The following is a 72089-nucleotide window of genomic DNA, read 5'->3' as shown; positions in this document are numbered from 1 at the left end:
AAGAACGACGTCTAGATGACCATTTTAGAAAACATACTTCCACTTTGAGTTTAACCATAATTTTTGGATATAGTTTCATGTTCATAATAAAAATCATTTTCTCAGAATAACAACTTTTAAATCAAATTTTATCATAGTTTTTAATTAACTAACCCAAAACAGCCCGCGGTGTTACTACGACGGCGTAAATCCGGTTTTACGGTGTTTTTCGTGTTTCCAGGTTTTAAATCATTAAGTTAGCATATCATATAGATATAGAACATGTGTTTAGTTGATTTTAAAAGTCAAGTTAGAAGGATTAACTTTTGTTTGCGAACAAGTTTAGAATTAACTAAACTATGTTCTAGTGATTACAAGTTTAAACCTTCGAATAAGATAGCTTTATATGTATGAATCGAATGATGTTATGAACATCATTACTACCTAAAGTTCCTTGGATAAACCTACTGGAAAAGAGAAAAATGGATCTAGCTTCAACGGATCCTTGGATGGCTCGAAGTTCTTGAAGCAGAATCATGACACGAAAACAAGTTCAAGTAAGATCATCACTTGAAATAAGATTGTTATAGTTATAGAAATTGAACCAAAGTTTGAATATGATTATTACCTTGTATTAGAATGATAACCTACTGTAAGAAACAAAGATTTCTTGAGGTTGGATGATCACCTTACAAGATTGGAAGTGAGCTAGCAAACTTGAAAGTATTCTTGATTTTATGTAACTAGAACTTGTAAAATATATGAAGAACACTTAGAACTTGAAGATAGAACTTGAGAGAGATCAATTAGATGAAGAAAATTGAAGAATGAAAGTGTTTGTAGGTGTTTTTGGTCGTTGGTGTATGGATTAGATATAAAGGATATGTAATTTTGTTTTCATGTAAATAAGTCATGAATGATTACTCATATTTTTGTAATTTTATGAGATATTTCATGCTAGTTGCCAAATGATGGTTCCCACATGTGTTAGGTGACTCACATGGGCTGCTAAGAGCTGATCATTGGAGTGTATATACCAATAGTACATACATCTAAAAGCTGTGTATTGTACGAGTACGAATACGGGTGCATACGAGTAGAATTGTTGATGAAATTGAACGAGGATGTAATTGTAAGCATTTTTGTTAAGTAGAAGTATTTTGATAAGTGTCTTGAAGTCTTTCAAAAGTGTATGAATACATATTAAAACACTACATGTATATACATTTTAACTGAGTCGTTAAGTCATCGTTAGTCGTTACATGTAAATGTTGTTTTGAAACCTTTAGGTTAATGATCTTGTTGAATGTTGTTAACCCTTTGTTTATTATAACAAATGAGATGTTAAATTGTTATATTATCATGATATTATGATATATAATATATCTCAGTATGATGTATATACAGTTAAATGTCGTTACAACGATAATCGTTACATATATGTCTCGTTTCGAAATCATTAAGTTAGTAGTCTCATTTTTACATATGTATTTCATTGTTAATACACTTAATAATATATTTACTTATCATTTAACATAATTAACCAAGTGTATCAATATCTTAATATGATTCATATGTACCTAGTAAGACGTTGTTATAACGATAATCGTTATATATATCGTTTTCGAGTTTCTTAAATTAATAGTCTCATTTTTATGTATATAACTCATTGTTAAAATACCTAATGAGATACATACTTATAATAAAAACATGTTAACTATATATATAACCATATATATGTCATCGTATAGTTTTTACAAGTTTTAACGTTCGTGAATCACCGGTCAACTTGGGTGGTCAATTGTCTATATGAAACATATTTCAATTAATCAAGTCTTAACAAGTTTGATTGCTTAACATGTTGGAAACATTTAATCATGTAAATATCAATCTCAATTAATATATATAAACATGGAAAAGTTCGGGTCACTACAGTTATTCGCGCCCACCAGTCCATATCCTATGTACTGGCAGCTACTAGTTACCAAAGCTAAGGGATTTTCGGTTCAAACTCAGTATAGAATTAAGTATGCACTTGTATCCATTGCGTTTAAAATAAATTGCATGTATTCTCAGCTCAAAAATATATATTGTAAAAGCAATTAAAAAGGGAGCAATGAAACTCACCTTAGCAGTACATAAAGTCGTTCACCGAAATGTGACCAAAACTTGGAATACCAAATAACCGTAGATCTCAACCTAGAGAACATATGTTGGTCAATAATTGTCTATCAAGCTAGGTCAGGTCATAGTGTATCACAATCCTAATGCTCGAGATCGACATACAAAAGTTATCCAAAGTCGTTTCAAAAAGTCAATTTTGACAGTTGTTTAACAAAATGAGACGTACCTTATATAAGGATTCATTTACTCGGTTGGTAATATTCAAAATCCAATTTATCAATCTCGTAAACAAGTTGTTTAAATCTTAATTGCAGATTCAAAAGCAATTTCAATTAACGTTAATCATAATTCAGTTGATCATATCTTTTAATCCGTTCATCGAAACTATTCGATATCTAAATGAAAAGTCATTGATTTTTCGCCGCTTTCCAAAAACATGCATATCATATACCTTTTACCATTAATATATGTATTTAATTCGTGATTCATCATAAACTGTTTAACGACGAAATTTAGCATACAAGCATGTATAAATATATATACTCGAGCACTAGACATGGATACACAATTAATATATAAAAGATAAAATATGAGTGCTTACGTATCAATATTGAGATTAAATATTGTAGGAAAGTACGTAGACGCAACGGAGATGATAAACACTAGGTTTGATTCACAAATATACCCCCGAACATTACCCATAACCTCCTTGGCAATAACCCATAATTTTCTTAGCTCTATCTCGCTTGAAAACCATTTTGAAAGTGACACGCTCATAACCTCGTCGTAGTATTTTATGTATAATACTAATTAATAATATTAATAATAATAAGATTAATAATAATATTAATCTTAATAATAATAATAATAATAATAATAATAATAATAATAATAATAATTATAATAATAAAATACGGAGTAATATATGATGTGTGAAAACTAAGCCAAAAATCGAGCAATTTATAGAACTTTTTCTGAAAAAGTACCCCATGCGATCGCATGGGATTTGTGCTTCAAGGCCATGCGATCGCATGGCACCCTGGGACAGCTCACAAATTTTTAACTTCTTGTTTGTCGACATAATTTTATATTATATATATAATATATTTAATTTATATAATTAATTATATATTATATTAAATTCACATGCATAGTTGACTTGTAATTTTTGTTCCAATAAGTCGTACATCATCACTCGACTTATGTCCCGGTTCCGGTTTTTCAAATGTCCTTTCGTACGCTGAGAAAACTTGTATTTTACGTTTTGTGACTCGTACATTTGTCAAAATATAGCCTTAAATTATCCCTAAACTATACCACTCAAAGTATATCATAAACTTTTGAGTATTTTGGTCATTTGCTTCTATAAATCATTGCCTCGCTATTTGTTGATATATATATAATAACAAATCGTTTTATGACCAAGTTAATATATATTTTCAACATTCATAAACACGTTTTAAATATACGTCGCAAGTTATTCATACAATTAATATTCCAACTTATCATATATATTCAAATAAATATTTAAACCAATAAGTTTAATGTACGGTATTAAACAATTAAAACTTTGTTACGTTTTCAAGTTATAGTATATATATATATATATATATATATATATATATATATATATATATATATATATATATATATATATATGTATATATATATATATGTATCTATTTACATATAATGGTTCGCGAATCGTTGAGAACAATCGAAGGGTACTTGAATAGTTCAAAAATTTTGAGGTTCGGTTTTACAGACTTTGCTTATCGTGTCGGAAACGTTAAATCATTTAAAGATAAAGTTTAAATTTGGTCAAAAATTTCCGGGTTGTCACAAATGCAGTTTTTACATAATATCATACAAGCATGGACTCCAAATCTTGTCTTTATTTTAGTATGCAACAGCGGAAACTCTTAATAATCACCTGAGAATAAACATGCTTAAAACGTCCACAAAAATGTTGGTGAGTTATAGGTTTAACCTATATATTATCAAATCATAATAATAGACCACAAGATTTCATATTTCAATATACATCCCATACATAGAGATAAAATTCATTCATATGGTGAACACCTGGTAACCGACATTAACAAAATGCATATAAGAATATCCCCTATCATTTCGAGAAATCCTTCGGACATGATAAAAACGAATTCGAAGTACTAAAGCATCCGGTACTTTGGATGGGGTTCGTTAGGCCCAATAGATCTATCTTTAGGATTCGCATCAATTAGTAGATCGGTTTACTAATTCTTAGGCTACCAATTAAAAAGGGCCATATTCGGCTTCGATCATTCACCCATATAATGTAGTTTCATTTACTTGTGTCTATTTCGTAAAACATTTATAAAACTGCATGTATTCTCATCCCAAAATATTAGATTTTAAAAGTGGGACTATAACTCACTTTCACAGATTTTTTTACTTCGTCGGGAAGTAAGACTTGGCCACTGGTCGATTCACGAACCTATATCAAATATGTACATATATATCAAGGTATGTTCAAAATATATTTACAACATTTTTAATACGTTTTAATGTTTTAAGTTTATTAAGTCAGCTGTCCTCGTTAGTAACCTACAACTAGTTGTCCATAGTTAGATGTACAGAAAATAAATTGATATATATTATCTTGACCCAATCCACGACCTAGTGTATACACGTCTCAGGCTAGATCACAACTCAAAGTATATATATTTTTGGAATCCACCTCAACCCTGTATAGCTAACTCAAACATTACTGCATATAGAGTGTCTATGGTTGTTCCAAATAATATATATACATGAGTCGATATGATATGTCAAAACATTTGCATATGTGTCTATGGTATCCCAAGATTACATAATATATTAGAATACATGTATAATACAATATAACTTAGCTAGGATATTATTTGTATAGAATTGTTACAATATTTCCCGTAGCTACAACAATCAAAAAAATATCCAATCTTGTTTTACCCATAACTTCTTCGTTTTAAATCCGTTTTGAGTGAATCAAATTGCTATGGTTTCATATTGAACTCTATTTTATGAATATAAACAGAAAAAGTATAGGTTTATAGTCAGAAATGTAAGTTACAAGTCGTTTTTGTAAGAGGTAGTCATCTCAGTCGAAAGAATGACGTCTTGATGACAATTTTGAAAAACATATTTCCAATTTGAGTTTAACCATGATTTTTGGATATAGTTTCATGTTCATAAGAAAAATCATTTTCCCAGAATAACAACTTTTAAATCAAATTTTATCATAGTTTTTAATTATCAAACCCAAAACAGCCCGCGGTGTTACTACGACGGCGTATGTCCGGTTTTACGGTGTTTTTCGTGTTTCCAGGTTTTAAATCATTAAGTTAGCATATAATATAGATATATAACATGTCTTTAGTTGATTTTAAAAGTCAAGTTAGAAGGATTAACTTTTGTTTGCGAACAAATTTAGAATTAACTAAACTATGTTCTAGTTTCAAGTTTAAACCTTCGAATAAGGTAGTTTTATATATATGAATATAATGATGTTATGAATATCATTACTACCTCAGGTTTTGTGGATAAACCTACTGGAAATGAAAAAAATAGATCTAGTTTCAAAGGATCCTTGGATGGTTTAAAAGTTCTTGAAGCAGAATCATGACACGAAAACAAGTTTAAGTAAGATTTCCACTCGAAATAAGATTGTTATAGTTATAGAAATTGAATCAAAGTTTGAATATGAGTATTACCTTGTATTAGAAAGATATCTTACTATAAATAAGAAAGATTTCTTGAGGTTGGATGATCACTTTACAAGATTGGAAGTAAGCTAGCAAACTTGGAAGTATTCTTTATTTTATGAAACTAGAACTTATAGAATTTATGAAGAACACTTAGAACTTGAAGATAGAACTTGAGAGAGATCAATTAGATGAAGAAAATTGAAGAATGAAAGTGTTTGTAGGTGTTTTTGGTCGTTGGTATATGGATTAGATATAAAGGATGTGTAATTTTGTTTACATGTAAATAAGTCATGAATGATTACTAATATTTTTGTAATTTTATGAGATATTTCATGCTAGTTGCCAAATGATGGTTCCCACATGTGTTAGGTGACTCATATGAGCTTCTAAGAGCTGATCATTGTTGTGACGCCCCGTACTAAATCATCATGTACGGACCATCAACAACAGGATCATTACAAGGTTAAGTACTATATGCGTTTTCAAAACAGAGTTTACATTTATAAATAAAAGTGACGTCATAACATACGTCAATTGTTTTACAAATCAAAAGTATGCTTCGCTAAGTAGAAGCATTAAATAAGTGTACGTGACCATAATGGTCGTTACATAACATAAGTTCATAAGTAAAAAGTTTGAATGCAACATAAGTAGTCATGCGATAACAACTCTAGGCAGCGGGTTCTACAGCACGACTAGTAAGATAGCGGAAGCGACTTCAAGCACCTGAGAAAATACATGCTTAAAAAGGTCAACACAAAGGTTGGTGAGCTATAGTTTAAGTATAACAGTAATGTAAGTAGGCCACGAGATTTCAGTGCTACAACGAGCGTTTCAAAAGTATGTAAAAGTATATGCTTAACCGTGGGCACCCGGTAACTAACTTAACGTTTAATGTACCCCCTTAAAGTGCACTTGGCAAGTGCGTATAACCTCGAAGTATTAAACACTCGTTAAATGCTAGCGCTACTAGTCCGAGTGGGGATGTCAAACCCTATGGATCCATATCTAAGATTCGCGTTCACCGGTTCATAAACCAATGATTAAACGTTACCGAGCTAAAGGGAATGTTTCTGCCGTTATATAACCCACACATATATAAAGTTTAAGTACTCGTGCCTAGTATGTAAAACATAAAATCCGCATGTATTCTCAATTCCCAAAATAAGTTAAAGTAAAAAGGGAATGCTATAACTCACAATGATTAGTAGTAATGGTAAGGTAGTAGTCGGAAAGTGGTGTGCAAGTAACGGTCCAAACATCCTCAACCTAAGTCAAATAGCACTAAGTCAATAAGTCGTCTCAAAAGGTTTACAAGTACGTAATTAAGGTCATAAGGGTCATCATCAATCATCATTAAACAAAAGGTAACAAGTAAGACTCGTTTATGAAAGTCGTTTAAAACAAAGGCTGACTTCGGTCAGTCACCACGGCCTCTACCCTTACTGAATTAAGGTGAGACCAGTGGTCATGGCTCCGTCTATGAGTCCCTTAAGTGTGGTAAAATTTACAGAAGCAAACTCGTCTTGGTTTGACCGTGGCGACGGTCTAAGTGCGAGTAGGTCAGAAATTTCTGCACAACGTTAAAGGACATGGTAACGATCGGAGGGCCATAAATCCTAAACCGTAACTCGGATTAAGACGAGTCCTATATGAAAAGTTATCTACTCGAAAAGTTCTATCTAAAAATCAAGGTTAGAACAGCCCAGGTCTACTGGTATGTTCCAGAAGCATCAGGTCAGTAGGTTTTGGACAGAACAGTGGGTTTTGGAGAGTTCCGGTTGTCTCGGTGCTTGATGTTCATCACGGTTCTCATCCTTGATGCGTATAGCTTCAAGTGTACAACTCGTGGATGTGTATACATCATCTTAACCAAGATTTGTCCATCATAACCTTAGTGCAAGTCTAAGACATGAATTTGATGAACCAAAGTTACATCAAGTCCTAGATCTACACACACATGAACTTTTAAAACAATAATAAGTTACAAACTTGAATTGAACTTAAGTAAGCAAGATCTTAGCTTTTAGAACATAGTTCTTAGTTAGGTCTTGAAGATTCAAGACTCAAAGTCTAGATCTATAGTTCTTAAGTCAAATCAACACAAGTTAGAGAGTTTAAAGTGTTGTTCTTGAACTAACAAGTTAGATCCAAGAAATATAAGATCAAGATTAACTAGTAATCATGACCAAGGTTACATGTAAGTTTAGGAACAAGTTCATGAACACTAAGAAAGATCACAACCGAGTGTTGGATCCATGATACTTGCACCAAAGTGTAAGCTCTTGTTGGTTTCATGTCCTTGTTCAAATGTGTAGTAAGCAACTAACAATAAGAAATAAAGAAAATGAATGATAAGCCTAAACCAACCATGAAGGTGGTATTCTAGTAACATACAACAAACAAGAACACAAGTAACAATTATAAAGATTATAAACTTTAAATCTTTTGAAACAAAATATGTAGAACATAACTAGATAGATTATGTTCTTGGATGTTCTTGATAAATACAAGATATAAGATGAAGAATTCAAACTAAAGAGTTGATTCTTGAAACATGTAAAGAAAGACAAGTAAGTAAGTAAGTAAACAACTTAGTAATCTACAAGTAATTAAACTACAACAAGATTAAGTAACAAACAACAAAAGATGATGATGATTATGATGATGAAGGCCACGGTTTTCACAAGGAAAAATAAGAAGAAAAACTTCAAGTTAACTTACAAGAACAAGAGAGAATTTGAGAGAGAAAGAAGCAAGTTTGTGTGTGTGTATTTGAGAGGGAAATGCAAGTAAGTTGTGAATGAAAAATGGAAACCAAAACACCACTAAATGTGGCCAAGGGATTCGGCATTCTGCAGCAAAAACAAGGGGAAGAGGTTTGCTTGTTGGTCACTTGAATGAAAAGCTTGAAAAAGTTGGATAAAAGGGTGGTGTTCATGGGGATAATGAGCCAACTATATTCCAATTCTATGTAACCAACTAGTTTAAGTTCAAGTATCATACTTACATGTAAAAATGGGCTAGTTTAATCCATAATATAAGTAGGGTGGGCTTACACTAGTCCATTAACACTTAAAAGGCCCAAGTTGCAAGTAGTTAGCAAGTAATCCAATAAAAGTCCATCTTAAGCCCAAGTAACTAACTAAAAGCCTTAGTTAATTAAAATGATTAATAAAATTAATCATGAATGTAAATAATATCTTAAAATATTATTCGTGCAAGTTCCGGGTGTCACAAAGACGTTTCGGGCATTTAAAGTTCAAGTACGGGCAATTAAAGCAACATGTAAATGTAATAACATACATTCGTTTAATCAAGCGTATTAATAATAATAATTATTAATAAATAACGTTGGAAAAACCAGGGTCGTTACATTACCCACCTGTTAAAGAAAATTTCGTCCCGAAATTTAAGCTGAAGTAGATGGAGTAGTCGGGAAAAGATGAGGATATTTCCGCATCATTTGATCCTCTCGTTCCCAAGTAAACTCAGGTCCTCGTTTGGCATTCCATCGTACTCGTACAATCGGAATCTTGTTGCGTTTCAAAGTTTTGATCTCACGATCCATAATCTCAACAGGTTCCTCCACAAAGTGGAGTTTGTCATCAATAGTAAGTTCTTCCAATGGTATGATGAGTTCGGGTGCAGCAAGACACTTCTTCAAGTTTGACACATGGAAGGTAGGATGAACTGAGCTCAATTGTGCTGGTAGATCCAAACGGTATGCAACTGGTCCAACACGTTCCAAGATCTCGAAAGGACCAATGTATCGTGGGTTCAACTTTCCACGTTTTCCAAAACGGATCACACCTTTCCAAGGTGCAACCTTCAACATTACACGATCACCAACATTAAATTCAAAGTCTTTCCGTTTAAGATCGGCATAGCTCTTTTGGCGATCACGGGCAGTCTTAAGTCTAGCTTGGATCTGAGCGATCTTCTCCGTGGTTTCGTGAACTACCTCGGGTCCGGTGATTTGCTTTTCGCCTACTTCGGCCCAACAAATAGGAGATCGGCACTTACGACCATACAATGCTTCAAAAGGTGCAGCATTAATGCTTGAGTGATAACTGTTATTGTACGAGAATTCGGCGAGTGGCAAATGCCTTTCCCAGGCCTTTCCAAAATCAATGACACATGCACGCAGCATGTCCTCCAAGGTCTGAATCGTTCGTTCACTTTGCCCGTCAGTCTGAGGATGATAAGCAGTACTCATGTCAAGACGAGTTCCCATGGCTTCTTGCAAAGAACGCCAAAATCTGGAAGCAAAACGGGGATCGCGATCGGAGATGATTGATAAAGGTACACCATGACGAGATACAACCTCTTTGATGTACAGCTGAGCAAGTCTTTCCATTGTATCAGTTTCCTTCATCGCTAGGAAGTGTGCAGATTTGGTGAGGCGGTCAACAATAACCCAAATAGTATCGCATCCGCCCACCGTCTTCGGCAGCTTAGTAATGAAATCCATTGTGATCCTTTCCCACTTCCATTGTGGGATTTCCGGCTGTTGAAGTAACCCAGAGGGTCTCTGATGTTCGGCTTTAACCTTCGAGCAAGTCAAACACTTACCAACATAAGTCGCAACGTCCTTCTTAAGATTCGGCCACCAATACTGTTCTTTAAGGTCGTGGTACATCTTACCTGCACCGGGGTGAATCGAATATCTCGATTTGTGTGCTTCATCAAGTATCAGGCTTCGTAGATCTCCATAGTAAGGTACCCAAATTCTTCCGGCATAACATCGGAGTCCAGACTCTCTAACCTCGAATCGAGAGACAAGTATGTTCAAATGCTCGTGAGATATGTTCTCCTCCTTGAGAGCCTCAACTTGGGCTACTCTGATCTGGTTGTTGAGGTTCGAATGGATGGTGATGTTCAGAGCCCTAACACGGAGAGGTGCCGTCCTCTCCTTTCGGCTTAAAGCGTCAGCTACAACATTGGCCTTGCCGGGGTGATAACGGAGTTCACAATCGTAGTCGTTGAGCGTCTCGATCCATCGACGCTGTCTCATATTCAATTGCTTCTGATCGAAGATGTGCTGGAGACTCTTGTGATCGGTGAAGATAGTGCTCTTAGTTCCATACAAATAATGTCTCCACAATTTGAGTGCAAAGACAACGGCTCCAAGTTCAAGATCATGTGTAGTGTAGTTCCGCTCGTGAATCTTCAATTGGCGGGAGGCATAGGCAATAACCTTTGATCGTTGCATCAGTACACAACCAAAACCACTCTTCGATGCATCGCAATAAACAACAAAGTCGTCACTGCCTTCAGGAAGTGATAGGATAGGTGCGGAGGTTAACTTCTTCTTCAAAGTTTGGAATGCTGATTCGTGTGTGGGTTCCCAAATGAACTTCTTACCCTTGTGAGTCAGTGCGGTCAAAGGACGCGCAATCAGAGAAAATCCTTCGATAAACCTTCGATAATAACCGGCGAGACCTAGAAATTGGCGAATATGCGTTGGAGTAGTGGGGGTTTCCCACTTGCTGATGGCTTCAATCTTGGCGGGATCAACTTTGATACCCTGGTCGCTCACAACATGACCCAAAAACTGTACTTCCTTCAACCAAAATTCGCACTTGGAGAATTTGGCGTAAAGTTGCTCTTGTCTTAAGAGTTCAAGCACTAGCCGAAGGTGTTGCTCATGTTCTTCTTCGCTCTTAGAGTAGATGAGGATATCATCTATGAAGACGATAACAAACTTATCCAAGTAAGGCTTGCAGACACGATTCATGAGATCCATGAACACGGCAGGTGCATTTGTCAAACCGAATGGCATCACGAGGAACTCATAATGACCATAACGGGTCCTGAATGCAGTTTTCATCACGTCACTTTCCTTCACCCTCAGCTGGTGATATCCGGATCGCAAATCGATCTTTGAATAAACGCTCGATCCTTGTAGTTGATCAAAAAGATCATCAATTCGTGGAAGAGGATATCGATTCTTGATAGTCAATTTGTTGAGTTCACGGTAGTCGATACACATACGGAAGGATCCATCCTTCTTCTTTACAAACAACACAGGTGCGCCCCAAGGCGAGAAGCTTGGTTGGATAAACCCTCGATCTAATAGCTCTTGTAGTTGACTCTGTAATTCTTGCATCTCGGAAGGTGCGAGTCTATAAGGTGCGCGAGCTACAGGTGCAGCTCCTGGCACTAAGTCAATCTGAAACTCTACTGCTCTCTGCGGCGGTAATCCAGGCAATTCCTCTGGGAAGACATCAGAAAATTCGTTCACAATTCGTACGTCGTTCACGTTCTTCACCTCAGTTTCTACCGCTTTCACATGTGCTAGGACAGCAAAGCGTCCCTTCTTCATAATCTTTTGCGCTTTCACGCAACTAATGAGGTTCAACTTCGAGGTACATCTCTCTCCATAGATAACCAGTGGTTCGCCATCTCCTTGTGGTATGCGAAGTGCTTTATCTCCACAGATAACATCGGCCTTTATCTTGCTCAACCAATCCATTCCGACGATCGCGTCAAAACTTCCCAGTTTGATAGGTATCAAATCAATTTCGAAATCTGCACCAGCTATGTTGATAATAGCTCCACGACTAATATGGTCAACCTTTTCAAGTTTTCCATTGGCGACCTCGACAAGCATACTTTCCTTCAAAGGAACTAACGACCAATCTAACTTATCACAAAAATGTCTACACACATAGCTCCTATCGGCACCAGTATCAAATAGGACAGAAGCTAAAAGATTGTTGATCTTGAATATACCTGTCACCAAGTCGGGGTTGTCGCGAGCGTCCCTTGCATTAACATTGAAGTCTCTAGCACGTGGTGGTCCGCCATCCTTACGCTTGTTAGGACACTCGTTTCTGAAATGGCCCGTCTTTCCACATTCATAACACTTCTTAGGCCCATTGTTGTTGTGGTTTGGCTTCACATTCAAAGTGGTAACCTTGCAATCCTTGCCAACATGTCCAGATCGTTGGCACTTCTCACAGATAACATTGCAATACCCAGTGTGGTGCTTGTAGCACCTATTGCATTGTGGTAAGGTTCCTTTGTAGTTCGGATTGGTGCGGTTGTTGTTGTTGGGGTTGGTGTTGTTGTTGTGTATGTTGTTGTTTTGCCTGAACCCTTCATGTCGTTTTGCCGGGTTTTGATCATAGTTCCTACCCCCGTTGTTGTTGTGGTTGTTGTCCCATTTCCTCTTTTCACCACTAACAGTTTCGAACTTAGCCTTCTCCGGCTCGTCAAGGATGATTTGATTCAAGAGAGTATGCGCCATGCGCATTGCTTCGGGAACACTTGGTGGCTTGGATGAGGTAACATTACCCTTGATGGACTTAGGAAGTCCCGAGAAGTATTTCTCCAAATGCTTAAATTCGGGGGTGACCATGGTTGGACACATAAGAGCCAATTCCAAAAACCTACGGTTGTAGCTGTTAAGGTCGTTCCCTACGGTTTTCAATTGCATAAATTCGATTTCCATCTTTTGAATTTCGGTTCTCGGACAGTATTCCTCGATCATAGCACATTTAAATTCTTCCCAAGGCGTAGCATACGCCTCATCAATTCCTTTCGCTTGGGCCATGGTATTCCACCATGTGAGCGCGCCATCAGACAGCGTGCAAGATGCAAATTTCGTTTTGTTAGCCTCAGAACAATTGCTAACCCTGAATACCGATTCCAACTTTTCGAACCATCTGGTGAGACCGACGGGTCCCTCAGTGCCACTGAAGTAGTGTGGCTTGCAGTTTTGGAATTCCTTGTAAGTACACCCATCTCGGACGACAGGTGGATTGACAGGCGGTGGTGGTGGAACTTGGGGTTGTCTTTCAGCTAGTGCAGCAGCGACTCGCTCGTTAATCATTTCCTCAATTTGTGCCGCGGTGGGGATAGATCTCCCGTTGGCCATGATGTTCTATACAAACATTTTGACTCAAGTCAAAATCCATTATGCAAATAATAATAATATAGTATATAACAACCAACATGAAAACAGCACAACACATGTTGATTAAGTAATGCAAGCATATATAAGTACCACAAAACCATGATATGATAACGTAAATAGAACACTTGCGCACAAAGTAACAACACAAATTCCATTCATTAATGATAATAAGTTCATACATTACAATAAGTTCGTACATTACATAAGTGAAATATGAAATTACAAAAAGAGATTACAATACAGAATCTAGTACAAAGTCCTACGGCGATGGTGGGTACAAGATGTCCAAAACATGAGTCATCTGCTCCTCGAGCTCAGTAACTCGAGTCTGGAGAATCTCAATCTCCCGCCTCATTTCCTCATTAGAGGAAGATGGTGGGGCAGGTGGTGCTGGCGGTGCAGGTGGAGCCGGTGGTGCTGAAGTGGATGGTCCGGCTCTGGGTGGAGACGGTAATATCTGTGGGTCGGCGGGGTACGGCACCAGCTGTTTACGAGCAGTGATCCTACGACGCCGACCATAAGCGTCAGTGACAGTTCGACCAGGAATTATGCCAGCAAAGCGATACCGCTTCTTCGGCGGGGTAGAAGGTGCCTGAATCGGTCGGTCAGCGGGATCCTCCTCATCACTGGAGTCGTCAGATGAGGTGTCGTCTGAAGAAGCATCGGTGGAAGAACCGTCGTCTGAATCATGCGGTGGTGGCGCGGGTGGCTCAACATATCCGAAAGCGGCCAACATCTGTCGGTGTCGGCCTGGCGTAATCACGGCTAAGCGGCCGTCGGCAGTGCGTCGGCAAGGTGTGCGCCAGTGATTACGGAAGGGACCTTCCCCGAACTCCGCGGGGATCTCCATGCCACCAATGCGAGCCAGTTGCCTCAGGGGTCTGGAAGAAGACGCCGGGATAGGCACACTAGAGCTAGCTCCAGAACTAGAGGCGCCGGGGTCGCCAGTGGGTGTCGGGGCCGGAATGTCGGCAGCAGCAGCAGCAGCAACAGGTGCGGCAGTGGGTGGAACAACGGGGCCTGAGCCGCTCGGGATGTCAGTAGGTGGAACGTCCGACATCTGAACAAGGAAAAATAAATTTTCCATGTCAGTATGTCATAAAGCAAGCAAATAATAGGCCAACAGTTTAAATCATGTATAACAATAAGTAGCATGGCAATATCAGTAATCGTACGAAACTAGCATGCAATCGAAAGCAAGTAATAGCATGCAGTAGTGAAATCACGTAGTAGCATACGGCATATAGCAGTAACAGTAAGCAGCAGCATGCAGTAAGTTCAGCGGAAACAAGTAAACTAACAAGTTGTAGATTAGCCCTATTAGTGAATCCTACTCGGGTCGGTCTTAGACTCACTAATGCATCCTAATTCCCTACAACCAATGCTCTGATACCAAATGTGACGCCCCGTACTAAATCATCATGTACGGACCATCAACAACAGGATCATTACAAGGTTAAGTACTATATGCGTTTTCAAAACAGAGTTTACATTTATAAATAAAAGTGACGTCATAACATACGTCAATTGTTTTACAAATCAAAAGTATGCTTCGCTAAGTAGAAGCATTAAATAAGTGTACGTGACCATAATGGTCGTTACATAACATAAGTTCATAAGTAAAAAGTTTGAATGCAACATAAGTAGTCATGCGATAACAACTCTAGGCAGCGGGTTCTACAGCACGACTAGTAAGATAGCGGAAGCGACTTCAAGCACCTGAGAAAATACATGCTTAAAAAGGTCAACACAAAGGTTGGTGAGCTATAGTTTAAGTATAACAGTAATGTAAGTAGGCCACGAGATTTCAGTGCTACAACGAGCGTTTCAAAAGTATGTAAAAGCATATGCTTAACCGTGGGCACCCGGTAACTAACTTAACGTTTAATGTACCCCCTTAAAGTGCACTTGGCAAGTGCGTATAACCTCGAAGTATTAAACACTCGTTAAATGCTAGCGCTACTAGCCCGAGTGGGGATGTCAAACCCTATGGATCCATATCTAAGATTCGCGTTCACCGGTTCATAAACCAATGATTAAACGTTACCGAGCTAAAGGGAATGTTTCTGCCGTTATATAACCCACACATATATAAAGTTTAAGTACTCGTGCCTAGTATGTAAAACATAAAATCCGCATGTATTCTCAGTTCCCAAAATAAGTTAAAGTAAAAAGGGAATGCTATAACTCACAATGATTAGTAGTAATGGTAAGGTAGTAGTCGGAAAGTGGTGTGCAAGTAACGGTCCAAACGTCCTCAACCTAAGTCAAATAGCACTAAGTCAATAAGTCGTCTCAAAAGGTTTACAAGTACGTAATTAAGGTCATAAGGGTCATCATCAATCATCATTAAACAAAAGGTAACAAGTAAGACTCGTTTATGAAAGTCGTTTAAAACAAAGGCTGACTTCGGTCAGTCACCACGGCCTCTACCCTTACTGAATTAAGGTGAGACCAGTGGTCATGGCTCCGTATACGAGTCCCTTAAGTGTGGTAAAATTTACAGAAGCAAACTCGTCTTGGTTTGACCGTGGCGACGGTCTAAGTGCGAGTAGGTCAGAAATTTCTGCACAACGTTAAAGGACATGGTAACGATCGGAGGGCCATAAATCCTAAACCGTAACTCGGATTAAGACGAGTCCTATATGAAAAGTTATCTACTCGAAAATTTCTATCTAAAAATCAAGGTTATAACAGCCCAGGTCTACTGGTCTGTTCCAGAAGCATCAGGTCAGTAGGTTTTGGACAGAACAGTGGGTTTTGGAGAGTTCCGGTTGTCTCGGTGCTTGATGTTCATCACGGTTCTCATCCTTGATGCGTATAGCTTCAAGTGTACAACTCGTGGATGTGTATACATCATCTTAACCAAGATTTGTCCATCATAACCTTAGTGCAAGTCTAAGACATGAATTTGATGAACCAAAGTTACATCAAGTCCTAGATCTACACACACATGAACTTTTAAAACAATAATAAGTTACAAACTTGAATTGAACTTAAGTAAGCAAGATCTTAGCTTGTAGAACATAGTTCTTAGTTAGGTCTTGAAGATTCAAGACTCAAAGTCTAGATCTATAGTTCTTAAGTCAAATCAACACAAGTTAGAGAGTTTAAAGTGTTGTTCTTGAACTAACAAGTTAGATCCAAGAAATATAAGATCAAGATTAACTAGTAATCATGACCAAGGTTACATGTAAGTTTAGGAACAAGTTCATGAACACTAAGAAAGATCACAACCAAGTGTTGGATCCATGATACTTGCACCAAAGTGTAAGCTCTTGTTGGTTTCATGTCCTTGTTCAAATGTGTAGTAAGCAACTAACAATAAGAAATAAAGAAAATGAATGATAAGCCTAAACCAACCATGAAGGTGGTATTCTAGTAACATACAACAAACAAGAACACAAGTAACAATTATAAAGATTATAAACTTTAAATCTTTTGAAACAAAATATGTAGAACATAACTAGATAGATTATGTTCTTGGATGTTCTTGATAAATACAAGATATAAGATGAAGAATTCAAACTAAAGAGTTGATTCTTGAAACATGTAAAGAAAGACAAGTAAGTAAGTAAGTAAACAACTTAGTAATCTACAAGTAATTAAACTACAACAAGATTAAGTAACAAACAACAAAAGATGATGATGATTATGATGATGAAGGCCACGGTTTTCACAAGGAAAAGAAGAAGAAAAACTTCAAGTTAACTTACAAGAACAAGAGAGAATTTGAGAGAGAAAGAAGCAAGTTTGTGTGTGTGTATTTGAGAGGGAAATGCAAGTAAGTTGTGAATGAAAAATGGAAACCAAAACACCACTAAATGTGGCCAAGGGATTCGGCATTCTGCAGCAAAAACAAGGGGAAGAGGTTTGCTTGTTGGTCACTTGAATGAAAAGCTTGAAAAAGTTGGATAAAAGGGTGGTGTTCATGGGGATAATGAGCCAACTATATTCCAATTCTATGTAACCAACTAGTTTAAGTTCAAGTATCATAATTACATGTAAACATGGGCTAGTTTAATCCATAATATAAGTAGGGTGGGCTTACACTAGTCCATTAACACTTAAAAGGCCCAAGTTGCAAGTAGTTAGCAAGTAATCCAATAAAAGTCCATCTTAAGCCCAAGTAACTAACTAAAAGCCTTAGTTAATTAAAATGATTAATAAAATTAATCATGAATGTAAATAATATCTTAAAATATTATTCGTGCAAGTTCCGGGTGTCACAAAGACGTTTCGGGCATTTAAAGTTCAAGTACGGGCAATTAAAGCAACATGTAAATGTAATAACATACATTCGTTTAATCAAGCGTATTAATAATGATAATTATTAATAAATAACGTTGGAAAAACCAGGGTCGTTACAATTGTAGTGTATATACCCATAGTACATACATCTAAAAGCTGTGTATTGTATGAGTACGAATACGGGTGCATACGAGTAGAATTGTTGATGAAACTGAACGAGGATGTAATTGTAAGCATTTTTGTTAAGTAGAAGTATTTTGATAAGTGTCTTAAAGTATTTCAAAAGTGTATGAATACATATTAAAACACTACATGTATATACATTTTAACTTAGTCGTTAAGTCATCGTTAGTCGTTACATGTAAATGTTGTTTTGAAACCTTTACGTTAACGATCTTGTTAAATGTTGTTAAGCCATTGTTTATTATATCTAAAGAGATGTTAAATTATTACATTATCACGATATCATGATATATTAATATATCTTAGTATGATATATATACAGTTAAATGTTGTTACAACGATAATCGTTACATATATGTCTCGTTTCGAAATCATTAAGTTAGTAGTCTTGTTTTTACATATGTAGTTCATTGTTAATACATTTAATGACATGTTTACTTATCATTTATCATGATTAAACATAGTGTATCAATATCTTAATATGATTCATATGTATTTAGTAAGACGTTGTTATAACGATAATCGTTATATATATCGTTTCGAGTTTCTTAATTCAATAAACTCAATTTTATGTATATAACTCATTGTTAAAATACCTAATGAGATACTTACTTATTATAATATCATGTTAACTATATATGTAACCATATATATGTCATCATATAGTTTTTACAAGTTTTAACGTTCGTGAATCACCGGTCAACTTGGGTGGTCAATTGTCTATATGAAACCTTTTTCAATTAATCACGTCTTAACAAGTTTGATTGCTTAACATGTTGGAAACACTTAATCATGTAATTATCAAATTCAATTAATATAAATAAACATGGAAAAGTTCGGGTCACTACAAATGTCATATAAGGATAAAAAAAAAAAGAGCAAAAAGAACACACCTCCAGTAAACTTAATGGAAAGCCGATCCAAACTTAACCTTAAGTTTAGAAAAAATAGGGTTTTAAATCAGAGATAACAAATCTTTAAAAGATTTCTTGTAAAATATGCTGAAACCACGTCCGATTAAAAATCGAACCCAATATACAAAAGATCCTATCGATCAATATGAAAACTTGTAATCTAAAAACCCTAATTGAAGAAGAAGAAGAAGAAGAAGAAGAAGAAGAAGAAGAAGAAGAAGAAGAAGAAGAAGAAGAAGAAGAAGAAGAAGAAGAAGAAGAAGAAGAAGAAGAAGGAGAAGAAGGAGGAGGAGGAGGAGGAGGAGGAGGAAGAAGAAGAAGAAGAAGAAGAAGAAGAGGAAGAGGAAGAGGAAGAGGAAGAGGAAGAGGAAGAAGAAGAAGAAGAAGGAGGAGGAGGAGAAGGAGAAGGAGAAGAAAGAGGAGAAGAAGAGGAGAAGAAGAGGAAGAGGAAGAGGAAGAAGGAGAAGAAGGAGACGAAGAGGAAGAGGAAGAGGAAGAAGACGAAGACGAAGAAGAAGAAGAAGAAGAAGAAGAAGAAGAAGAAGAAGTCACAAACGTACCATAAACTATGATACTATGATATGAAAAGATACAAGAATACAAACAACCTTAATAACAATTGATTATATCAGAAACTCTGAAATCCGTATGGAATAAAATAAAAACTTTTTCTCTCGAGATTATAATACTAAGAATACTGAGAACGAATATGAAAATATGAAAATAGAAGAATATTGCAGCATCAAGGTAATGAAGCAATCTAAATCGTATGAAGATGAAATTGAAAGAAAGTGTGTAAAATGATAAAGCTGGATGAATGAAACTCTAAGTTGTTGGTGCATGAATCCCCAGCCGTGATTTACGTTATCGATTTAATACATTCAACTATATAATGACGTTATTGTATGACTATTGATTACATTCGTGGTTGTGTGTGCTTATTTATTTAAACAATCAATATGTTAAACTGCATACACAGTCGACCGAGTGTGTTCACACACTCGACCGACTGTGTGACTCAGTCGACCGACTGTGTCTGTTGTGCAGTATATATACGGGTTAAAGCCTCTTTAGTGAGGTTACACATTCCATTAACCCTAGTCGACTGGTTTTCGTCCCTATCGATCCCTAACACCAATTACCACCGAAATTAATCGTTTAGGCTTCGTTCTAATCTAGATTCACCTCTAGGTTTGACCGGTACGAATCCAACGTGACCCAAATCTCGGTTTTAGTCGTCTCTAGTGTATTCCGCCTCTAGTCACGATCTCAAGCGACCTAAGATCCGTCCAAACAACGTCTACATAAGTCTTGGTTATATATAATTGGAGATGACTATATAGGTCTCTCAACTCTTCAATATGAAATTAACGACTACATTCTTTTTTCGTATTACAACTTGAACCCTTGTATCATCTTCTCAAGTTCAACAACAACTACCATACAGTGGCGGTACCAGGATTTTTTTTCAGTGGGGGCAAAAAAAAATTTAAAACCGTAGGAGAGAAGATACTATAAAAGTAACTTTTATGCTAATACATTAATAAAATACTATAATAGTAACTTTTATGCTAATTCTTGTTTAGAGATAGGAGAGAAGATACTATAAAAGTAGTTCGGTTGAGTTAATGACTACATTGACCTCATGTTATAAAAAACAACTTTAACTCATTTCAACTCTATACAAACATTAAACTTTTTTTAGAGTACTTCTCTCTTCATTTACAAATTTCTTTGTACCTGACACCCCAAAAACCAAAACCATCACAAAACTTTGAAGGCTGAATGTTTCTAATTACGAACGAGTTAGAATCCAGCACCCACATCAATGAGCTCATTAGATTATTGCAAACTCGTGAGTATAAATTTATCCTGCGATCGTTTCCAAATGCGCCACTATGCACTGCCACCAAGTTCGCCGGAATATTTTTGAAAGCGGTCCGAGGTAAAAATGGTAATGATGGTTTGTAAGTGATTTTCAACTATTGAGACCCATGTGAAAAAACGGACATAATAGCATAATACGTTGGATCTAACTTGTTGGTGTCTATAATTAACATTACCCAGGTAGTTTTTCCTTGAAGCAAAAATTTAAAATAATACAAAGTACCACATAATAGCATGCATGTATGCACTGGACAATAGCATTTTGACTGGTTTTGTTGAATCATGTGCTCTTAAATCCGGTTTCCAGTATACGTCAGAAAAAGTACTGAATACCCAGTGTTGGGAAGGCCAGCCCTCTGTACAAATGACATAAACCGACCTTCTCAAGACCGGTTATATCGGTTTTACAACTTTATAAAAAAACTTGTTATACAAATATCTTCAAAATATAGACTCATCAGCCACAAAATTCACTTATACGGGGATCTTTCTAATAGCATTCCTTATTAGGCCAACCTTTTTTACAATGTATAATTTCTCTATTTGTTTAGACAAAGAGGTACTAACAGAACTTTGAAAATATACAATTAATGCTTAAGGTACATACCAAATATGCATAAAATAAAATTGGCCACATGATAGCAACTGTATATTGGTGAAATGTAACATAATTTGTGATTGGAATCACCAAAATTTTTGCTCCTAATTTCATGGATCTTTTATCCTATAGAGATACAGAATTAGGCAGTTTTGCACATTGGAGGACTTTTTCCTTTTATTTTATTACCAAGAAAGACAATTTTACGTTGAAAAGGTTGCGTTTGAAGGAAGACTAAGAAGATATCGTCCGTTATGCCTACCACAACCATATGATCATTGCTTTTTTCCGTTCAATCCCAATTCCTTCATTGTTGTATGAATATGCGGTATTATAACATCTTCACATTTTAGAAGTATATCTTGATAATGGGTGAAGAAGCTGGTTTAACGGATGCAATACTTAAACGAAGGAAACATAAAGGTAAACGTGGTTCCTCGAAAAAGGCGACTCAACGACAACAAGAAAGTGATCGTGAACCTGAAATCCCAGGAATCCACCTAAATTTGACACAAGTCGCGTTGATTTTGGCCGCTTACCTAGGTTGTGGCACCATTTGTTTTTTTCTTGTTCGTGACAAAATGAGCGGCAAGAAAACAAATGGAATCCTAGATTCTATGTACTTTTGTGTCGTAACAATGACAACAGTAGGGTATGGTGATCTAGTCCCAAGCACGAAATTTTCAAAGATTTTGGCTTGCATTTACGTGTTTATAGGCATGGGTCTTGGTGGTTGTGCTCTTAGTAAAGCAGCAGATTATATAGTCGATAAAGAGGTTGTCATGTTTGTTCAAGCTATACAAGATCGTGAAACATATGGTCCTAATCAAATTCACAATGAGACAGCAGAAGCATTAAGACTTAAGTACAAATTTTTTATGGTTCTTACGTTTATTGTATTCCAAGTAATACTTGGAACAGTTGTCTTAATTGTGGTTGAAGACATGAGTCTCATAGATGCTTATTATTGTGTTTGTGCTACTATTACGACGTTGGGTTATGGTGATAAAAGCTTTTCTAGCGTAAGAGGACGAATATTTGCGGTTGTGTGGATTTTAACTAGTACGATTGCGTTGGCACAATTATTTGTCTACTTGGTAGAGTTATGGACTGATAGTAAACAAAGACAGCTTGTGGATTGGGTACTTCATAGGAAACTAACGATTCAAGATATTGAGAACGCTGATCTTGACAACGATGATAGCGTCAGGTAATAGCCTTTTTCGACATTATAACTACTTAACTAATTCCAGTTAGATTGTTAACAAACATGAATATATAATTTGTTTTGCAGCCCTGCGGAATACGTTGTATATAAGCTGAAAGAGATGGGGTTAGTAAGCGATAAACTAATCATGAATGTGATAGAAGAATTCAAGCATCTAGATGTTGATAACTCGGGAACATTGACATCAAATGATCTATCAGCTAGCAGACGCCTCTATCGTTAGTATGTTTTTCTTTATGTGTTTTCGCATATACAAGCAGGGGTGGAACTCTTAAGGGGCATGAGAGGGCCCTGGCCCCCCAAAGTTTAATGGTGTTAGTGTATTTTTCTTGATGAATTATTTGTAAAGAGTTCTGCGTGTTTAATTTTGCAATTGGTAAATGACACACTAGATTCACTGTCCTATTAGTTACATATCATATAATTGGCAGAGACACATATAGATGCATATAATATAGTACAAAAACTTGTATATATTCATGAACCTAAAACTTATAAGCATTTATGCCAATAGTTTTCAGTTAATAAACACTAATAAATTATAGTAGTGTTAGAAAATAGGGGTTATATTGATAATCCGATTGGTTTTGAATCGTGTATTTACTTTTCCAATTAAGTATTGCGACCCCACAAGTCACGTGCGAAATTCAAATTGGGATAAGACAAGAACGAGTTTGCGTCCATGAAAGAAGATACAAATCCATAGTGTATGCGAGAATGCATATATTTATGTTACGTTATCATGAAAGCAAATTCTAATTCTCATATATATAGGAAGTGAAAATGTGCAATTAAATCACACAACCTTTCAATGAAAAGATGTAAACTTTTAACGAGAAAATACAATTTTCCATTCATGCATTTAGAATATTAGTTGCAATTGAACTAGTTTAATGACACAATTTCCATATAATTATCGAGTTATTTTGAAGGAGCGTTCACTTCGCACTTTCCTAACTCGCCATTGAGTATAATACGATAACCATTTGCTTTTAGTAAATCCCGATTACCAAAATGATTGTTTATAACACTGAAATTACCAACAAGTAGCATATAGAAGGTTACAATAAACTCATTATCGGAATAAAAATAAACTATCTATTTACACCTTCACTTGTGTCCTCTACCCTTTTGGCTTGGACCAGTTGAAGTTTCCTCGTAAGCTTCAACTTTCTCTGTGAAACGGTCCAACTCATGATCATGAACTCGATGACCATTTCGTACTGGTGATACTTGTTGGAAACTAAACTTGATTTTGGGCTATGTGTTTTAGATTTGGGCTTGCAAGTATACAAATATTTTGGATCAAGATTATAGCCCATTATGTAGAAGCTTCTTGTAATATGTAGTAGTGAAAGTGTGTAGAATGTGTGTAGAATAATCTTGTAAAATATCTAGGTCTAGAAATACTAGGAAATATCTAGATAGTAGTAGATAATGGAGTGATCTAGACTACTCCATTGAGTAGTATAAATAGATGGCTTCACCCCTCATTTGTAATCAAGCAACAAAGCACTTCAATAAGCAAATCAAGTAATAAACAAAGCCTTCAAGATCAATCAAACTTCTAAATCATCAATCCTCTCTTCCACAAATAATATACATAACCTCCTATTTCTAACAAATTGGTATCAGAGCTTGGTTCGACAAGATGATGGCCAATAATGTCATCACATTTCCTCGCCTCACAAAGGATAATTATGATCGATGGAGCATCCAAATGAAGACCTTCCTAGGTGGACAAGACTTATGGGAGATTGTGGAGGAAGGCTATGAGGAACCTGCAGAAAATGGTCCTCTCGGCAAGGAGAAAAAATTAATGAAGACGAACGATCAAAAGGCTCTTTCCATCATCCAACAAAGTGTAGATGATGGAGCTTTTGAGAAAATTGCAAGTGCAACCACCGCCAAGAAAGCATGGGAGATCTTGGAGAATTCTCACAAGGGAGTTGAAAAGGTGAAAAAGGTTTGACTACAAACACTACGAGGTGAGTTCGAATCCTTAAATAAGAAAGACTCAGAATCAATTTCCGATTATTTTACAAGAGTCTTGGCGATTGTCAATCAATTAAAGAGGAATGGTGAAACTCTAAGTGATGTAAGAGTCATTGAGAAGATTCTTAGATCATTAGATTCGAAATTCGACTATATAGTCGTAGCCATCGAAGAATCTAAAGATCTAGAATCAATGACTATCGATGAACTCATGGGTTCACTACAAGCCCATGAAGAGAGGTTCAATAAGAATAATAAGGAGCCATTGGAGCAAGCTTTACAAGCAAAACTGTCTTTCAAGGAAGAGAGCAGTGAAAATACTCATCAAACGAGTCAACGAGGTCGTGGTCAAGTACGTGGCCGAGGAAGAGGACAAGGATATATCAAACGTGGAGGTTATAGTTCTTACAGAAATGAAGAAAGAAGTCAAAATTTTCACCCGACAAGAGGTCGCGGGAGAGGCTACACAAGTAGAAGGCCAAGGTATGACAATTCTCAAACTAAATGCTATAATTGTCATAAATTTGGCCACTATGCTTCGGAATGCGAGAAGTCAAACAATTACGTGCAAGAAAGAGCAAATTTTGCACAAGAAGATACTGAAGCCGTGGAAAACACTTTGTTACTAGCATGCAAAGGTGAAGATAACGGAGAATCAAATTTGTGGTATCTCGACACGGGTGCAAGCAACCATATGTGCGGTGACAAAAACATGTTTGTGGAGTTAGACGAGGTAATTAGTGGAAATATCACCTTCGGAGATTCCTCTAAAGTCCCGGTTAAAGGCAAAGGTAAGATTCTCATCCGCTTGAAAAATGGAAGGCATCAATTTATCTCTAACGTGTATTATGTGCCTAATATGAAGACGAATATACTGAGTATTGGACAACTCTTAGAGAAAGGCTATGATATTCACATGATAAATCGTACTCTTTCTTTAAGAGACCAAAAAGGAGGTTTGATTGCTAAGGTGCCAATGTCAACGAATAGGATGTTCATGCTAAATATTCAACATGACATTCCAAGATGTTTAAAAGCATGTTTCAAAGATAATTCTTGGCTTTGGCACATGAGATACGGGCACTTAAATTTTGGAGGGTTAAAATTATTATCAAGTAAAGGAATGGTGAAGGGTTTGCCTCCAATTAATCATCCGGATCAAATATGTGAGGGATGCCTTCTAGGAAAGCACTTCCGAAACAGTTTTCCAACAGAAGCTTCTAGTAGAGCGAAGAAACCTCTAGAACTTATTCACACGGATGTGTGTGGACCCATCAGCCCACCGTCTTTTGGTAAAAATAGATATATTATTCTATTCATTGATGATTTTAGTCGAAAGACATGGGTCTATTTTCTAAAAGAGAAGTCGGAAGCTTTTGGAATGTTCAAGAAGTTTAAAGCATTTGTGGAGAATCAAAGTGGTCTCACCATAAAGGCGTTGAGATCTGATCGTGGAGGAGAGTTCACATCCAAGGAATTCAAGAAATTTTGCGACAACAATGGGTTACGACGTCCTCTAACTCTTCCGTATTCACCTCAACAAAATGGTGTTGCGGAAAGAAAAAATAGGACCATTCTTGATATGGCCCGGAGTATGTTAAAGAGCAAAAGGATGCCTAAGGAGTTTTGGGCTGAGGCAGTGGACTGTGCGATCTATCTATCAAATCGCTCGCCCACTAGAAGTGTCAAGAACAAAACGCCCATTGAAGCTTGGAGTGGAAGGAAGCCTGGCATCTCACACCTTCGAGTGTTCGGAAGTGTGGCATATGCTCATGTGCCAGATCAAAAGAGGACGAAGCTCGATGATAAAAGAGAGAAACTCATATTCGTGGGCTATGACTCAAGTTCGAAGGGTTACAAGTTATACAATCCCAATACTGGTAAAGTAATCTCAAGTCGAGATGTGGTGTTCGATGAAGAAGCAACATGGGATTGGAATGTTCCCGAAGAGGAGAACTACGACTTTCTCCCTTATCCATTCGAGAGTACTGCAAAGAACGAAGAATATCTAGAAGTTCAAGAACCTTCTGGTACACCATCTCCGCACTCTCCACATACTCCAACCACTACACCTAATGAATTGACACCAACATCAGGAGGAGAATCAAGTAGGCTACAACATCACACAAGGAGCATTGAGGAGTTGTACGAGGTAACACAGCCTATGGAGGATCTATCATTGTTCTGCCTTCTTGTCGATTGTGAGCCAATAAGCTATGAAGACGCAACAAAAAGCCAAAAGTGGAAATGTGCTATGGACGAAGAGATTCAAGCAATTGAGAAGAATAATACGTGGGATCTTGCCACACTACCAAAGGGACATAAGGCTATTGGTGTAAAGTGGGTGTACAAGGCCAAGAAGAATTCCAAAGGTGAAGTTGAAAGATACAAGGCAAGGTTAGTGGCGAAGGGATATAGTCAACGAGCCGGCATAGACTATGACGAGGTATTTGCTCCCGTCGCTCGTCTAGAAACTATAAGATTGATAATCTCACTTGCGGCTCAACATAATTGGAAGATATATCAAATGGATGTCAAATCCGCGTTCCTTAATGGCCATTTAGAAGAAGAAGTCTATATAGAACAACCTTTGGGATACATCGTGAAAGGCCAAGAGAATAAGGTGCTAAAATTGAAAAAGGCATTATACGGGTTGAAGCAAGCGCCTCGGGCATGGAATAGCAGAATAGACAAGTATTTCCAGCAGAATGACTTTACAAAATGCCCCCATGAGCATGCTCTCTATACCAAAGTAAGCAAGGAAGGAGATGTTATGATTGTGTGCCTATATGTGGATGACTTGATATTCACTGGCAGTAATCCCAAAATGTTTGATGAGTTCAAGAAAGCAATGGTTCGGGAGTTCGAGATGACTGACATTGGACTTATGGCTTACTATCTTAGGATCGAGGTAAAACAAAAGAAAGAAGGAATATTCATATCCCAAGAAGGTTATGCGAATGAGGTGCTCAAGAAGTTTAAGATGAATGACTGCAAGTCAATGAACACACCGGTGGATTGCAATCTCAAATTGTCAAAAGATGATGAAGGATACTTGGTGGACCCAACACAATACAAGAGTTTGGTTGGAAGTCTGAGGTACCTAACCTGCACGAGGCTAGATATTCTCTACGGAGTTGGACTAGTAAGTCGATATATGGAAGCACCTACAATAAATCACTTGAAGGCGGCCAAGAGGATACTTCGCTACATCAAAGGTACGATTGACTATGGCCTGTTTTATTCGCCTTCTAATCACTTCAAGCTAGTTGGATACAGTGATAGTGATTGGGCTGGAGACAAAGATGATCGTAAAAGTACGAGTGGTTTCGTGTTCTATATGGGAGATACGGCGTTCACATGGAGCTCGAAGAAGCAACCCATTGTGACTCTGTCAACGTGTGAAGCCGAGTTTGTTGCAGCAACATCGTGCACCTGTCATGCAATATGGCTCAGGAAGTTACTAAATGAGCTTAAGTTTTTTCAAAAGGAACCTACAGAGATATATGTGGATAACAAGTCTGCGATTGCTCTAGCAAAGAATCCAGTCTTCCATGATCGAAGCAAACACATCGATACAAAATACCATTACATAAGGGAGTGTGTTACAAATAAAGAGGTGCAGATAAAGTACGCGAAGTCACTTGACCAAGTTGCTGATATTTTCACAAAGCCCCTAAAACACGAGACATTTCAGAGATTACGGAATATGCTCGGAGTGACGAAATCAAGTTTAAGGGGGGCTGTTGGAAACTAAACTTGATTTTGGGCTATGTGTTTTAGATTTGGGCTTGCAAGTATACAAATATTTTGGATCAAGATTATAGCCCATTATGTAGAAGCTTCTTGTAATATGTAGTAGTGAAAGTGTGTAGAATGTGTGTAGAATAATCTTGTAAAATATCTAGGTCTAGAAATACTAGGAAATATCTAGATAGTAGTAGATAATGGAGTGATCTAGACTACTCCATTGAGTAGTATAAATAGAGGGCTTCACCCCTCATTTGTAATCAAGCAACAAAGCACTTCAATAAGCAAATCAAGTAATAAACAAAGCCTTCAAGATCAATCAAACTTCTAAATCATCAATCCTCTCTTCCACAAATAATATACATAACCTCCTATTTCTAACAATACTGTCATGAACTCAAATGTTGAAATGGGTTTATGATGATCATTATTGGACACAATACTCAACCTGGATGGAACCATGTTTCTTGACTCACCAAAAGCAACCATTGTGATTACGATCATAAATGGTAACAAGTAAAAGTTATTGCTAATACTACTCATTGATGATAGTTTTGTCCATAAAGTGGTGTATGTATATTTATAAGGTGTTCTTGAGTGCTGCAACCAAGAATTTTTACCATAGGTGTGTAGATATTGGCTTTATAAATGAAGGATGGTAAAGAAGTTTTAGATTTGTGTAGTATTTTTTATTTTTTATTTTTTTGTGTGGCTTTTCAGTGATTGTGGGATTATTAGGTATTTGACCTGGGATGTTTCAATGGGAATTTTTGTTTTCTTTGGTGGAGTTTAAGTGTTTAATAGATTGAAATATCCACACTTTTGTGATTCTCGAATGCATTTGGAGTTCTTTGTTAATGTGTAAATAATAACTTCTCCAACCTGTTAGACTAAGCTAGTTGCATTTATTTACGTTAAAAGTGTGCAAGTGGCTAAAAAATAAAAATAAAAAAATACTCCTTCCGACCCACTTTAAATGTGAACATTTGACTTTCAAATTCTTTTTTATCAGTATTGATTGTAAATATTTTTATTTGTGTTAAATAATATTTGATAAATATTATATAAACAAATAGCATTTAAAACACCCAATTTATTCATATAAATTTTATATATAATACAAATAAAGATATTTACGGTCAAAGTTAACAAAAGAAAACTTTGAAAGTCAAATGTGAACACTTATAGACGGAGGGAGTATTTAAATTGCGTTAAAAATGACGGATCCAAAAAAGTTACTTCCTTCTTTCTAAAATTAAATTAGTGAAGACATTCAATCCCAGCTACTCAAGGGTGGATCCACGGTTGTTGCCTACTATATTATTGAAGGTTAATATATCTACTAGTAATAGTTGACTTTAAATATTTTAATCTGTGCTATATAGTATTTGATGAAAATTATGTGAATGAATTAATTTTAAAGTGTGTTTTCGTTGGTATATCTTTTATCGAATATTATATAACACAAACAAAAGAAGACTTTGAAAGTCAAATGTGAAAATTTTTGGACGGGGGGAGTATTTAAGTTGCCTTAAGAATGACGGATCCAAAAAAGTTTCTTCCTTTTCAAAATTAAATTAGTGAAGGCATTCGACCCCAGCTTCTCAAGGGTGGATCCACGGTTGTTGCCTACTATATTATTGAAGGTTAATATCTCTACTAGTAAAAGATGACTTTAAATATTATAATCTGTGATATATTGTATTTGATGCAAATTATGTGAATAAATTTGTTTTAAAGTGTGTTTTCGTTGGTATAACTTTCATCGAATATTATATAACACAAACGAAATTTTTTAAAAGTCATAATTGTAAAAGAAAAATTTTAAATATCAAATCAAATATGGACAATAATTTTAAAACAAATAAAAGTGTAAATTACTGTTGGTTTTATTTTTTGATAGAAAAATTGATATGGTTACTTTGTGAAGGATGTTATCCCACATAGGTGGGAGGAGAAAGTTGGAGGTAGGTGACTTGGTTATAAAAGGAGGGCTAAGTCTTCATTCCAATTTGCACCAATCAATACACTTTAAGTATTTGATTATTTCTTTCTTTCTTACCCTTGTTTGAGAGTTGTATTAGTTAAATATTTTGGAGAGTGTAGTTGGCTTAAGAGAGTCGTCTATATCATTGTAACAATTTGTGATATAGTGTATTTCTCTCTTTGGGTGCCGGTGGTTTTTCTCCTGTTTTGGAGTTTCCACGTTAAATCTTGTGTTGTGTATTGTTCTTATTTCTTTACTATTATTGTTGGGCTGGGTGGTGGGAATTAGTGAGACCGTAATTTCCCAACAACTGGTATCAGAGCGTCAGGTTTGACGGGGGTCTCGGTTATAGGAGTCGGAGTATGCTCTGTGGTTGCCACGTGAGTGGATCGTCCACATCAGAAACGAGTTCTATTGATCGTATAGGGTATCTGGTTAGACAATATTTTTTCTGATTCGTAGTAATAGTTGGATTTGTTAGTGGCCTAGTTGTGGATTTCCGATTTAAAGGGTCCTGGCTACCTGCTACATCTTTTGGCTATTCGAAACGTGAGCAAAATCAGAGAAAGTGTTGTTTATAGGATACAGATACGATGTCGAAGTTCAGTCCAATGAGGTTTGATGTTGAGAAATTTGATGGGAGGATCAATTTTGGCTTATGGCAGGTTCAAGTCAAGGATGTGTTGATTCAGTCTGGTTTACACAAGGTTTTGAAGGGTAAACCCACCCTTGTTTCTGGCAGTGATTCTAGCAAGAAGTTCGATGAAGAAGAATGGGATGATATGGATTTGAGGGCGGCAAGTGCGATTCGTTTGTGTCTTGCAAAGAACGTGCTTGCAAATGTGCACGGGTTATCAACGGCAAAGGAGCTTTGGGTTAAACTAGAGCAGTTGTACCAGGGCAAGGGCATCTCAAATCGGTTGTGTCTTAAAGAACAATTTCATACTCTGCGTATGGATGGGGGTTCAAAGATTTCAGATCATCTAAGTATTCTTAACAGTATTGTTTCAGAACTGGAGGCTATTGGAGTTAAAACGGATGATGAAGATAAAGCTTTGAGGTTGATATTATCTTTATCATCGTCTTATGAACACATGAAACCTATTTTGATGTATGGGAAGAAAACTCTGAAGTTTGAAGACGTTACTAGCAAGCTCCTATCCGAGGAGAAAAGACTGGAAGGTAACGGGGTCTCGTCATCAGGAGATACGATAGTGTTGTGTTCGGATAGGCAGAAGAGAAACTCTAGAAAGAATCTGACATGCTGGAAGTGCGGGAAGACTGGACATGTAAGGGTTAATTGTCCCGGTGGAGCTAATCCGACAAATGGCTCCAAAGACGCTAACATTGTCTCCGTTGTTACGGAGAGTGACGAATTCCTCTGAAGTTACGTCATCCTCATGGTGTGTCCGCGCCACCGTGGAAAGGGATGTTCGTTAGCGGTTCCACAAATTGTACATGGGTATTGGTTTGGCGTTGATGCAAGGTGTGTGGTGGAAACTGATGTTGTAGCTGATGAAACTTCCAGGGAAAGCCAAACAGGAAGTTGCACCATAACTGTTCAGCTGGTTATACAACATATGCCGAGGTGAAATGCTTGGAATGCGATATTCTAAGTGCTATACTCTTTATGGTGGAGTATGATAATTCTTGTTAAGAGTTATGATTGTCTGTGATGACAATGATTGTCGGTTTAGACAATGTTCGGTAAATATGCAAGTTTTGTCTCTTGGGAGATAATGTCATCGGCATGAAGATGAGGATCTTGAAGTTGTCGTCGAGGAAGCATCTATATCGGTTATCCTTATAATGTTAAAGTATGGTTATCTTTTTCTATCAAAAAGGTGGAGATTTGTTGGTTTTATTTTTTGATAGAAAAATTGATATGGTTACTTTGTGAAGGATGTTATCCCACATAGGTGGGAGGAGAAAGTTGGAGGTAGGTGACTTGGTTATAAAAGGAGGGCTAAGTCTTCATTCCAATTTGCACCAATCAATACACTTTAAGTATTTGATTATTTCTTTCTTTCTTACCATTGTTTGAGAGTTGTATTAGTTAAATATTTTGAAGAGTGTAGTTGGCTTAAGAGAGTCGTCTATATCATTGTAACAATTTGTGATATAGTGTATTTCTCTCTTTGGGGGCCGGTGGTTTTTCTCCTGTTTTGGAGTTTCCACGTTATTGTTCTTATTTCTTTACTATTATTGTTGGGCTGGGTGGTGGGAATTAGTGAGACCGTAATTTCCCAATAATTACAAGTGTTTAAAATTAATATTGACCACACTAAAATTCCAAATAGTCAATTATAACTATTTGATGATAACACATACTCCACAGATCATCGCCAATATTTCTGTACACGAAAATGATTAGATACTATTCCTACATAGATTTATATTAGCGAACAAACATGTTAAGAATACTAAAAAACTATATAAATGCAAACAAACTTACCGTTATGCATATATATTAATTTACTAATATTGACTATGAAAGTTATATATTAAACACTATTTTGATGGTATATATTCGATAAACGTATACTATTTTGATATGTAGATGTTAACTTCGATAATATATATATTTTAAAACATTTTGATACTTAAATGTGTGCAAGTATGCTCGTAAACTCGATGAAATCTCAAATATAAAAAACTGCCGTCCCTAATTTTTCCATTTATCGACTGGTTAGAGACTGCCTTATATTTATTTAAATGAATAAAAAATTTGTAAGTTTGGAGATAATTCTGTCGATGCTTTCATTCATAAAAAGGTGTGTATATATACACTTTACAAACCGCTGTAATCCTAGATAATATCCTAACAAACTTGATATATTGTATGGAAACGATTTTGCTAAATAAATGATACGAGTAATATACAATACATATATAACTCGATCTCATCTAATATAGCACCTCGGTTTGAGCGGGAGGAGGCCGTATGCTTGAACTGTTTCAGAAATCTTCGAATAATACCCAAGGTAATCCTTTGGTAAAATATCGGCTAGCTGAAAGCTAGTAGGGATATGCAAAACTCGAATTTTACCACGAGCCACATTTCCCTGGACGAATCCATTTCAATTTGTTTTGTACGCTAATGATGAACTGGATTGCCGGATAAATATATAGCACTCACATTATTACAAAAAACAATTGTGGCTTTAGTAATCGGACAATGAAGCTCGAGAAGTAAGTTCCTTAGCCAACAGGATTCAGACACAACCTTCATTGTTGGTTGACGTTTGGCAGACCAAGATATCACATTAGTGCTCAAAAATACGCAATATCCAGAAGTTGAACGACGTGTATCGGGGGGGTCGCGAATTTTTTAGGGGTTATCGCAATACACATATTTTATGGTAACTATGACAATTCAAATATTTATTTAAAAAACCTCTGCAATATTGAATGAAAATATTTAAAAACATGTCTCTCAAATATATGCAATTATTATCATCTTCAATTAGAATCAAACTTAAAATCGACTGTTAAATCTTCCTGTTAAATATATAAATTTCGAAAGAATCGAACACCGCTCAACCCTTAAAAATCTTCCTTATTCGAATCCTTTGGATTAGGGTTTGTAAAATCTTCCTTATTCGATTGTATTAGTATTAGGGTTTGTCATTATTATAATAAAAAATTTTGTTTTCGAATTATTTTGGAAGAGGGTTTGTAATTATATTATCAATCTTCAGTATTCTGATTAATTTGGATTAGTGTTTGTAAATTCTTACGCCCCAAATAATTTGATATTAAGGTTTTTAATTAAATGGTTCAAAGTCGTTTGAATTGTCCCAATCAAAGTACTATCATTGTTGTTACGTACTATCATTGTATAGATCCGATTCTATAAACAGGTATTATATCGTTACATTTTTCTTATTTTGCCTTCGATTATTCAATTGTATACTTTGTGTCTAATTTTTTTTTAATTAAATTGTAAGACCCGAAACTATATTGTACATAATGTAAATTTCCCCATTATAATACAAGCTGTTGGATTTTGTGACTGAAGAAACGCGCATTTCGTTTTCTTTAATTTTAAGGATGAGTATTTTGATCTTTTCACCTTAGGGCCGAGTTTGAGGCCAAAAAACTAACTAAGGCCTATCCATTTCTCATTTACACTCATCCACCAACCTTATTTTCATCTCCTTCAAGTAGAAAGAGAAGGTTAGAGAGAGAAAGGTGTTTTGTGAAGCTTTTCAAGTGGGTTTTGCTAGATCGAGCTTAATCTTTCGTGTTTCTACCTTCTAACACCTCTTTAAGTGTTGTGGTAAGTCTTTAAACCGAGTTTTATGAATTAATTGTGCTTAGTGCTCAAAATTGAGACTTGCAAGTGTTTAAGCCCTAGATTGTACAAGATTGAGGGTTTATGGGTTGGCTGAAAGTCTAAGAAACCCAATAATGGTGATTTTGAGTTGGTTGATGAAATTGATAGTATTATGAACTGTTGGTTAAGTCCACTAATAAACTTGATTAACTAGTGATTTTGGGTGTAATACTTGCAAGTTTAGTGTTTGACCTATTATTAGGTCAAAATGGGTTTTGGGTTAAAAATGCACTAGCATGAACTTAATGATCAAATGAGGTACACTTCGGTGAATTAAGGCCATGGTCAATTGATTTACGCCTAAGTGTGGCGATGTGAGTGCAAATGGTGAACATTTTCACTATGTGTCTATTTGGGCGGGTCGTGTAGCGACCCGACAAAATCGCCATTGACGGCGCCGTCTACTTAGGTCCCGTTACGTGGTCATAAGTCTTTAAAATGACGTTTGACCAAAATATGTCGCATTCATTTCAAATGTAAAGATGTTTCAAGTTTACAAAAGTAGTTCAACGACTAGTTACATTACAATGTTTAACGTACAAATGAAACCTATGCGACACAATTTAAAAGTAAGTCAAAAGATGCTCCATGTATGCATGTATACTCGACATCCAAGCAAATATCAAAAATAGTGAGCGAAAGCATGTATCACAAAACGTTCAAGGACCTGAGAAAACATAGAAATCTGTCAACGAAAAACGTTGGTGAAATCGTAGGTTTAAGTAAGTAAGTGAGTAAGTACAAATGAACCACAAGATTTATAACGTTGAAATAATAGTAAACCATTCTAAAATTTGTTATCACGAGCACCCAATTATCAAGGCTTAACTTTCCACGAACCCCATCGCAATAGTGTTAGAACATACACTGTTTCTCGAAAATATATTTCATCCGAATAACGGTAGCGAACCGTCCGAATGAGGGTTTGTCAAACCCATATGGCCATACAACATAAGTTCTCGCTTACACCCGGCAAGTGTAACTAATGATAATCGAATTGAGGATTTTGTTCTAACTCGTATGTAGAATGTTTGTTTTCGTACTTGTGTTCACTTTGTAAAATGAAACGTTTATGTTTTCTCATCCCAAATGTAAGTTAAAAAGAGTAAAATTGAGACTATGATCTCACCTTGAGTGCATGAATATAAATGTACTTCACAAGTAACCGTGTGCGAGAAACGAATGCTAGTCTCGACCTAAACAATTCGGTTGTATCAATATCGGTAAACACGGTCGGTCAAAGTGTTCAATTAGTCCTATGGCTCGTTACGACTCGATTAATATAGCATGTGAGTCAAGTTGTCAAGTTTCATGCAAGAATCAAGTATACAAGAAGACTAGAATGGTTTAAACAAAGCATCGATTACGTTTGAATAAAAGTCAACTTTGGTCAAGTCAAAGTCAATGAAAAAGTCAACATGTTCGGGTCTGGTCTCGAACTATTTTTCCGAGGTTTTTAATCATATATAAGCATGTTAGAACAAGTTACATGGTAATCGGAGGTGCGTAGCATAGTTAGAATTTTTCGTAAAAGTGCCAAGGTGAACATCCGCTGAACATGGCTTATGTCGCGCCGCGACATAGGATGGCCGCGCCGCGGCAATCAACTAAAGCTGGTGCCTGGCTCGTTTCAAAAGTCTAAGTCCCAAACCAAATTTCATTCAAACATAATTAACGAACCGTAAACATTCAAGACACGTATCTTATATCGTTGAAAAGGTAATTTGACAAGGAACACAACAAAAAAAATTTCATCAATCAAAAATCATCATTTATAATAATCAAATCCAAATTGAAAGTTCATTAAATGTTCACCATAAATGCTTTCAAGTTCATAAATGCACTTTGATGATTCGAGAATTAAATGCACACATATGATACGCCGTTTCGTAGGTAATTACGCATACAATACAACTAAACACTTACAAACAACATTGCAAAGCATTCAATGCATCAAAAGTTCATTTTACTTCTATCAAACCCTAACTCAAAATCACAAATTTAACAATTATGTTTATGAAGCTATTCCATGTCAACCTACATACTAAATTGAAGCTAGTGGTGCTAGTAACACATTTAATACATGCACTTTTAACATCTAACAACATTTAGGCAACTAAATCTCAAGATCAAGCACACCCATTTCAAGTTTAAGCTAGTTACATCAAAATAACAAGAACAAGCATATAAATCATATATTCATGTTAGACTTGAGCCATAGACACTAATTAACACTTTTATAAGTTAAAAACATCAAGAACAAAGAATCTAGTGATTTTAGAAAGTTACCCAAACTAGATGAAATAGGTATGGAAAGGAATTGAAGAGGAAGATGCAAGGATTCCAAATATGTAATTTGATTTGTAAAACACTTGCTAGATCGGATTTAGATGATGATTCTTTGTTTGAAGGTTGAGAGAAAAATTGAAGTATCAAAAGATAGAAAAGAGGAGAATGAATGGAGGAGAAGGCATGGTTGACTAGTTGACCTAGTCAAGAGTTTGCCCACTTGATAACTTTAGTCCCTCAAGTTTAAAAGCGGGTGCGTGAATTACCTAAACGAAATATTTTAAAAACGCGTATTGACGGAAGATGTTATAATTATATAACAGACTTTAAAATAATTAAACGGAAGGTAAAGGAAAAAAGGTGGGATGTTACATTACCTACTCCTTAAAGAAATTTCGTTCCGAAATTAAAGTAGGCGTAGTGGTCGTTGTTTCTTCCTCGGGATCTTGCGTTTCCAAATCTACGAATAATTGAGGGTATTTCCTTTGCATTTGAGCTTGTATTTCCCAAGTAAACTCGGGTCCTCTTTTGGCGTTCCAAAGGACCTTGACAATCGGAATTTGGCTCTGTTTTAGCGTTTTGACGGAGTGATCCACAATTTCAACAGGTTCTTCCACAAAATGAAGTTTGTCGTCAATATTAAGCTCCTCGAGAGGGATGACGAGTTCGGGTTCGGCGAGACACTTCTTCAAATTTGATACATGGAAAGTAGGATGAACGGAGCTCATTTGAGGCGGAAGATCTAAACGATAAGCAACGGTTCCAACACGCTCCAAGATTTCGAAAGGACCAATATACCGCGGATTTAACTTCACGCGTTTCCCGAAACAGATTACACCTTTCCAAGGTGCGACTTTTAACATTACGCGGTCACCGACTTGGAATTCGAGGTCGTTGCGTCTAGTGTCGGTATAGCTCTTTTGACGACTACAGGCAGTCCTAAAACTATCTCGGATTTGAACGATCTTCTCGGTTGTTTCATGAATGAGCTCGAATCCGGTGATTTGTGTGTCGCCTACTTCGGCCCAACAAAGAGGAGAGCGACATTTGCGGCCATATAACGCTTCGAATGGTGCGGCGTTAATACTCACGTGATAACTATTGTTGTAGGAGAATTCGGCGAGAGGCAAGTGCTTGTCCCAAGCTTTTCCGAAATCGATAACACAAGCTCGTAGCATGTCTTCCAAGGTTTGAATTGTGCGTTCACTTTGCCCGTCGGTTTGCGGATGGTATGCGGTGCTCATGTCTAATCGTGTTCCCAACTCTTCTTATAAAGTACGCCAAAATGTAGAAACAAAACGGCCATCTCGGTCGGAAATAATCGATATTGGTACACCATGAGGGGCTACGATCTCTTTAATGTAGAGTTGTGCAAGTTTCTCCATTTTGTCGGTTTCCTTCATGGCTAGGAAGTGGGCGGATTTGGTGAGACGGTCTACAATAACCCAAATAGTATCATAACTGTAGTGACCCGAACTTTTCCATGTTTATATATATTAATTGAGATTGATATTTACATGATTAAATGTTTCCAACATGTTAAGCAATCAAACTTGTTAAGACTTGATTAATTGAAATATGTTTCATATAGACAATTGACCACCCAAGTTGACCGGTGATTCACGAACGTTAAAACTTGTAAAAACTATATGATGACATATATATGGATATATATATAGTTAACATGATACTATGATAAGTAAACATATCATTAAGTATATTAACAATGAACTACATATGTAAAAACAAGACTACTAACTTAATGATTTTTAAACGAGACATATATGTAACGATTATCGTTGTAAAGACATTTAATGTATATATATCATATTAAGAGATATTCATACATGATAATATAATGATAATATAATAATTTAAAATCTCATTTGATATTATAAACATTGGGTTAACAACATTTAACAAGATCGTTAACCTAAAGGTTTCAAAACAACACTTACATGTAACGACTAACAATGACTTAACGACTCAGTTAAAATGAATATACATGTAGTGTTTTAATATGTATTTATACACTTTAGAAAGACTTCAATACACTTATCAAAATACTTCTACTTAACAAAACTGCTTACAATTACATCCTCGTTCAGTTTCATCAACAATTCTACTCGTATGCACCCGTATTCGTACTCGTACAATACACAGCTTTTAGATGTATGTACTATTGGTATATACACTCCAATGATCAGCTCTTAGCAGCCCATGTGAGTCACCTAACACATGTGGGAACCATCATTTGGCAACTAGCATGAAATATCTCATAAAATTACAAAAATATGAGTAATCATTCATGACTTATTTACATGAAAACAAAATTACATATCCTTTATATCTAATCCATACACCAACGACCAAAAACACCTACAAAAACTTTCATTCTTCAATTTTCTTCATCTAATTGATCTCTCTCAAGTTCTATCTTTAAGTTCTAAGTGTTCTTCATATATTCTACAAGTTCTAGTTACATAAAATCAAGAATACTTTCAAGTTTGCTAGCTCACTTCCAATCTTGTAAGGTGATCATCCAACCTCAAGAAATCTTTGTTTCTTACAGTAGGTTATCATTCTAATACAAGGTAATAATCATATTCAAACTTTGGTTCAATTTCTATAACTATAACAATCTTATTTCAAGTGATGATCTTACTTGAACTTGTTTTCGTGTCATGATTCTGCTTCAAGAACTTCGAGCCATCCAAGGATCCGTTGAAGCTAGATCCATTTTTCTATTTTCCAGTAGGTTTATCCAAGGAACTTAAGGTAGTAATGATGTTCATAACATCATTCGATTCATATATATAAAGCTATCTTATTCGAAGGTTTAAACTTGTAATCACTAGAACATAGTTTAGTTAATTCTAAACTTGTTCGCAAACAAAATTTAATCCTTCTAACTTTACTTTTAAAATCAACTAAACACATGTTCTATATCTATATGATATGCTAACTTAATGATTTAAAACCTGGAAACACGAAAAACACCGTAAAACCGGATTTACGCCGTCGTAGTAACACCGCGGGCTATTTTGGGTTAGTTAATTAAAAACTATGATAAACTTTGATTTAAAAGTTGTTATTCTGAGAAAATGATTTTTATTATGAACATGAAACTATATCCAAAAATTATGGTTAAACTCAAAGTGGAAGTATGTTTTCTAAAATGGTCATCTAGACGTCGTTCTTTCGACTGAAATGACTACCTTTACAAAAACGACTTGTAACTTATTTTTCCGACTATAAACCTATACTTTTCTGTTTAGATTCATAAAATAGAGTTCAATATGAAACCATAGCAATTTGATTCACTCAAAACGGATTTAAAATGAAGAAGTTATGGGTAAAACAAGATTGGATAATTTTTCTCATTTTAGCTACGTGAAAATTGGTAACAAATCTATTCCAACCATAACTTTATCAACTTGTATTGTATATTATGTAATCTTGAGATACCATAGACACGTATACAATGTTTCGACCTATCATGTCGACACATCTATATATATTTCGGAACAACCATAGACACTCTATATGTGAATGTTGGAGTTAGCTATACAGGGTTGAGGTTGATTCCAAAATATATATAGTTTGAGTTGTGATCAATACTGAGATACGTATACACTGGGTCGTGGATTGATTCAAGATAATATTTATCGATTTATTTATGTACATCTAACTGTGGACAACTAGTTGTAGGTTACTAACGAGGACATCTGACTTAATAAACTTAAAACATCAAAATATATTAAAAGTGTTGTAAATATATTTTGAACATACTTTGATATATATGTATATATTGTTATAGGTTCGTGAATCAACCAGTGGCCAAGTCTTACTTCCCGACGAAGTAAAAATCTGTGAAAGTGAGTTATAGTCCCACTTTTAAAATCTAATATTTTTGAGATGAGAATACATGCAGGTTTTCTAAATGATTTACAAAATAGACACAAGTACGTGAAACTACATTCTATGGTTGAATTATCGAAATCGAATATGCCCCTTTTTATTAAGTCTGGTAATCTAAGAATTAGGGAACAGACACCCTAATTGACGAGAATCCTAAAGATAGATCTATTGGGCCTAACAAACCCCATCCAAAGTACCGGATGCTTTAGTACTTCGAAATTTATATCATATCCGAAGGGTGTCCCGGAATGAAGGGGATATTCTTATATATGTATCTTGTTAATGTCGGTTACCAGGTGTTCACCATATGAATGATTTTTATCTCTATGTATGGGATGTGTATTGAAATATGAAATCTTGTGGTCTATTATTATGATTTGATATATATAGGTTAAACCTATAACTCACCAACATTTTTGTTGACGTTTTAAGCATGTTTATTCTCAGGTGATTATTAAGAGCTTCCACTGTCGCATACTTAAATAAGGACGAGATTTGGAGTCCATGCTTGTATGATATTGTGTAAAAACTGCATTCAAGAAACTTATTTTGTTGTAACATATTTGTATTGTAAACCATTATGTAATGGTCGTGTGTAAACAGGATATTTTAGATTATCATTATTTGATAATCCACGTAAAGCTTTTTAAACCTTTATTGATGAAATAAAGGTTATGGTTTGTTTTAAAATGAATGCAGTCTTTGAAAAACGTCTCATATAGAGGTCAAAACCTCCAACAAAATCAATTAATATGGAACGTTTTTAATCAATAAGAACGGGACATTTCAATAACCGCTCGCCGTTCTTGGTAGTATTGTGATAAAATCCATCATTATTCTCTCCCATTTCCATTGTGGGATTTCGGGTTGTTGAAGTAGCCCGGACGGTCTTTGGTGTTCGGCTTTGACTTTGGAGCAAGTTAGGCACTTTCCAACATAAGTAGCAACGTCCCTTTTTATGTTCGGCCACCAATATTGTTCCTTAAGGTCATGGTACATCTTATTGGCACCGGGGTGAATCGAATACCTTGACTTATGGGCTTCGTCTAAAATAAGGCTTCGCAAGTCCCCATAACTAGGCACCCAAATTCTTCCGGCGAAATATCGGAGTCTGGTCTCCTTAACTTCGAATCGAGAGGTGAGGACGTTCAAGCGTTCGAGAGAGATGTTTTCATCCTTGAGAGCCTCGTCTTGGGCTCCACGAATTTGATTATGGAGATTGGTGTGGATGATGATGTTTAAAGCTCGGACACAAAGAGGCACCACTCTTTCTTTTCGACTTAAGGCATCGGCTACTACATTTGCCTTCCCGGGATGGGAACGAAGCTCACAATCGTAATCGTTCAAAGTTTCAATCCACCATCGATGTCTCATGTTTAGTTGTTTTTGGTCGAAGATGTGTTGAAGGCTTTTGTGATCGGGGAAGATAGTACTCTTGGTTCAATAAAGATAGTGTCTCCACATTTTAAGTGCAAAGACAACAGCTCCGAGTTCGAGATCATGTGTCGTGTAGTTCCGTTCATGAATTTTCAATTGTCAGGAAGCATAAGCAATAAACTTCTTTCGTTGCATCAAAATACATCCAAAACCATGTTTCGAAGCATCGCAATATACAACGAAATCATCATTGCCCTCGGGGAGAGATAAGATAGGAGTGGTGGTTAACTTTTTCTTCAAGATTTGAAACGCAGACTCTTGTTCGGTTGACCAAATGAATTTCCTTCCTTTATGAGTTAACGCGGTTAGAGGACGAGCAACCAAAGAGAAATTTTCAATGAATCTACGATAGTACCCGGCGAGGCCTAAGAATTGACGAATGTGAGTAGAAGTAGTAGGAGTTTCCCATTTGCTAATGGCTTCGATTTTTGCGGGATCGACCTTAATACCTTGGTCGCTTACGACGTGACCGAGAAGTTGAACCTCCTTCAACCAAAATTCACACTTGGAAAATTTGGCATAGAGTCGTTCTTGTCTAAGGAGTTCGAGCACGAGTCGGAGATGTTGTTCATGTTCCTCTTCGCTTTTAGAATAGACCACAATGTCGTCGATGAATACAATAACGAATTTGTCGAGATACGGTTTGCACACGCGGTTCATAAGGTCCATGAACACCGCCAGTGCATTAGTTAGACCAAATGGCATGATAAGGAATTCGTAACTACCATAGCGATTCCGGAAAGCGGATTTGGAGACATCTTCCCCCTTAACCCTTAATTGATGATAACCCGAGCGGAGATTGATTTTTGAATATACACATGACCCTTAACCGTCAATTGATCAAAGAGGTCGTCGATGCGCGGAAGAGGATATCGGCTCTTAACCTTCAATTTGTTTAGTTCACGATAGTCGATGCACATTCGTAGGGATCCATCTTTCTTCTTAACGAATAAAATCGGAGCACCCCATGGTGAATGGCTAGGTTAGATAAAACCACGGTCAAGTAGTTCTTGGATTTGACTTTGCAATTCTTGCATTTCGGATGGAGCAAGTCTATACGGTGCACGTCCTACGGGTGCGGCTCCCGGAATAAGATCAATTTGGAATTCTACAGGTCGATGAGGTGGAAGACCCGGCAATTCGTCGGGAAAAACATCGAAAAAGTCACTAACAATTGGCACATCATCGATATGCTTCTCATCGGTCTCAACTTTCTTAACATGGGCTAGAATCGCGAAACAACCTTTACGAAGGTATTTTTCAACTTTAAGGCACGAGACGAGGTTGAGTCCGGTGCAACTCTTATCGCCATAGACAATCAAGGGTTCACCATTCTCGATAGGAATTTGAATTGCTTTAAGATCACAAAGGATGTGAGATTTCGTTTTGGCTAACCAATCCATACCAATGATTACATCGAAGCTCCCTAGTTCTATAGGTATCAAGTCAATTTCAAACTCTTTACCCATTAAGTTTAACGTACACCCCCGATAAAATTTGTCGGCACTCAATAGTTTCCCGTTGGCCACTTCAATGGTATAAGTAGTATCTAGTGGGAGTGGTGGAGTGCTTAAAGAATGAGACAAAGTCTTGGACACAAAACTCTTATCGGCACCCAAATCGAATAAGCAAGAGACATAAGAAATATTGAGAAGAAACGTACCCGTGACTAGTTCATTGTCATCTCGGGCTTCCTCGGTGTTAATGTTGAAAGCTCGGCCCCGCGTATTGGGGTTATCTTTCTTCTTTGGGCATGCATTTCTATAATGACTCATTTGGCCACATTCATAACAAGTGACCGTCTTTGGTGCATTTGGCCCCTTTCGAGCGACGGGGGCGGCACTTTTACAATCGTTGGCTTTATGGCCACTTCCTTGGCACCGGTGGCAAATTAGCTTACCACATTCACCAAAGTGATGCTTGTGGCATTTGTTGCAAAGAGGTAGGTTTCCGGCATAACCCTTCTTGCCGTCGGAGGTGAAAGGCTTCTTGGTAAAGTTGTTGTTGTTGCTTGATTGAGGGGCTCCCCACTTTCTTTTTTTGCCACCCAATTTATCCTTGGCCTTTAGTGCTGGTACTACGATTTCGTCCACCGTTTCTATCAATTGGCGGGCCATCTTCAAAGCTTCTTGTAGGTTAGCGGGTTTGGATGACATTACCCCATGTTTGATGCTCTTAGGAAGGCCATCCATGTAAAGTTCAACTTGTAGAGGCTCGGGATTTACAAGGTTTGGACACATTAGAGCTAGCTCAGTAAACCGTTGATTATAAGCGTTGAGGTCGTTGCCGACCGCTTTCAGACCTCTTAGCTCGCTTTCGAGCCTTCGAGTCTCTTCGAGGGGAAAGTATTCGGTGATCATCTTTTCTTTTAAATCGGTCCAAGAGAGAGCGTGGGCTTCATCAATACCCACCGATTGTACATACGTGTTCCACCACTTGAGAGCGATACCGGAAAAAGTGTGGGTGAAGTATTTGACCTTGTCTTGGTCCCGGCAACCGCTTATGCTAAAAACGGCTTCCGTTTGCTCAAACCATCGAGTAAGAGTAACCGGTCCTCCGGTCCCATCGAAAGTGTGAGGTTTGCACCCCATGAAAGCTTTGTAGGAGCATCGCTCGTTGGAATTACCGGCTCCATTGTTGTTGTTGTTGTTGTTGTTGTGGTTGTTGTTATTGTTGTTGGAAGAGTGACCGGCCATGGCCGCATCTACGGCGGTGGCTATCATTCATTGAAGAGCTTGTTCGGGAGTTTCATTGCGTGGAATTTGTAGTGACCCGAACTTTTCCATGTTTATATATATTAAATGAAATTGTTATTTACATGATTAAGTGTTTCCAACATGTTAAGCAATCAAACTTGTTAAGACTTGATTAATTTAAATAGGTTTCATATAGACAATTGACCACCCAAGTTGACCGGTGATTCACGAACGTTAAAACTTGTAAAAACTATATGATGACATATATATGATTATATATATAGTTAACATGATATTATGATAAGTAAGTATCTCATTAGGTATTTTAACAATGAGTTATATACATAAAATTGAGTTTATTGAATTAAGAAACTCGAAACGATATATATAACGAATATCGTTATAACAACGTCTTACTAAATACATATGAATCATATTAAGATATTGATACACTATGTTTAATCATGATAAATGATAAGTAAACATGTCATTAAGTGTATTAACAATGAACTACATATGTAAAAACAAGACTACTAACTTAATGATTTCGAAACGAGACATATATGTAACGATTATCGTTGTAACAACATTTAACTGTATATATATCATACTAAGATATATTAATATATCATAATATCATGATAATGTAATAATTTAACATCTCTTTAGATATAATAAACAATGGGTTAACAACATTTAACAAGATCGTTAACCTAAAGGTTTCAAAACAACATTTACATGTAACGACTAACGATGACTTAACAACTCAGTTAAAATGTATATACATGTAGTGTTTTAATATGTATTCATACACTTTTGAAAGACTTCAAGACACTTATCAAAATACTTCTACTTAACAAAAATGCTTACAATTACATCCTCGTTCAGTTTCATCAACAATTCTACTCGTATGCACCCGTATTCGTACTCGTACAATACACAGCTTTTAGATGTATGTACTATTGGTATATACACTCCAATGATCAGATATTAGCAGTCCATGTGAGTCACCTAACACATGTGGGAACCATCATTTCGCAACTAGCATGAAATATCTCATAAAATTTCAAAAATATTAGTAATCATTCATGACTTATTTACATGTAAACAAAATTACACATCCTTTATATCTAATCCATATACCAATGACCAAAAACACCTACAAACACTTTAATTCTTCAATTTTTTCATCTAATTGATCTCTCTCAAGTTCTATCTTCAAGTTCTAAGTGTTCTTCATAAATTCTATAAGTTCTAGTTTCATAAAATCAAGAATACTTCCAAGTTTGCTAGCTTACTTCCAATCTTGTAAAGTGATCATCCAACCTCAAGAAATCTTTCTTATTTATAGTAAGATATCTTTCTAATACAAGGTAATACTCATATTCAAACTTTGATTTAATTTCTATAACTATAACAATCTTATTTCGAGTGGAAATCTTACTTGAACTTGTTTTCGTGTCATAATTCTGCTTCAAGAACTTTCAAGCCATCCAAGGATCCTTTGAAGCTAGATCTATTTTTCTAATTTCTAGTAGGTTTATCCACAAAACCTGAGGTAGTCATGATTTTCATAACATCATTCGATTCATATATATAAAACTACCTTATTCGAAGGTTTAAATTTGAAATCACTAGAACATAGTTTAGTTAATTCTAAACTTGTTCGCAAAAAAAAGTTAATCCTTCTAACTTTACTTTTAAAATCAACTAAACACATATTCTATATCTATATAATATGCTAACTTAATGATTTAAAACCTATAAACACGAAAAACACCGTAAAACCGGACATACGCCGTCGTAGTAACACCGCGGGCTGTTTTGGGTTTGATAATTAAAAACTATGATAAACTTTGATTTAAAAGTTTTTCTTCTGGGAAAATGATTTTTCTTATGAACATGAAACTATATCCAAAAATCATGGTTAAACTCAAAGTGGAAGTATATTTTTCAAAATGGTCATCAAGACGTCGTTCTTTCGACTGAAATGACTACCTCTTATAAAAACGACTTGTAAATTATATTTATGACTATAAACCTATATGTTTTCTATTTAGATTGATAAAATAGAGTTCAATATAAAACCATAACAATTTGATTCACTCAAAACGGATTTAAAACGAAGAAGTTATGGGTAAAACAAGATTGGATATTTTTTTGATTGTTGTAGCTACGGGAAATATTGTAACAATTCTATACAAATCATATCCTAGCTAAGTTATATTGTATTATACATGTATTCTAATATATTATGTAATCTTGGGATACCATAGACACGTATGCAAATGTTTTGACATATCATATCGGCCCATGTATATATATTATTTGGAACAACCATAGACACTCTATATGCAGTAATGTTTGAGTTAGCTATACAGGGTTGAGGTTGATTCCAAAAATATATATACTTTGAGTTGTGATCTAGCCTGAAACATGTATACACTGGGTCGTGGATTGATTCAAGATAATATATATCAATTTATTTCTGTACATCTAACTATGGACAACTAGTTGTAGGTTACAAACGAGGACAGCTGACTTAATAAACTTAAAACATCAAAATGTATTAAAAATGTTGTAAATATATTTTGAACATACTTTGATATATATATGTATATATTTGTTATAGGTTCGTGAATCGACCAGTGGCCAAGTCTTACTCCCGACGAAGTAAAAATCTGTGATAGTGAGTTATAGTCCCACTTTTAAAATCTAATATTTTGGAATGAGAATACATGCAGTTTTATAAATGTTTTACGAAATAGACACAAGTAAATGAAACTACATTATATGGGTGAATGATCGAAGCCGAATATGCCCCTTTTGCATGGTAGCCTAAGAATTAGTAAACCGATCTACTAATTGATGCGAATCCTAAAGATAGATCTATTGGGCCTAACGAACCCCATCCAAAGTACCGGATGCTTTAGTACTTCGAAATCGTTTTTATCATGTCCGAAGGATTTCCCGGAATGATAGGGGATATTCTTATTTGCATCTTGTTAATGTCGGTTACCAGGTGTTCACCATGTGAAAGATTTTTATCTCTATGTATGGGATGTATATTGAAATATGAAATCTTGTAGTCTATTATTATATATATAGGTTAAACCTATAACTCACCAACATTTTTGTTGACGTTTTAAGCATTTTTATTCTCAGGTGATTATTAAGAGCTTCCGCTGTTGTATACTAAAATAAGGACAAGATTTGGAGTCCATGCTTGTATGATATTGTGTAAAAACTGCATTCAAGAAACTGATTTCGATGTAACATATTTGTATTGTAAACCATTATGTAATGGTCGTGTGTAAACGGTATATTTTAGATTATCATTATTTGATAATCTACGTAATGCTTTTTAAACCTTTATAGATAAAATAAAGGATATGGTTGTTTTAAAAATGAATGCAGTCTTTGAAAAACGTCTCATATAGAGGTCAAAACCTCGCAACGAAATCAATTAATATGGAACGTTTATAATCAATATGAACGTGACATTTCAGAATTCGGCTAGGAGGCATTGTTCCTTCAAGACACAAGAATATAATTGATTAGTATTCTCAATAATACTAATCGTGATATGAAATAAAGATAGAAAATTTTCCATAACTCGCCCTAAATTCTTTATGGTATAATGTCGGAACGTCCATATGAGTCACCGTAATATAATCCCGGAAATTATATTACCCTAATTCATATGTGCATTCGACATTACCTCATAAAGTCAAGGTGGCGTGTCAATCAAATTAAACTACGTGAGATTAAGATGAAATAAGAGTTAGATAAGAATAGAAGAGTTCGAGTATGAATGCACAAGTAGTCAAGTAATTCCTACTCCAAGTCTATATGCCGGTTGTAGTCTAGACTCACTAATGTACCCTATGACTCGGGGTTGACACCAATGAACTCTAAATCCCTACAACCAACGCTCTGATACCATTTGTAGCAACCCGACAAAATTGTCATTTATGGCGCCGTCTACTTAGGTCCCGTTACGTGGTCAGAAGTCTTTAAAATGACGTTTGACCAAAATATGTCGCATTCATTTCAAATGTAAAGATGTTTCAAGTTTACAAAAGTAGTTCAACGACTAGTTACATTACAATGTTTAATGTAGAAATGAAACCTATGCGACACAATTTAAAAGTAAGTCAAAAGATGCTCCATGTATGCATGTATACTCGACATCCAAGCAAGTATCAAAAATAGTGAGCGGAAGCATGTAACACAAAACGTTCAAGGACCTGAGAAAACATAGAAATCTGTCAACGAAAAATGTTGGTGAAATCATAGGTTTAAGTAAGTAAGTGAGTAAGTACAAATGAACCACAAGATTTATAACGTAGAAATAATAGTAAACCATTCTAAAATTTGTTATCACGAGCACCCAATTATCAAGGCTTAACTTTCCACGAACCCCATCACAATAGTGTTAGAACATACACTGTTCCTCGAAAATATATTTCATCCGAATAACGGTAGCGAACCGTCCGAATGAGGGTTTGTCAAACTCATATGGCCATACAACATAAGTTCTCGCTTACACCCGGCAAGTGTAACTAATGATAATCAAATTGAGAATTTTGTTCTAACTCGTATGTAGAATGCTTGTTTTCGTACTTGTGTTCACTTTGTAAAATGAAACGTTTATGTTTTCTCATCCCAAATGTAAGTTAAAAAGAGTAAAATTGGGACTATGATCTCACATTGAGTGCACGAATATAAATGTACTTCACAAGTAACCGTGTGCGAGAAACGAATGCTAGTCTTGACCTAAACAATTCGGTTGTATCAATATCGGTAAACACGGTCGGTCAAAGTGTTCAATTAGTCCTATGGCTCGTTACGACTCGATTAATATAGCATGTGAGTCAAGTTGTCAAGTTTCATGCAAGAATCAAGTATACAAGAAGACTAGAATGGTTTAAACAAAGCATCGGTCACGTTTGAATAAAAGTCAACTTTGGTCAAGTCAAAGTCAATGAAAAAGTCAACACGTTCGGGTCGGGTCTCGAACTATTTTTCTGAGGTTTTTAATCATATATAAGCATGTTAGAACAAGTTACATGGTAATCGGAGGTGCGTAGCATAGTTAGAATTTTCCGTAAAAGTGCCAAGGTGAACAGCCGCTGAACATGGCTTATGTCGCACTGCGACATAGGATGGCCGCGCCGCGGTAATCAACTGGAGCTGGTGCCTGGCTCTTTTCAAAAGTCTAAGTCCCAAACCAAATTTCATTCAAACACAATTAACGAACCGTAAACATTCAAGGCACGTATCTTATATCGTTGGAAAGGTAATTTGACAAGGAACACAACAAAACACATTTCATCAATCAAAAATCATCATTTATAATAATCAAATCCAAATTGAAAGTTCATTAAATGTTTACCATAAATGCTTTCAAGTTCATAAATGCACTTTGATGATTCGGGAATTAAATGCACACATATGATACGCCGTTTCGTAGGTAATTACGTATACAATACAACTAAACACTTACAAACAACATTGCAAAGTATTCAATGCATCAAAAGTTCATTTTACTTCTATCAAACCCTAACTCAAAATCACAAATTTAACAATTATGTTTATGAAGCTATTGAATGTCAACCTACATACCAAATTGAAGCTAGTGATGCTAGTAACACATTTAATACATGAACTTTTAACATCTAACAACATTTAGGCAACCAAATCTCAAGATCAAGCACACCCATTTCAAGTTTAAGCTAGTTACATCAAAATAACAAGAACAAGCATATAAATCATGTATTCATGTTAGACTTGAGCCATAGACACTAATTAACACTTTTATAAGTTAAAAACATCAAGAACAAAGAATATAGTGATTTTAGAAAGTTATCCAAACTAGATGAAATCGGTATGGAATTGAAGAGGAAGATGCAAGGATTCCAAATATGTAATTTGTTTTGTAAAACACTTGCTAGATCGGATTTAGATGATGATTCTTTGTTTGAAGGTTGAGAGAAAAGTTGAAGTATCAAAAGAGAGAAAAGAGGAGAATGAATGGAGGAGAAGGTATGGTTGACTAGTTGACCTAGTCAAGACTTTACCCACTTGACAACTTTAGCCCCTTAAGTTTAAAAGAGGGTGCAGTGAATTACCTAAACGAAATATTTTAAAAATGTGTATTAACAGAAGATGTTATAATTAGATAACGGACTTTAAAATAATTAAACGGAAGGTAAATAAAAAAAGGCGGGATGTTACAGGTCGAAAGATCTATTGAGCAGTGTGTTGATTTATGTTAATGTAATAGGTAAATTGCATTGACGGTTGAGGAGTTCATTTTGCTTACCTTCACTCTTCGGTTAAAAGGTGAATGGAATAATTATACGTGTATGTGTATAATGTATTTACTTGTGTAGGGTACGATGTGGGTTTAAAGTTCGCGCGTTCGATACCACATCGTATTGTGTTTGCAATCGTCGAACAAGATAGTCGTTGTACTAGCGAGTTGGTGCGATGTGCCTGTGTAACAATGACTAGCTATCATTATTACGGGTTCAAATCATGTCAAACAAGTGATGTACGGGTAGTGTTGAGCAAGATGGGTCAGTGTGGTGTATATACCGTTTTCATGTGTTTCATTGTTTAACCTATTCCATTTTATAGCATGAAGACGAGAGACGGTCACGATAATGGAAGTACGAGTGAAGAGAGTGACTTCACGGCCAAGGTGGAGGCCATTTTGAAAAACCACAACACGGAATTTCTAGCGAACGTCAAGAAGGTTTTCCAAGACTCGATCGATGAGCAAGTGATCAACATGATAAATGAGAAAATGGGTGCTATCATCTAAGAGGATTTTGATAAGAGGTTCCCTAAATCTCAAGGGGTGTATGTTGAAAATGATGCGGGTGATGTGGGAAGGCGGGACTTCCTCTACAAGAACTTCAAAATTTCTCAACCTCCCACCTTCGATGGGGAAAGAGACCCGATAAAGAGTACTCGTTGGATCTCCGATATGGAGGGAGATTTCTATAATACCCCGCCAGAATCCACTAATGGCGTATTAACTCTAGTCCCACAGTTAATGGTCACGACCTCTATATGAGACATTTTTCGAAAAGCATTCGCATTAAATCCAACTAACAAAGTCATTATATGTAAAATAATTTTGAAAACAGTTTGACATCAAATGACCAACATAAATAATCCCAAACATTACTAAAGGAAATAGTTTTCAATGAGAATGTAAGTTCTTGAAATAGAAATGATAAACATGCTGGACTTCACTCCAGTACTTAGCTACAAGCAATCAAGTAACCTCAGCTAGCGGAAGCAATAACTATATGGACTTGAGATAAAAACATGCAAAAGGTCAACAAAAACGTTGAGTGAATCTACAGGTTTAGTAAAGCATTTATCGTAAGTTAGGCCACAAGATTTCTGAAAAACATCGTAAAAATTATACATTATCATGAGCACTTGATTATAAGACTTTAACCCTGCGAATAGCTAAATCGCTACGCGTCTTCCTTTTACCCTTTCTAAGCATACACTGATCAAGTGTACAAGTTACAATAGAATAAGCACCCCGTATGTTGAGGTTAGGTTTGTCAAACCTAACGGTATGTCCTTATAATTCGAGCTTACGTAAAGTAATTATTGTAATCAAGCTAAGGGATTTTTGATCTGAAATCATATGTATATCATTTAGTTACTCGTGCCTAATATGTAAAACATTTGAAAAAGCATATTATCTCATCCCATGTAAAAAGTAGTAGGGACTGTAGACTCACCTTTGCAAAAGCACAGTAAATCTCTTAGTAAAACCGTACGGTAGTCAGACAATCACGACCGAAAAATGCAACCTAGTCAAATAGGTTATCTTAAGTAAATAAGTAGGTCACACTATGTCAACCCATAGTATACGCATAGTCCTAGTGCTCAAACTGACTCACTAAATACGCAAAAGTCAACTAGTCCAAGCAAGTCAACCAAAGTCAAACCAAAAGTCAACTCGGTCAAAGTGGTCAACTAAATTCAATTATCTCAGTAGGTCATGAAATCTTGGTCAACATGTCAATCCTAAGTCAACTAACATGTTCTAACTCTTAGTTCATCATTTACACGTACACAGTTTATTGCATGGCATCGAATATACGCACATCTTACAAACAACGAGCACAATTCATTGCACATACATCATGATGAAATGGAAAAATACAGATCATAACTATATTCAAAAACGATTCCAAAAATCCTAACCCGAGCCTCATACGACGTCTACAAGTTGGGTTTCAGAAAGGGTCTAGTTAAGGTTTACCAAATCAGATTCAACATGCGCAACAGTTTTAGAAAAAATAGCTTTTAATGAACGGCCAATTGGAGATGACTCTAGACACTCCAAATCTCCAGTGATAAAATAACCAAAGACTTCCATGTAGCCAATTTATACAGTTTTGCATATCTCCACAGACCATTCAGATTTAGTCAACATTCAGACATGTCATTTGGTGATGCATATAACACATAGTAAATCACATTTTCAGAAGCTAGAATGCAAATGTAATATGCTTAGGAACATCTAAATAATCATATTCCAGAAGATTACGGTCTCAATCAACTCATAGTTCATGTGAGGTCATTTCTTGTGCCTATGAAAACAGTTTCAGCTCAATACAAAACACCAATTTTCATTTAGTCACACCGTGAGCAATACAAAACCTTTTGACACGATTCTTGAGTCCAACTTGAGTAATTTTTAATAAGGAATACAATGGTTATCATTACAATGACCAATTCATAAAGCACATATACCAGAAAATTCGTATAGCATGCAAAAACCTAACGAAACTTCAATTGATCATAACTTAAGCATACGGTAACGAAATCATGAAAATCCAAAGTCCAAATTTATTAATTTTTCGAGATCTATCTATAACAACCCGAAAATTTCCAAAAACATTTAAACAAAATCTTTATATGAATTCAATAAACCTTGACTAATTCCAGCAATTCACGAACAAATAACTATAAATAAAAATGTATATATTTAATTATACATATTAAATGTGTAAACATTAAATAATCAAGAAATATTATTATATAAAACATAATTATTTATTAATAATATGTATATATTAAACTTAATTATAAGTAAAAATATTATATTAATATTACTTTTATCATTATTATTAACATTAATAATAATGATAACATCAGATTTGATACCCACAATTTGTTATTTAATAATAATGTTATTATGATTATTATCATTAATATTATTATTATGAAAAATAAGATTTTAATAACTTTACTAAAGTAATAAATTACTAGTTATCATTATTAATATCAATATTATAATTAGTAATAAAATTATGATTACTATTATTAGCATTAATTCATTATTATTATTAAAATAAGTATTATTATAAAAATATCATTTATTATTAATGATATTATTATTATTATTATCATTAATACAATTACTACTATTATTATATGATTATTATTATTAATATAATTGTTATTAATTTGTATTATTATTAATATAATTATTAATTATTAATATTATTTAAAAAATAAAAAAAGACATGAACCTAATACCTAATTTAGGTCGACTTTTTGATCTGCTGTATATTTTTTTATATTTTTATCATCGTGATCAAGCAATTCATCAGTATCAGTATAGTGATCAACCTTTTATTTATTTATTTTTGTTTTTTTGTTTTTTGTTCTTCTTGAATTTTTATTCCTGATGCAAATTCATGTCGACACCCACTCAGTATATGACGATCGATCACATTTTCTTTGTTTATAAAACCAATCAATCTTCCATTATCATTATCAATTACACAATACTTTTAAACAGCTTTTAATTGGGGAATTTAAACAGAAATTTTGAAGTCGTTCCCTGTTCTTGTAACTTTTTATCAACACCTCGAATTCAAATCAAATTTCAAAATGTATTAATGAAATCATGTTCGAAATCCTTCATTCAAACTATCTGAAAAATCCCAGGTTCCAATTCGTCCTATCAAATTCGAATTTTGAAGTCAAACTTTCAAAATAAAAAGTCAAACGTTGTGTTCTTGGTGAAATTCGAATTGGTTTTATTGATTCAAGTTCAATTAATGATTCTTAAAGTTTCTAGGAGTGATTTATGACATATCTCTTGTTGTAATCATAGTCTAAAAGTATTCCAATTTTAAAATCAAATTTTGTGTTCATCTTCTTCATTTATCGAAACTGTTTTTAATTTTTTTTATTTTTCTGTTACGTTATCTATATAAACTACAGACGTTTACTTTTGTTTCATTTGCAATTCATAAAACCAATCACAATTTTTCTGCTTTGGTATTGGATTTTGGTCGATTGAATTTTAGTGAAGGAGAAGAAGTAAAGGAAACAGATTCAAACGGTTTATATATATATATATATATATATATATATATATATATATATATATATATATATATATATATATATATATATATATATATATATATATATATATATATAAGTGGTAACTTTAATCAGAAAAGCAAGTAGCAGAATGGTTTAGGGTGTTGACGGGTTTCGAGAGGTCACGGGTTCGAGACTCGTCTTGGGCATTTTTTTTAAAAAGGGCTTTTAGGTAGTTTTCTTTTTCAAATTATTATTATTATTATTATTATTATTATTATTATTATTATTATTATTATTATTATTATTATTATTATTATTGTTAATGTCATTGTTATTAGTATTATTATTATTATTATTATCATCATTATAATAAATAATATAAGTATTATTAAAAATTATCATCATTATAATTATTATTATTATTATTATTATTATTATTATTACTAAAATAATAATTACGAATCATTTATTATTATTGTTATTATTAGTATTGTAATTATTATTATCATTAACATAAGTATTATTATTAATGTCATTAAGATTATTAGTATTATTATTAAAACTATCATTATTATTATCATTTTAAATATTATTATCATTATTATGATTAGAATTATTATTATTATTATTATTATTATTATTATTATTATTATTATTTTGAAAACAATACAAATTGTTATTATTATCATTTTACTACTAGTGTTATTATTATTATCATTATTACTATTACTATTGGTATAATTATCATTACCATCAGTATTTTTATTACCCTTATAATCAAATACAACTTTTGATTACCAATATTAATATTATTTTACTAAATAGATATTATGTATATAAAAACATATTTATAATTAATATTACATATAAGTATGTATTAACCATATTATCAATTTTATACAAATATTCATATATAACAAATTAAATATCTTTTAAAACAAACCAAATATATATTAATATAACTATATAAATATTTATCATTTTAAATACATATACATAAATTAAATATATATAATATATAATATAAGTTATAATATGTGAAATTGTTGGATTACGATTACATGTTTTAATATATATAAAACTGATTTAGGTTCGTGAATCCGAGGTCAACTCTGCACTTGTTCAGTGCCATCATATGCGAAATTACTACAAACTATCATATCGTATCGTGAGTTTGCATAGCTCCCTTTTTATCTATATTTTTGGGCTGAGAATACATGAACTATTTTTATAAATGATAGACAAAAGTGCAAACTAATATGTGACCAACATGAGTACTTTTATTTTGTTGATATGTAACATGTTATTGTGTTCATATGAAACATGCAAATTCCTGATTTGTAATATCATTAATTGCTAGTTGAACTAAAGTAGCAAACAGAATTATTATAGATAGCGCTATTGGGAGTAACGTCCCGCACGGTTGACCTCGGGTCAATTGGTGGTATAATAATGATCTCGACAATTACATATGTATTGTCTCGGGGTAAAATCATTTAGTTTGATATTATACGCCCATGGCATACTTTTGATATACATGATATATCGACTTTTATTATATTAAATCTTGTGATCTATTACTGAAATCATTATTTATGACAAACCTATGAACTCACTCAACCTCGTGTTGACTTTTTAAAGCATGTTTATTCTTAGGTACTTAAATATTGCTTCCGCTGTATATCTGCTGCTTTGATGATGATTGCTTGCTATGCTTGAAGTGTTCATTACATCTCATATCAATTAAGAACATTTAATGCTCTAAATACAATGTATTCTATTTATCTTCCGCTGCAAAACTCAATAAAACGTCTCATATAGAGTCGTTCTCGCTTATACATCTGTGATTTCATATAATTAGTCACAAATACCCCCAGGCCCTATTTGGGGGTGTGACACTATCCATCTAGATACATTACAAGATCAGTACACAAACTCATTTGATCAGATTCATAGCAATTAAATTCGTGATTCACACAACATACAATAATCGCGTAAATTAACGACTAACAACAACTATAATTGCAATCAATTGAGCACTAGACACCAATACAATATGTAATTGAACAAAAGAATTGATCTAGAAGGATTAAGGTTAGTGATTATACCTTTAAACACAAATTAATTTATACTAGCGTGTGTAGAACGATGCGTAGAACAACTTTTATCTTCAAGTTTTCTTCTAAATTTGAGTTTTGATGGCTATGGTGGTGTGGTTGGTGATCGACGACAAGGAGAGGGAAAGGATAGCAACCATTCGACTAATTTTAGGTTTAGGGATATGTGTGAGTGTTTACTTCAATTTATACTCTAGAGATAGGGCTTAATTTAATCACTAATGACCCAATAAGCCAAATTAAAGTCTAAATAGGGGTTTCATGGGGGGGGGGGGGGGGGGGGGGGGGGGGCGGCCGATGGCCCATCTAGGGGAGTCATCGGGCTCATTTTGCTAAATTACTTGTACGCGCGTGGTCCGTTTCGAGTGCTGTTAACCGTATCAGGTCTCCGAAATGTTAACCGTTCGTTGAAACGCAATCACCGGGTTTAATTCATTAAATAAATAATAAATTAAATAAGTTTTCCATAAACTTAATAATTATTAAAATAATTATTTTATCGTTTTTCTGAGTTCCGTAAACTGAAAAGCTTTCTATGCGATTATTGTAATGATGTCGTTTTCTAGGTATTTCCTTATCCGAAACAAGTTCATTAATTATTATAAATATATTAATTCAAGTAATCCACTATGACCATGTATGCATTTAATTCAATTAAACACACAAAGGTCTAGGTAATTAGCGTTAAATATTTAACGGACAAGTAACGAAAGTAACGAAAAAAGTAGGGTTGTTACATTACCCACCTGTTATTAAACATTTCGTCCCAAAATTTTAGTGCACGTCCGCCGTAATCGTCTCCTCGGGAAACAGTTGTGGATGCTTTAGTCTCATCTGATCTTTACGCTCCCACGTGAATTCTAGTCTTCTACGGGCGTTCCATCGAACTTTATCTACTGGGATTCTGCTTTGCTTTAACCGCTTGACCTCGCGGTCCATGATCTCAACAGGTTCTTCAACAATATGAAGCTTGGGATTAACTTGTATCTCTTCCAAAGGAATTACTAAACTCTCATCCGATAAGCATTTCTTTAAGTTAGAAACATGGAAAGTGTCATGAATTTCGCTGAGTTCTTGCGGCAGTTTCAATCTGTACGCTACCGGTCCAATTCTTTCGATAATCTCAAATGGTCCAATATATCTTGGACTTAGCTTGCCTCACTTACCAGAACGTACTACACCCTTCCAAGGTGATACTTTGAGCATTACTTTGTCTCCAACCTAAAATTCCAATTCTCGCCTTCTAACGTCGGTGTAACTCTTTTGACGACTTCGAGCCGTTTTCAGTCTCCCTTGTATCTGTACGATCTTCTCAGTTATTTTGTGTATGATCTCAGGACCAGTTAATTGACTATCCCCTAGTTCAATCCAACATATGGGTGATCTGCACTTCCTGCCATAAAGTGCTTCAAAAGGTGCGGCCTTTATACTTGTGTGATAACTGTTGTTGTATGAGAATTCTGCCAGTGGTAGACGTTTATCCCATCCATTTTCGAAATTGATAACACATTCCCTCAACATGTCCTCTAGTGTTTGGATGGTTCTCTCGCTTTGGCCATCAGTTTGTGAGTGATACGCTGTACTCATGTCTAAATGGGTTCCCATTTCCTCTTGTAAGGCTTGCTAGAATCTAGATGTAAATCTGCTGTCTCTGTCAGAAATAATGGATATCGGCACTCCGTGTCGGGAAACCACTTCCTTTATGTAGATCTGTGCCAACATCTCCATCTTATCCGTTTCCTTAATCGGTAGAAAATGAGCTGACTTTGTGAGACGATCAATAATAACCCAAATCGTATCGTAACCTCCCACAGTCTTGGGTTACTTAGTAATGAAATCCATAGTAATACATTTCCATTTCCACTGGGGAATCTCTGGCTGTGTCAGTAGTCCTGACGATTTCTAATGTTCTGCCTTGACTTTAGCACACGTCGAGCACTTACCAACATAGGTTGTATATCAGCTTTCATATTAGGCCACTAGTACAGTGCCTTAAGATCTTGATACATCTTGTTGGATCCAGGGTGAATAGAATACCTCGTCTTGTGTGCTTCATCTAGCACTAGTTCCGTTAATCCGCCAAATTTCGGTACCCAAATTCTGTCTATGAAGTATCGGGGTCCATCTTCTCGTATGGCAAATTTCTTATCCAGTCCTCTAAGTGATTCAGTAGCAATGTTCCCTTCCTTCAATGCCTCAAGTTGTGCATCATGTATCTGAGAAGTAAGGTTCGTTCGGACAGTCATGCTCAATGCTCTAAATCGAAGAGGTTTAGCCTTCTCTTTCCTACTCAGGGCATCTGCAACCACATTAGCCTTGCCCAGATGATAGCGAATCTGGCAGTCGTAGTCATTCAATAGTTCTACCCAACGTCTCTGTCTCATGTTGAGCTGTTTCTGGTCGAAGATATGTTGCAAGCTCTTGTGATCGGTGAAAACAGTAAACTTAGTACCATACAAGTAGTGTCTCCACATCTTCGGTGCAAAGACCACAGCACCAAGATCCAAGTCGTGCGTAGTGTAATTCTGTTCATTACCTTCAGTTTTCGTGATCCATAGGGGATCACTTTCTTCCGTTACATTAACACGCAACCAAAACCCTATCGTGAAGCATCACAGTAGATCACGAAGTCCTCATTCCCTTTGGGCAAAGACAAAATCGGAGTAGTAGTCAACTTCTGTTTTAACAACTAAAATACAGACTCATGTTGCTCAGTCCACTCATACTTCTTACCCTTGTAAGTCAATACTTTTAATGGTCGGGTGATAGTAGAAAATCCCTCAATGAATCTTCTATAATAACTGGTGAGACCTAAGAATTTTCGGATATGCGTTGGCGACTTAGGTGTCTCCCATTTCTTGACTGTTTCTATCTTCAAATGATCAAATTGAATACCATTGACACCTACGATATGACCCAAAAATTGAACTTCTTGCAGGCAGAAGTCACACTTCGAAATTTTCGCGTATAACAGCTCCTTCCTGAGCATCTCAAGTAGCAAATGAAGATGTTGTTCGTGCTCTTCCTCGTTCTTAGAATATACCAAAAATATCATCAATAAACACAACAACAAACTTGTCCATGGTTCATGAGATCCATGAACACTGCCGGTGCGTTCGTCAATCCAAACGGCATTACTGTAAACTCATGATCTCCATAACGTGTTCTAAACACTGTCTTCGGTATATCAATCTCCTTTACTCTCATCTGATGGTAACCTGACCTCAAATCAATCTTAGAGTAACATCCCGATCCATGCAATTGATCAAACAAATCATCGATCCTTGGTAACAGATATATATTCTTGATATCCAGCTTATTCAATTCCCTGTAATCGATACAGAGTCTCATAGATCCATCCTTTTTCTTTACAGAAAGAACTAGAGCTCCCCATGATGAAGATCTCGGTCGAATGAATCCTTTGTCCAGAAGCTCTTGTAACTGACTAGACAACTCTTGCAATTCTGAAGGTGCAAGTCTATATGGTGCACGCACTACACGTGCCGCTCCAGGCATTAACTGACTAGACAGCCATTTGGCAAGCCGTTTGACAAGTTGTTTTTCAAGGCCGTTTGCCAGGGCAAGCCATTTTTTATGCGCATTTGCTTGGAGGCCGTTTTTCCTTATGGCAGGCCGTTTGGCAAGCCGTTTGCTGGATCGTAACTTGTCTTTCACCGTTTTTGCTCTAGAATCTTCGTTTTAGCTCCATTTCTGACGATTCTTGCGCCCACGCATTCGTAATTAAATATCCTACAATATGAGAATAAGTAAATAAACTTTTTTCTAAAAATTATAAAATAATTTATTTAAACGCGAGTTAATCATCTTAGCCGATTTTGCTCATTTTCCTCGTTTTTCATCCGTTTTTAGTGATTCTTGAAACATAGCCTTCGTAATGACATAATCTACCAAATGAAGCAAATAAATACTTATTTAGATGATAAAGTCAATTACTTTATCATAAATGGGGCTAATATCGGAGGTAAAAACGTGACTATTTAGCCGATATCAAATATCCCACACTTAGACTTTGCTTGTCCTCAAGCAAACCACTTTTTTTTTTGAGTTCAATGATGCTTCTGAGGTTTCCGTTCTATTATTCAAGTGGCTTGTTATTTATTATAAGAGCAAAATCAGACAAACCGTCTTCTAAAAGGGTAGAAACTATCTCTGCAAGCATGAGGGGAGGTTACATGACATTGGGTTCCTTACACGGGTCACTCAAATCACTCAAGTGTTTTGGGGTTCCCTATCAATCTATGAAATGAATTCGTTCATAGCCAGTCATGTTGCAAATATTGTCATAGGCTTGACCAAGAATCAAATCTCCACCAGTTAGATAAGGATGTGATGGGTCAAAAGTGTGTGCAATAATGCGTGCCTTTTTAATCTACTTTTAAATTTATAATATATTAAATTACGATTTACTTTTAACACTCTAACGAGCAACAAAACTCGATCAGATGTAGTTTAGTATTATGTAAGTTAAGGTTCGTCCCAAGTGAACGAGTGGATTTTAGAATATAGATTTGGGTTTTAAACTTTAAATAACAATAAACAAATAAATTGCAAATAAATAATTAGAAGAATTAAACAATGACAAAGAGAACACTTGCTTGAATCTTTCACACCTTGTTCACAATTGCCTTTTTGAATTAAGATCAAACTCAGATTAATAATTGACCTAAGAATACCTACTTCAAGATTAATTGATAAGGGTTAACCCTAAAATAGATGGCTAGACTTCCTGCTTGCATTAAGACCTGATAATAGATTTAGTGTGATTAACCAAACCCTAATTATAGTTACTAGCTATAATCCTTACAACTAAATCAATCCGATTATATTTGAGTTTATCAAGTTTTAAACATAGTGATGTTCTAGTTAAAACCTAATAATAATTGATTTATGTAAACCAGATTAATTTAACGGTGGTGCTTTAATCAGACATAAAACATAACAGGAATTCCAGAGATTCTGTCAAAACATAAATTCTGTTTTTAGCACATAAAGCCGGCGGCTTTGTCAACGAAGCTAGCGGCTTTGTCAACGAAGCCAGCGGCTTCATTGAAGTTTCTGAATAATTCTGCCGAAATACTTTTTAATTTGATCTGAGTATAAAGAACATACGAATATTAAATAAACCAGATGAAGCCGGCAGCTTCTGTCCATGAAGCCGGTAGCTTCATGTCCCACATCCGGATTTCTGTTTTCTTTCATACATTTTAACTGTTCAGGCAATTGATCACAAGATGTTACATGATTCAAGCATATGTAAGGCTGTTAGCCCATAACTAAAGTAAAAACTATTAAAGGATAAGAAATAATATAAAGAATCATACCGACATAGAAGAAATTGATAACCAAACGATTGATTAATGAACTTGAATTTTGAAAGGAAATACAGACCTAACTAATTCGTACTTGTATTCTGAATAATAGAGAAAACTGAACTGGATATCAAAAACTCTGGCCTAAGGCCTCTATTTATAATGTTTCAAGATGGTGCCCAAAGCCGGCGGCTTCAGGGTGAAGCTGGCGGCTTCCCTGAGGCGGTGAATTCCACTCAAAGTAAAACGTGATCCTTAAGTCAAAAACGCGTAACCGTTTAACTTAAGCCAGCGGCTTGGTGCCAGGCCGGCTGCTTTATTGATCCGACAAATATTTTTAATTTGGTTTCCTTATTTATTCGAACTTGATCAGCAAGTTGAGAAACCGTGTCCATGAGGCCGGCGGCTTCATTGTTAAGCCGGGGGCTTTGCTTCATATTTTCTTTGGCTCCAAGTTTAACACATTTTTCGATCAAAACTGGAACATTCTGGATACTCTTGAGGAAGCCGGCGGCTTCATAGCACTCAGGCCAGCGGCTTTATCTTACATTCTTCGTTTTTTTTCACTGTTTTTGTTCCTGTTTTGCACATAAATTAAACAAAATATCAGAAATACCTATTTTCCCTTTTTACCCATTTTAGTGTGTTTTGGCATAAAAATGACTTTAAAATAACTAGATAACTCCTCAAAATGTTATAAAAATACTGTATAATTTAGGAGTTATCAAATACCCCACACTTGAACTTTTACTTGTCCTCAAGTAGTTTTATCATATTATTTCAAATAGGGATAAATAATTTTAAACAATTTAAATGGATATAAAGAGATGGAGCAAATTGCAAAGTCAAACAGATGTCTAATTATAAGTTAGCTTTTATTATTAAAAGAACTAGTCTGAACCAGACCAAGGAATATAAGCAGTCCTAATGTTTATTAAATCAGATTTATACAGTTTGGTCATTATTGGACTCTTTTGTTGGCCTTCATTAGGCTCCTTTTCCTTTTTTTATCACAATTTCTTTTAGCAATTTCTCTATCTTGGCCCGTATTTGGACTCTTTTACTGCTTCAGTGGTCCATGCTTATTATGTCATATGGTAGTGGCTATAAGTTTGCAATAGTTTCACAATTTTTGGCGTTTATTTCCTATTTTTAGTAATCCGATCTCAAAATTGAGAGTAGTTCTTTATTAGCTTTAAGATTAAGTTAGATAAAGAGACATAAGTTTGACTAAGAATTTATACTTCAAAAATTAAATTTTGTACCCATTTTTCAATTACTTTAACTTTAACAAATTTTACTCAATCAATTAGTCATCTCCCACCCCACACTTAGAAAGTTGCAATGTCCTCATTGCATGAAATAAATAAAAATGAAAATAAGTGTAAGTGAGAAAAAGTAATTTTCCCCATTTTTGAGCCTTAAACGTAGAAGCATCTTTAATTGCTTCTCAACCTGTTCGTCCTTCAATCATCATCGCATGCATGTACATGATAATAAACCAAGCAAACACATAATAATAAAAAGGTTTCCATGCATACGAAAAATAAAATAGTTAAAGTTATTACAGACTAAAGTTTAGATAATAATAATAATGTTTTAAAACATTACATAGCCAATAAAATCATCACAGGGGTCTCAACATCCCCTACTCCTCATCATCCTCATCACTGTTAGCAGCAGGCTGGATCTGAGCTAGAGCATAGGTGCGGTCATAACGCGCTGGTGGATAGGCAACATCTGGAGCATAATATGGTAGCGGCTCATAGTATGTGGGCTCAAAGGGATCGGAACTCGGATAGTGGCTATAGAACCTCTCATCATTATGAACTCCCCACTGAACCGAGTAATCAATACGCCCTAACTCATAAGTAGTCTCTCCCCAACTCATAAGTAGTCTCCCTCCTAAATGCATCAAACTCATTCCTATCCTCCTGGCGCTTAGCCAGTAACTCTCGGTGGTTATCTCCCATCATAGAAGTAATAATCGGCCACACAATAAGGAATGTTCACTGCATTATGATTAAACAACAGAGATAAATACCAACAATCAGGCTGAGTTAGCTTCTCTGTGTTCTCCTTTCTCAAGGAGAGAGTATGAGAAACTAGAACGTGAACACAACGCATGTATGGAAAGACAATGTGCTTCCTCCTCACATCATTATTAAGAAAACCCATAGACTTATCACCAAACTCACTCCAAGCAGCATCATAGTTAAAACCCAGATTAGTACCCGATCGTCCCTGTCTAGCAGCACTCGCCAAATAACCCTCAAACCATGTCTCATTAACATGCTCCCCATAGATACCCAAAGCTCGAGCAATACCAACCATGCACATGGACTGCTCACGTCTACCCAAATGAAATCTAAAAACGAGGAATTCGTCACACTCTGAATGTGATGGGAGCAGACAGTAGAAGAAAGGAACTCATAAAGTAGGCTAGAGTAAATGGTCTCCCGAATGATGAATAAGGTGAACCAATCTTCAAATACCCAATCTTAAAATACTACACTCATCCCCCCTCCATTAGCCACGGGTACCAAATAATTAGTTTGAAGCATCTCCCTATAAGTATCAAACAAACCAGCTGAGTTAAGTGCAGACCAATCAATCGTATAAGGAGCCAACATCTCCTGACGCAGCATCCTTTTGAGCCTGCATGCCATAGTTTCAAACCTATCATCATCTTGAGGAAATCTCAACCACTCATGTAAAGCAGCCCAGTTAATTCTAATTTCAGTCTCCTCACGTTCTTCCCTATTCCTAACTCTCTATTTTAATACAATTCAAATAAACATTAGCAAAATAAAGTAAACAGCTAAACGAAGCTGGCGGCTTCTTTAAGCTCGGCCGGTAGCTTCTTAACCTGCATAAGCAATTTCCACAAATTTTTCCAGAAACCTGTTCAAACAGTATAATTTTCAAATCTGATACATTTATCAGGATGCCGGCGGCTTTGTTATAATGCCGGCGGCTTTATATCAGTTTCCAAATTTTAGGGTTTTTCAGTATTCATCAATTTAAGTCTAATAACATCAATCAAATAGATCTAACATTGATTAACAAGAATTCTATAGCAATTCATAATTTAGCAATTATATAACACCAAAAATTCATCAAGGAATCAGGCAGATGAGGCCGGCGGCTTCATACTAATGCCGGCGGCTTCATGTTTATACAGAGCAAGCATGGCAGATTTTGCAAAAATTAAAAGGATTTTGATAATGCAAAGTTAAAAATCCAAACTTACTCTATCAGCCATGAGTGATTACAAGTTGGATTAAGAAAACAACAAATTTTCTCCTTGAGAGCGTTTTTGAATAGTTGTAAGTGTAAAAATGAAGAAATGGTGTGGTTTAGGGTTAAAAACTGTCTGTAGTGCAAAGCCGACGGCTTTAAAGCCAAGCCGGCAGCTTCGTTGGTCAAAAGGCATTTATTAAAATGACAGTTTGCAGCTTTTCTGATCTCATCAGGCCGGCGACTTCAGTAACCCAAGCCGGCAGCTTCGCTTAAATTTTTTAAAATTTTCCATTTTCGAAATACAAAAAAATAATATACAAGTATTCTAAAAAACTCTACAGTATTTTAAGTCATGAATTTTAAGATTTAATTGTGCCAAGGGAAATTACATCCCCTCCAGGTAATGCATCTTTTCAAAATAGATTTTTAATCTATGACCATTTATTTTAAATGTTTCTTCCTTTTTATTATATAACTCAACATATTCAGTGGAAAAAGATTGCTTAACTATGAAAGGACTCATCCATCTAGATTTTAACTTTCCAGGAGAAAATTTATATTTTGATTGGAAAATTAAGACTTTATCCCATGGTTGAAATATTTTAATATTTTTAATTCGTGCATCGTGCCATCTTTTCATTTTCTCTTTATAAATTATTGAGTTTTCATAAGCTGAAAGCCTAAGTTCATTAAGTTGGTTTAGTTGAAGTAATCTATGTTTTTCTGTTTCTTTAGGATCTAAGTTACATTGTTTCAAAGCCCATTATGCACGGTGTTCAATTTCAACGGGCAGATGACAAACTTCTTTATAAACCAACCTAAAAGGAGTAGTTCCTATAGGTGTTTTATAGGCAGTTCGAAAAGCCCATAATGCATCATCTAACTTTTGAGACCAAAGTTTTGGATTATTTTCAACTGTTCGTTTGAGTATTCTTTTCAATCCTCGATTAATGTTTTCAACCTGACCACTCGTTTGAGGGTGGTAAGCTGTAGAGAAATGATGGTTAACACCATATCTTTTAAGAACTCTTTCAAGTAGTTGATTAGTGAAATGGGTTCCACGGTCACTAATTAAAGCTTTAGGAAAACCAAATCAACAAAATAATTTCTTAAGAAAGTCAACTACTACTCTCGAGTCATTAGTGGGAAGAGCTTTTGCTTCAGCCCATTTAGAAACATAATCAACAGCTACAAGAATGTATTGGTTTCTTTCAGAAGAGGGGAATGGTCCCATGAAATCAATACCCCACACATCAAATATTTCACATACTTGAATATTTTGACGGGGTATTTCATCACGCTTTGAGAGATTTCTTCCTCGTTGGCATACATCACATGACCGAAGTAATTTATGCGCATCTTGAAATATGGTAGGCCAATAAAATCCAGAATCTAATACTTTGCGAGCCATGTAATTCGGACCAAAATGTCCTCCTGGTGCACTACTATGGCATTGTATTAATATTTCATTTGCTTCTTTACCACGTACGCAACGTCGAATTATTTGGTCAGGTCCTACTTTAAATAGGTATGGACTTTCCCAAAAATAATGTTTTAAATCAGCGAAGAATTTTTTTTCTTTGTTGATACGTTAAATCTTTCCTTAATTCTTTTGCGGCTAAATAGTTTGCAAAGTCAGCAAACCATGGGTGTGACTCATCAGAGATCATCATAAGACATTCATCAGGGAATGTGTCTCTAATTTCGATGGAATTATCTAGATTAGGATTTTCTAAACGCGAATGATGATCTGCTGCCAGATTTTCAGCTCCTTTTTTTTTATTATCAATAACTTGCATATCAAATTCTTGTAGGAGTAAAACCCATCGTAAGAGTCGAGCTTTAGCATCAGGTTTATTGAGTAGATATTTAAGTGCAGAGTGATCGGTGTAAACTGTTACTTTATTCATTATTAAATATGGACGAAATTTATCCAGTGCGAAGACTATAGCTAACAATTCTTTTTCAGTGGTTGTATAATTTAATTGAGCTCCCGCTAATGTTTTGCTAGCATAATAAATTGGATGAAAGTGTTTTTCTTTTCGCTGTCCTAAAACAGCTCCTATAGCGTAATCACTAGCGTCGCACATAAGTTTGAAAGGTTTGGACCAGTCAGGTGATATTATAATAGGTGTGTTGGTAAGTTTTTCTTTTAAAATAGAGAACGCTTTCTTAAAATCTTCATTAAATTCAAAAGGTGCGTCTTTCCCTAGGAGTTTTGTTAATGGACGAGCAATTTTTGAGAAATCTTGAATAAAACGCCTATAAAATCCAGCATGTCCTAGAAAACTTCTAATTGCTTTAACATTAGTGGGTTCAGGAAGATTGGAAATAACATTGATTTTTGTTTTATCAACTTCAATTCCTTTATTAGAAATTTTTTGGCCAAGGACAATGCCTTCTTTTACCATAAAATGGCATTTTTCCCAATTAAGAACAAGATTTGTTTTTTCACAACGAGCAAGCATTTTATCGAGATTAGATAGACAAGAGTCAAAGGATGTTCCAAAGACGGAGATCTCATCCATATAGACTTCCATGAAATCTTCCACCATGTCGTGAAAGATAGCTGTAATACATCTTTGGAAGGTGCCAAGGGCATTACATAACCCAAAAGGCATTCTTTGATAAGCGAAAGTACCAAAAGGACAAGTGAAAGTAGTTTCTCTTGATCCTTAGGGTCTATTGGAATTTGAAAGTATCCAGAGAAACCATCCAAGAAACAATAGTATTCCTTTTCGGCTAATCCTTCAATCATTTGATCAATAAACGTAAGTGGGAAATGATCTTTTCGGGTAGCTTCGTTTAATTTACGGTAATCTATACAAACTCGCCAACCGGTAACGGTTCGAGTGGGAAATAATTCATTATTTTCATTTTGGACAACAATGGTTCCTCCCTTTTTAGGGACACACTATACTGGACTAACCCATTGGCTATCAGATATTGGATAAATCATTCCTGCGTCTAATAATTTTAAAACTTCCTTTTTTACTACTTCAGCCATGTTAGGGTTTAAACGTCTTTGTCTTTGAATTACGCGTTTTGCATTTTCTTCTAATAAAATTTTATGAGTACAGAAGGTGGGGTCAATTCCCGGAATATCAGAGGTTTTCCAAGCGAAGGCCTTTTTATGCTTCTTTAAAACTTCCAAGAGTTGATCTTTTTGATTTGTAGATAATTCGGAGGATATGATAACATGAAGTTCGGAATTATCTTTTAGAAAAACATATTCTAAGTGAGAATGCAATTCTTTAAGTTCTAATTTCGGTGGTACTTCAAGTGAATGTTTTATTCTTAATTCATCAGTTATAGGTTCATCTTCTTCTTCTATTACAAAATTATCTTTCATTAATTCCTCAAACTCATCATCAAGATTTTCCTCTTTTATTTCACACACAAATTCATCTATATCCATTGATAAAAATTCATCGACTTCTTCTTCAATACATGTTTCTATATATTTTATCGTTGGATAAGAGAGATCTAATTCAAGATTATTACTTAAAGTGATTATGTCGTCTCCTACTCCTAGGCTATATATCTTAGTCTGCATTTGAAATTCGAAAGCAGCAGTTCTTAGAAATGGTCTTCCTAATATTATTGGGATTTTATCATTTTCTTTCATTTCTAAGACACAAAATCAGTGGGAAAAGTGAATTTATCAATTTTTACCGGTATGTTTTCGGCTATCCGCATTGGGTAATTAAAAGAACTATCGGCCAAGGAAATAGACATTCTAGTGGGAGTTAATTCTCCTAGACCTAGTCTTTTATATAATGAATATGGCATTAAATTTATACTAGCGCCGGTATCTGCTAATGCTTAATATACTCTAGAATCATTAAATGAGCACGGGAAAGTAATACTTCCTGCATCGCCTAACTTTTCGGGTATGTCAAAATTTTGAAAAATGGCTTTACATTATGTGATAATAAACCTAGGAGAATTTTCAGCGTCTTTTCCTTTTTTAGATAACAAGGTTTTTAAATATTTTCCATAATGTGGATTCTCTTTTAATAAGTTTATTAAAGGAATATTAACATTTATATTATAAAACATATTAACGAAATTCTCTATACGTTTTTGTTGTTTGGCTTTCCTTAGTTGTTGAGGGTACGAAACGGGTTCTAAGGGTTTGTCTATTTTAAAAGGTAAGTCTGTTTTTACGGGAGTTTCATCATTACTTTTTGTAGTACTAGCTTCATTAGGTAGTTCATGTTTTTCCTCTTGACTAGGTGTGACAAGGTCTTGTGTTGTTTTACCACTCCTAGTAGTTATAGCTTGTATTTCTAAATTTCCCCTTGGATTTTCTAACGTATTAGATGGTAGCGTTCCAACTTCCCTAGTAGCTAATTGCTTAGATAAGGTTCCTAGATCCTTTTCTAAATTAAGTATTAAATTTTGATGATTATGATATAACTCAGATATTTTGTATAGAATAACATTATTTAATTCAATTTGGTTGTAGATATATCCTCTCGTTATGTCTGCTAATCCTTTACTTATATTTTCCTCTTGTGATACCTGAGAGACATTTTCTATCATAGGTTTTTCTTTCAATTCTCTTAATTCTTTTTGCAAAACCTCTATCTTATCCTGTAAGGAGATTATCTCGTTTGTAACTTCAATTTTAATTTCTTGTTGATTTTTATTTAATTGATACCAATCATGTGACTGAATGGCTAAATCGGAAATTAATTGTTGTAAGTCTTCAGGAGTTTTAGAAAGGGCTGCACCTCCAGCGGCGGTGTCTATTTCTTTTCTAGTAGCTATAGTAATATTCTTGTAGAATTGCATTAATCTTTGAACATCATTTAATACGTGTTGAGGACATGACTTTATTAATTTTTCATATCTAGTCCAAGTATCATATAAAGTTTCTTGAGGTTCTTGTTTAAATTGATTTATTTTATTTTATAATCTTATCATTTTAGAAGGTGGGAAGAATCTTTTTAAGAAATTTTCAACCATTTAATCCCATGTAGCAATTTTCCTTTCAGCAAGTTGATTAAACCAATCTTTAGCTTCTCCCTTGAGTTTCCAAGGAAAAAGCATAAGATAAATATGTTCATCCTCTATTTGATTATATTTAAAAAGCATACACATATTAACAAAGTTACGGAGATGTTGATAAGCATCTTCTTCAATAGTTCCATTAAAATGACATTCTTCTTTAATTAGGTCTAATATTTGTTTTTCAATAGTGAAATTAGTTTTAATAGTTGGTGGAGTTATAGCGGTTCCATGGATTTGTCTTGAAGCTATTAAGTGATCTTCCATAGAAAGTTTTAAATCATTCATTGTATATTCTAAGTGTTTTAAGTGCTTTAAGTATTTTATGTTATTCACCAACAAATGGCCGTCAGCGTCTAGGTTCCGACAGAGCCCTTTAAATCGGAAGCCCAACAACCTTTCCCTAAAGGAAAACAGTCACCACTTGTATCTAGGTGTTTTAGTTTATATTCTTTTGATTCCACTGCGATCCCCGGCAGCGGCGCCAAAAAGTTGATGTGTCAAAAGTGTGCACAATAATGCGTGCCTTTTTAATCTACTTTTAAATTTATAATATCTTAATTTACGATTTACTTTTAACACCCTAACGAGCAACAAAACCCGATCAGATGGAGTTTAGTAATATGTAAGTTAATGTTCATCCGAAGAGAACGAGTGGATTTTAGAAAATAGATTTGGGTTTTAAACTTTAAATAACAATAAACAAATAAAATGCAAATAAATAATTAGAAGAAATAAACAATGATAAAGAGAACACATGCTTGAAT

General features: G+C 35.2%; 1 protein-coding gene across 1 annotated transcript; it reads left to right on the top strand.

The window, feature by feature from the left end:
* The first annotated feature begins 21956 nt into the window (after positions 1–21956).
* LOC139888766 (two-pore potassium channel 1-like) lies at positions 21957–63656 on the top strand. The gene is made up of 4 exons (XM_071871754.1): positions 21957–22798; positions 22883–23034; positions 63176–63311; positions 63437–63656. The coding sequence occupies exons 1-4, from the start codon at positions 21957–21959 to the stop codon at positions 63654–63656; spliced, it is 1350 nt and encodes a 449-aa protein (XP_071727855.1).
* Positions 63657–72089: the final 8433 nt, after the last annotated feature.

This window comes from Rutidosis leptorrhynchoides, chromosome 2 (genome assembly GCF_046630445.1).
Source record: "Rutidosis leptorrhynchoides isolate AG116_Rl617_1_P2 chromosome 2, CSIRO_AGI_Rlap_v1, whole genome shotgun sequence".
NCBI classification, from domain to species: domain Eukaryota; kingdom Viridiplantae; phylum Streptophyta; class Magnoliopsida; order Asterales; family Asteraceae; genus Rutidosis; species Rutidosis leptorrhynchoides.
Note: the sequence above shows the minus strand (reverse complement) of the source record. Positions and strands in the feature narration are given on the sequence as shown.

Coding starts and splice junctions, on each gene's coding strand:
- LOC139888766 (XM_071871754.1), top strand. CDS start 21,957: ATGGGTGAAGAAGCTGGTTTAACGGATGCAATACTTAAACGAAGGAAA. Junction 22,799..22,882: donor GACAACGATGATAGCGTCAG/GTAATAGCCTTT, acceptor TTTGTTTTGCAG/CCCTGCGGAATACGTTGTAT. Junction 23,035..63,175: donor AGCTAGCAGACGCCTCTATC/GTTAGTATGTTT, acceptor TCTGAATAATAG/AGAAAACTGAACTGGATATC.